This window comes from Panicum virgatum, chromosome 2K (genome assembly GCF_016808335.1).
Source record: "Panicum virgatum strain AP13 chromosome 2K, P.virgatum_v5, whole genome shotgun sequence".
In the NCBI taxonomy this organism is placed as follows: domain Eukaryota; kingdom Viridiplantae; phylum Streptophyta; class Magnoliopsida; order Poales; family Poaceae; genus Panicum; species Panicum virgatum.
The window spans coordinates 61,080,755-61,151,303 of NC_053137.1; the positions used below are offsets into that span (position 1 = coordinate 61,080,755).

The 70,549-nt window shown below is 49.5% G+C and overlaps 4 protein-coding genes across 7 annotated transcripts; 1 reads left to right on the plus strand and 3 right to left on the minus strand.

Annotated features, from left to right (window-relative positions):
- The first annotated feature begins 28,133 nt into the window (after positions 1-28,133).
- LOC120692080 (zinc finger CCCH domain-containing protein 50-like) lies at positions 28,134-31,116 on the plus strand. Its single transcript, XM_039975295.1, has 2 exons — positions 28,134-28,347; positions 28,620-31,116. The coding sequence occupies exon 2, from the start codon at positions 28,652-28,654 to the stop codon at positions 30,653-30,655; it is 2,004 nt and encodes a 667-aa protein (XP_039831229.1). The 5' UTR covers positions 28,134-28,347; positions 28,620-28,651; the 3' UTR covers positions 30,656-31,116.
- Positions 31,117-31,724: 608 nt separating this feature from the next.
- On the minus strand, positions 31,725-36,240 carry LOC120692087 (HVA22-like protein k). The gene is made up of 8 exons (XM_039975305.1): positions 36,047-36,240; positions 35,072-35,130; positions 34,543-34,640; positions 33,712-33,763; positions 33,217-33,280; positions 32,707-32,802; positions 32,557-32,629; positions 31,725-32,226 (listed from the first exon to the last, which is right to left on the minus strand). The coding sequence occupies exons 1-8, from the start codon at positions 36,077-36,079 to the stop codon at positions 32,111-32,113; spliced, it is 591 nt and encodes a 196-aa protein (XP_039831239.1). The 5' UTR covers positions 36,080-36,240; the 3' UTR covers positions 31,725-32,110.
- Positions 36,241-37,032: 792 nt separating this feature from the next.
- LOC120692097 (protein TIC 20-I, chloroplastic-like) lies at positions 37,033-42,557 on the minus strand. Of its 4 annotated transcripts, none has more exons than XM_039975340.1 (3): positions 42,353-42,556; positions 38,883-39,081; positions 37,033-37,854 (listed from the first exon to the last, which is right to left on the minus strand). In XM_039975340.1, exons 2-3 carry the CDS (start codon positions 39,049-39,051, stop codon positions 37,226-37,228), a joined length of 798 nt encoding a protein of 265 aa, XP_039831274.1. In that variant the 5' UTR covers positions 39,052-39,081; positions 42,353-42,556; the 3' UTR covers positions 37,033-37,225. The 4 variants fall into 4 exon arrangements, with proteins under 4 accessions (XP_039831274.1, XP_039831250.1, XP_039831260.1 ...); XM_039975316.1 differs by having other exon boundaries at positions 38,883-39,039; positions 42,353-42,554; XM_039975326.1 differs by lacking the exon at positions 42,353-42,556 and adding an exon at positions 38,390-38,451 and having other exon boundaries at positions 38,883-39,025.
- A 4,610-nt stretch (positions 42,558-47,167) lies between these two features.
- LOC120692117 (calcium-dependent protein kinase 20-like) lies at positions 47,168-50,808 on the minus strand. The gene is made up of 8 exons (XM_039975351.1): positions 49,935-50,808; positions 49,516-49,639; positions 49,204-49,347; positions 48,801-48,953; positions 48,525-48,640; positions 48,274-48,441; positions 47,726-47,956; positions 47,168-47,614 (listed from the first exon to the last, which is right to left on the minus strand). Exons 1-8 carry the CDS (start codon positions 50,469-50,471, stop codon positions 47,462-47,464), a joined length of 1,626 nt encoding a protein of 541 aa, XP_039831285.1. The 5' UTR covers positions 50,472-50,808; the 3' UTR covers positions 47,168-47,461.
- Positions 50,809-70,549: the final 19,741 nt, after the last annotated feature.

Below are 70,549 nucleotides of genomic sequence, written 5' to 3' on the forward strand. Positions count from 1 at the left end.
CCGAGTACTCCCTCACTGGGAATAGGCGGGTGCGCTCCGCCACCCGGCTGTGGGTACCCCTAGAAACCCCCCGACATAACCTAACTTGAATTACTACATACACTTGAGTGATCATAGATTAAGTGATTATCAAAATGAAAAGATCTTGAAAACTTTCAAAAATTTGGGTGATTTTGTGTTTATAAAAAGCTTGGTTCTTCACTTTACTCACTTGAGATCATTGTTTCCATTGTTTGATTGTTGGCTGATCTCAAGTTGAGTAATTTCTCTCACACCATTAGATCTACAAAATCTATCTTAGCCAAATCCATCTAGATCAAGTTCTTTTGAACTTCTTTCTGATCAGTCTCAGGGGGAGCCGGAGTCTCCGGCCCAGGGCCCGGAAACTCCGGACTATCCGGATACTCCGGCCCTGGGGCCGGATATTCCGGATATATGGTTTTTACTATATATATCGCGGGGGGTCGGGGTAAACGGTTACCTTCGCTCCTTTTTACCACAGCCGCCGCCCCCTCTCCTCTCTACTCTCCCCACTCGCCCTAGGGGCGATTCCACTCTTCCAAGCACTAAGAACTCGTAAATCTTTGAAGGAAGGCCTCTCCCTCCCCTCCGGAAACTCCGGGGAAGGTCTTGGGCTTTTGAAGTTCCTGCGTCTAACGGTCCTCAAAGGTACTTTTGAACTTCGGATCGCCCGATCTCTCAATGTCGTAGGTTCTTTGAAAAATCTTTTAGGGCATCTCTTCCTAGCATGTGTAGGAACCTTGGCTAAAGTTTCATTCAAATCCCATGGTTCAAACTCTTAGATTCTTGAACACTTAGGGGTTTCAAGCGCTCTTGTCCGGATACTCCGGATATACCACCCGGATACTCAGGACCCTCTGGCCTCGGATTTCATCGGGGATATGACCGGAGTCTCCGGAACTTGATCTCCACCAGCAACATCTGTTTCTTCTCAATTTCTATCCAGCTTCGTGTCTTGATCTTTGTTATCTACTTAGGCATGGTGCACCACCTCCTCCTCTAGCTCATGCCGGTTGCAACAAGGAATCCAAGACATGATCCTGTTCCATCTTCTGTGGGTGCCTCTTCATCGTCTCGTCACCGTCATCATGATTCCTTGTGAAGAGGGCCCTCCGCAGCATATTTGGGATGTGTAGAAATATTGCAAATGATGTGCATGAGAACTCAAGGTCCATCAATGAGATTCGGGTCATTTGGGACTTCCTTTAGATCCTCACGCGAGCTCCCGGACTTTGATGATCCTTTTGCTGAGTGGGATGCCGCCGATGAGGCTTCTATGCCGCTACTCAAGCTCCACTTCCACGTGCTCGTCGTCAGCCCCGCTCTCCTCGTCGCCGTACTTCTTCCTCCCGCCGTGCTCCTCCAAGTGGCCAAGAGATCTTTGATGAGGATGAAGAGACGAAGAAGATGAGCCCTTAGGCTATCGTGAGCACCCCGACTCCGATGAAGATGAGGATACCTCTGAGGATGCCGCCCAAGATGAAGATGATGAGTAGATGGACTTCATGCTTCTTTTCATTCCCTTTTTGGCACTTGATGACAAAGGGGGAGTGAAAATGCCATTTATGTATTCTTTTGGGCATGTGTCGCCTTTGTATCGAACTTATGTCGTTTCCATTCCGTTTAAACTCTCTTGATCATTTGTAAGGACTATGTGGTGTGAGAACCTTTGTAATGAGTGCTCTCTGTGCTTAGCTGTCGAACTTGAGTTATTTCTAAGAAATTCTGCTAGTGTGTGACATATTGAGCTGTGGTTTTATCTGTTTTCTGTTTTCTGTGTTCTGGTTCAGAAAGGCCGGATTCCGGGCTACAGGCCGGATTCTCCGGATATCTTGACCGGAGTCTCCGGAGTCTCCGGGTCCAGCTGACAGATACACATTTATTGAGGGAACATGTCATATGCATCACACACATATTCTTGGCACTCACTGTTCACCCCACTGTAAAACTTATAAGAGCTTTTGTGTTTCTCTCGATAAATATGCCTTTGACATTCTCAGTTGATATCAATTGGCATGGCAAAAGACTAAGCATGACCTCTTCGCGTTAGTGATGCACCACTCCTCCTCGCTATGCCGGTTTGCAACAATGACCAAGAATGATCCTGTGCATTCATTATGTGAGAGGTGCCTTTCTTCATCGTGCTCGCTCATGCCGGTCATAATGACATGATCCGTTTGTGAATGAGGGCACCTCCGCAGCATATTTGGGATGTGTAGAAATATTGCAAATGATGTGCATGAGAACTCAAGGTCCATCAATGAGATTCGGGGTCATTTGGGACTTCCTTTAGATCCTCACCGCGAGCTCCCGGACTTTGATGATCCTTTTGCTGAGTGGGATGCCGCCGATGAGGCTTCTATTGCCGCTACTCAAGCTCCACTTCCACGTGCTCGTCGTCAGCCCCGCTCTCCTCGTCGCCGTACTTCTTCCTCCCGCCGTGCTCCTCCAAGTGGCCAAGAGATCTTTGATGAGGATGAAGAGACCGAAGAAGATGAGCCCTTAGGCTATCGTGAGCACCCCGACTCCGATGAAGATGAGGATACCTCCGAGGATGCCGCCCAAGATGAAGATGATGAGTAGATGGACTTCATGCTTCTTTTCATTCCTTTTTTGGCACTTGATGACAAAGGGGGAGTGAAAATGCCATTTATGTATTCTTTTGGGCATGTGTCGCCTTTGTATCGAACTTATGTCGTTTCCATTCCGTTTTGAACTCTCTTGATCATTTGTAAGGACTATGTGGTGTGAGAACCTTTGTAATGAGTGCTACTCTGTGCTTAGCTGTCGAACTTGAGTTATTTCTAAGAAATTTCTGCTAGTGTGTGACATATTTGAGCTGTGGTTTATCTGTTTTCTGTTTTTTCTGTGTTCTGGTTTAGAAAGGCCGGATTCTCCGGGCTACAGGCCGGATTCTCCGGATATCTTGACCGGAGTCTCCGGAGTCTCCGGGTCCAGCTGACAGATACACATTTTATTGAGTGGATAACATGTCATATGCATCACACATATTCTTGGCACTCACCTGTTCACCCCACTGTAAAACTTATAAGAGCTTTTGTGTTTCTCTCGATAAATATGCCAATTGTTGACATGTCAAGTCAAAATTGAAATTCAAAGTTCATGGCATACATTTAGGGGGAGCTCTTATATGCTAGAAGTTTTTCGCTTTATGATTATCAAATGAGTTACATATGGGTTGTCATCAATCACCAAAAAGGGGGAGATTGAAAGTGATCTAGGCCCCTAAGTGGGTTTTGGTGGTTAATGACAAAACACATGTGCGTTTAATCGTGTAATTGAGCATGTGTGCAGGTGGTAAACTTGTATAGGTGAATCAAGTGACGATATACGACCCTCAAAAAGGAAATGAAAAAACGGAGTTCAAGTTTACTCGAGAAATTAGATTTTGAATTTGAAATTTGAGTATAGGAACGCCATACTATCAAGAGGGACTTGGTTCAAGGGTTTCGATTTAGATCTTGTGTTCAAGAGAACCCATACAAACATTTGTGAGCCACAAAACAACTCAAAGGAGCCATAAACCGAAGTTTTCCCTGCCTTACCCGGATACTCCGGACCCCATTGCCCGGAGTGTCCGGGTGCTGTTTCTGGGCTGAAAAATCAGGGTTGCCCGGAGTCTCCGGGCATATACCCGGAGTCTCCGGGTACCCCTTCGCCCAACGGCTATTTTTGGGCTGAAGACTATAAATACTCCCTCCATACCCCTTCAGCCCTCTCTCTTGCCACTTTGGACGAACAGAACTCAAACCTAAGCCAAAGAGAGCTCCCTCACTCTCCCTTCTTCATTCTTGAGTGATTCCCTTGAGGGATTTGAGTGAGAAGCAAGCAAGAGCAATGATTAGTGCTAGTGAGCCCCATTTCCATCTCTTGAGCACTTGGTTTTGGTCAAGCCCGCGGATTCAAGTTTGTTACTCTTGGAGCCTTGTGCTCCTAGACGGCTAGGCGTGCTTGTGATTGCTCAACCAAGATTGTGAGGTGCACAAGAAGTTTGTAATCTTCATTTCTCGCTGAGGAATCCATAGTAAGTAACCTTGGGCTTGAGAGGTGATCTCGCCCTTGGGAGAGGAGCATAGGGGTTCTTGAGCACCGTCTCTCGAATCCTTCCTCAACAGAGACGTAGCACCTTCGGGTGTGAACTTCGGGAAACAAATCCTTTTCTCCTTTGTCTTAGTTTACTTGATTTCGTTGTCATTTGCTTGTGAGACTTCTTTTCTAGGGTTTGAGCTCGATCTACTCACTCACGAGTTTCTAGTAAACTTCGTTTGTTGGATATCATCCTTAAGGAACCCCTGGTACTCTTTATCTAGCTCGATCTACTTTTCTTGCAGAGTTACTTGTAGTTTCGTTTCAGGTTGTTCAAACCCGGAGACTCCGGATATAGTTCCGGATACTCCGGACCACCAAACCCGAAGTATCCGGGCATATACCCAGAGTATCCGGGCTAGTCTGTGTCTGACCCTTTTGTTAAGTGTTTTTAAATTGCAGATTGCCTATTCACCCCCCCTCTAGGCATCTTAAGATCCTTTCAAAATCCAATTTCCATGAGTTCCTTGTAATTTCCTCTGTTTGACGTATTTATTTCATGATTTATGCTTGCTGCATAAATAGTGTTTGATAATTTCTACCCTAGCTTCCTTGATCATTATGCGCTAGTATTTGTTTATCATCGCATGTGTTTACGCTTGTGTACCATCGCATGTGTGCCATTCATTCGTCATGTCATAGCATTCATGAATCAACCATGGTATCATTCTAATGCATACATCTCATTCATGCATTATAGTGACCGAGTCGTCGGAGAGCGAGCCCGTTGAGCCCGTAGAAGTTGCTGAACCCGAATCCGGAACCGAGTACGTGGTTGAGCCCGAAGAAGACCAAGGCAAGCAGCTATGCATTATTCCTTGCACCTAATTAATTTGTTTTAATTTAGTTATCTCCATTGGGTATTTTATGGGTTATGTATATTATGTTATCTATTGCATTTTTTATACCTATTTCTATGCATTGCCTTCCTTGAATATTGTTTATCCTTACCCTTGACACTTGTAGTTAATTAAAGCACTTAACTTGTTAAATGCTTAGCCGCGCATAGAGTCTCATGTCAATAAATAGGAGAAAATGGTTTTAGAGTGATCACACTTATATGACGATCCTTGTTTCGCACTGGTTCAGTTTTGGTTGTTGAGAGAATAGTCTCGGGATCCGGGCGGAAGGATAGGGCCTAGAGAAAGGAGTCTCAAGGGCATAGTCCGCTTGGGTCGTTTAAGGACCGTCCGTGGATGACCACAGGTTTGAGCAACTTTATCGTGCTACCACATATCCGAATTAGAGTCATCACACTTATATGACGATCCTTGTTTCGCACTTGGTCTTTGATGCACGGTCCTAGTTACGTGGCCAAGGGTGCTATGTAGAGAGGCTTAGGGATGTCCCCGGTGGACCTAGGTAACTCTCCGCATAAGCTAGGCGTGATGTTCAAGGGTTAAGCCTTTTTGGGAACGGTTGACACTAGTACCCTCTTATCCAACGTGATCGGTTGGAGGAGTGGCATGGTCCTTGTGTCGTGTGGGTAAATGAGTACACCCTTGCAAGGTTTAAATCAATTCGAATTGCCGTGCTCTCGATTATGAGCAAGCTCTTTGTCCGACGAATTCTTCATAAAAAGTTTCGGTTATGGTGGTTTATGTTTCATGGCACTTATTTGGTTACTTACTTGTCTTCTTGAACAAACTAAAATTGATGTTGTGGGCAGGCAAGAATAATTAATTTTGCTAGGGGACTAGATGGTAATGTAGGGAAGAGAGCTCATGCTTGCGCAATAATAATTTAACCTTAAAGCCTCATCTTGAGCCCTTGCATGATCCTTGCTTATATATTTGCGTAAGACTTACGAGTACCTTTGTACTCATGTTGCTTTCTAAACTAAGATGCAGGTGAGCCGAAAGTCGTTTTTGGTCACTTTTACCCCGTCGATCCCGATGAAGTTCTTGTGGTCTCGATGGCACCGTTGAGCGAGACGCTCCGCTTTTGCGCTTTTAGTTTTTATCCGCTGCGTGTGGCTCTTTGGGAGAACATGATAAGACATTAAACTTTATTTACATGTCTCTTTATTTTATCACTTGAACCAAGGCTTGTAAGGAGTTTTGAACCTTTTACTTGCAGATTTGAGCCCTCCTGTTGGCGCTCCTTAAGTACCCATTTTATTATACAATTAGGAGAGGTTTTGGTAATTTCTTCGGGATGATTCATGTACTAACCCGCCACTTGGCACCCGAACTTGACCGTTTTCGATTTTGTCCTGGATTTTGGAGCATGTTGTGTTTTGGCAGGAAATTGGACATTTTCGGAGATGTTTTGACGCATGGTCACAACTGGGCTAAGATGAGGAATAAGGAGAAGAGGCCGCACGCGAAAGATGGGACCGAAAGGGGCCAGAAAGGGCCCAGGCCGGCCGGCCTGGGGCCCTCTGAGCCGGCCGGCCTAGCCCATTCCGGGGCCCAATCGGCCTCAATTTTCTTCAGCGCGAAGTATGAGTCAACCCTAATCTGTGTTTTACCAAAACCGCCGACCAGAACCGCCTATATATACCTCGAAGCCGCCGTCAAAGAGAGGGGAATCAGGGAGGAAGCATCCAGAGACGATTTCCAGAGATCCATTCGCGTTAGACACAAGAGAAAGGCGACATCGGAGGTCTCATCGTCCCTCGGCGCCGCTGCAAGTTGGAGGACAGCAAGGGATCCATCCCTTGCCGGAGATTTCGTCACCATGATCGACTACGCTTCGCCTAGCTTCATGGGGTAAAGTCCTCGTTTGTTCATGGGGTTGTAAGGAGATCTTAAGTTGTAATTGCCGAATCCTTTATGAGATTGATCTATCACGATTCTTGTTGATGATGCTTTGATGCCTAATAGTTCGCGACTTGGCTTTGGGTTTGCTTTGCTCTTGCATGGTTTACTTAGATTACATCAACTATCGTGTTCTTGTTGATTCGTTACCGATTATCCTCGTGCAGTGACAGTATACGGGAGGGAAAGGTTTTGATCTTGGAACGCACCTTTGGTAGATTAGATCCGTTCTTCGTTGCTTGGCGATTACATCTCTAGTGATCCTAGACCCTATGGACAAATGCTCTTCATATCTTGTGCACACACCTATCATTGCTCACTAGTCTAGATTGGATTAGATTTTTTTAGATTAGATCTATTTCACACTCAATCACTCAATATAGATCTTTTACCAACATCATTAGTACTTAGTTAAGCATAGTAATATACTTGTTCTGTGGATTGATAAACCTTGGGGGAATACTCTAAGGGAAAAGCTACACGATCCGTGCGCTTGCAGTACGTAAATTGGCGCTCTAAGGAGCGTCAATAAGCTTTTCTGGCGCCGTTGCTACGTTTAACTTTGTATTAATTTTGTTGGTTACTAACACCTAACCTTTTCCCTAGAAAATTTTTGTTCTCTTATTTTTGTTTTGATTGTCTAGATGGCCCATCTCATTCAACACGTGGAGGAAGGAGAAAAACCACTAAGGGATTATGCAAGCCCGCGATCGGAGGACTTCGACATGCAAAAATCAGATTCGGTGTCGCGAGCCACCGAGTACGAGATCAAACCTCAAATCATCAAGATGGCGGCGGCAAACCCCTTTAGAGGAGATGAGGCGGACAACCCATATAGACATACAAGTGGTTCACAATGCTATGCAACACGGTACAACAAGATGGAGTTCCGCCAGCTTGGTTTAGATGGAATCTTTTCCCATACTCACATGCGGAAGAAGCGAGAAGATGGTTTGCACTTGCATCCTTCGAGGTAAAAGGAAATTGGGATGACTTGATGAAGAAATTTTGCGAGCGGTTCTTTCCGTTAAGCAAGGTTCAACATATTCGGAAGCAAGTGATTAACTTCGCGCAAGGAGAAGAAGAAGGGATAGATCAAGCATGAGATAGATTCACTGGATTGATCGAACAAGGACCGAAGCTCGGATTTTCCGGTGAAGTACTCTTGCATACCTTTTACTTTTCTCTAACCCCCGAGTGCATGCAGTTTGTTCAAATGTGTGCAGGAGGAGATCTCATGGAGAAAACACTCACGGAAGCCGCCCAACTCCTACAAAAAATCAGGAAGGGTGCGGCCATGCGAAGAGATTGGGAAAAACGATGTTCGGCAAGCTCCGAGGAAGAATCTCAAGTGCGGGTGCTTGCTGGAATTTTCAGAAAAGAGACATCGGAAGTGAGGGAAGAACAACCGAAGCATGGGAAAGTCATAGAGACAAACCACGATGAAGAAGCATCGATCCAGAGTGCAACGAAAGACGACCCGGAAAAGAAAGGAAGAACCATGGGCACCGCCAAATCGCTAAGGGAATTCGAGCAAATGGATTGGATCCCAATTGAGTTCGGAAGATTGTTCGACAAAGCAAGACCGCATCCAAATCAGCGAGGAATGGCGAAGGTGATAGTGGAAGACTTCCCGCCGGATAATCACACGGGATATACATTTGGCAAGGAATCGGCCGGTGATATTATTCGGAAACTTTTTGAAGAAAAAGAGGAAGAGATTGACTTGGACGAAGTGCTGGAGGTCAAAAGGATCATGGAAGTAAAATCAGAATCATCACCCTACGCGCACATATCCCAAGTATATGCGATTGGAAGCGATCAAGGCGAAGGTAATCCATCGCCCACACCTCGTGTTGATTGCATGATAGACGGAACAAAATGTTGCAATGTTCTATGTGACATTGGCCCCCATTTTAGTGTGATGAGTTCCAAGGTTTATGTTGAGCTTTTTAACGAAACACCGAACCTAAATGCTACAATCATTAAATTGATCATGGGAGATGGTAGATTAATCAAACCGTTAGGAGTGCTTAGAAATCTAAATGTTACCATAGCGGGTAAGGAAATTCCTACCGACTTTTTTGTGATTAATGCTAGTGATGATGAGCATGAAGACATAATCTTTGGAAAACCCTTTCTCAAATTAGTAAATGCTGTTCTAGATGTTGGAAAAGGGATTACCACTTTTGATATAGATGGAGAAAAGCGCACATTCAGATTTCATTCAAAACCGTCTCGTGCTTTACCTCTACCTCTTAATAACGAAGGGGTAGAGAGCATTCGTTCCATTGATTCTTCCAGGGATCCTCTCCAACGCGCTTTGGAGAATGGAGATGCTCAAGACGATCAAGATGGAGAACTAGTGGAAACAATGGAAGAGTTGAAGCCGCAACACGGGAATTTGGAGGAAGAAAAATTTGAAGACATTGGAGAATTAGATCAAGAAGAGGATGGTGCGCCCGATGTTGAGATGAAGCCACTCCCCAAGGGATTGAAATATGAATTTTTGGGAGATGGCAAGACTTTTCCGGTGATTATTAGCGACGAATTGAGCCGGGAAGAGACGGAGAAGTTGCTGAATTTATTGAAGAAGCACAAAAAGGTGATCGACTACTCGATTAACGACTTGAAAGGTATCTGCCCCGATTTTTGCACACATCATATACAACTCGAGGAGCAATACAAGCCGGTCGTAGAGCATCAAAGAAGGTTGAGCCATGCTATGCGTGATGTGGTGAAGAAGTAGATTATCAAATTGTTGAATGCCGGAATAATATACCCCGTGCCACATAATGAATGGGTAAGCCCCGTGCATTGCGTTCCGAAGAAAGGAGGACTCACGGTTGTGAAAAATGAGAAGGAGCAATTGATACCGCAAAGAACCATTACGGGATGGAGGATGTGCATCGATTATAGAAAATTGAATAAGGCAACGAGGAAGGATCATTTTCCACTACCATTCATTGACGAGATGCTAGAAAGGTTGGCAAAGCATTCACACTTTTGTTACCTTGATGGATACTCGGGATTCTTCCAAATACCTATTCATCCGGATGATCAACATAAGACCACATTTACTTGCCCGTATGGAACTTTTGCATATTAGAGGATGCCTTTTGGATTGTGCAACGCACCCGCTTCTTTTCAAAGGTGCATGATGGCTATATTTTCAGATTTCATAGAAGAGATTATGGAGGTATTCATGGATGATTTCTCGGTGCATGGTACTAGCTTTGATAATTGCTTGGCAAATTTGGAAAAAGTTCTTAAAAGATGTGGAGAGGTTGATCTTGTGCTCAACTGGGAGAAGTGTCATTTCATGGTGAAAGAAGGAATTGTTCTCGGTCATGTTATCTCCGAGAGAGGGATAGAGGTGGACAAAGCAAAGATAGAAACCGTGGAGAAATTGCCACCACCTACGGACATCAAATCTTTGAGGAGCTTCCTTGGTCATGCCGGATTCTATAGGAGGTTCATAAAGGATTTTTCAAAAATCACCAAGCCATTGACACAACTTCTCCAAAAAGATGTGGAATACACCTTCGATAGTGATTGTCTTCACGCCTTTCGAACACTCAAGCAATCTCTCATAAGTGCTCCTATCATGCAACCTCCGGATTGGAATCTACCTTTTGAAATCATGTGTGATGCAAGCGACTACGCCGTAGGAGCCGTTCTTGGACAAAGGAAAGAGGGGAAGGTAAATGCTATCTACTACGTAAGCAAGACTCTCAATGAAGCCCAAGTTAATTATGCAACAACGGAGAAAGAATTGCTTGCCGTGGTATTCGCCTTCGAAAAATTCAGATCATACATAGTAAATTCAAAGGTGATAGTTTATACCGACCATGCGGCAATCAAGTATCTCTTATCAAAGAAAGATGCTAAACCACGCTTGATTCGATGGATCCTATTGCTACAAGAATTCGATGTGGAGATAAGAGACAAGAAAGGGGCAGAAAATGTTGTGGCCGACCACCTATCAAGGATGAACCATGGAGATGATGGAAAAGAACCTATCGAGGATCAAATGAGAGATGATCACCTATATAGAATTCTCGACAAAGATAGTTGGATGAATGAAATAATAAGGGCAATAAAAGGGATGCCCTTGGATCACTTGGACAAGAATGCAAAGAAAAGAGTGATCGCGGAAAGAAGAAAATACTATTGGGATCCACCATACTTATATAGATATGGAGAAGATGGAGTCCTAAGAAGATGCATACCGAGGGAGGAACGTGAAGAAGTTCTAGGAAAGTGTCACTCGTCGGGATATGGAGGACATTATGGGCACTTTAGAACTCAAGCTAAGGTATGGGCTAGTGGATTCTATTGGCCCGAGATGCATGAAGACGCGAAAAGATTTGTTTCGACTTGTCCGGAATGCCAAAGGACGGGGAATATCTCGCAAAGGAATGCCATGCCATTGAACTACAACTTGCAAATAGATCTATTTGATGTCTGGGGAATCGATTTCATGGGACCATTTGTGAACTCACATGGATTTGAGCATATATTGGTGATGGTGGACTATGTTTCAAAGTGGGTTGAAGCTATGCCATGTCGGAAGACATCAATGGAGGAGTCCAGGCACATGATTAAATCGGTAATCTTCCCTCGATATGGCATCCCGAGAATCTTGATAAGCGACGGAGGAACACAATTCACGGGCAAAGATTTTGGTAAATGCTTGAAGAAATTAGAAATTGAACATAGAGTGTCCACGGCTTATCACCCCCAAACAAACGGACAAGCGGAAACTTCGAACAAGCAATTGAAGGATATCTTAAAGAAGACCGTGGTAAAAGGAGAAAGATTGGTCGAAGAGACTAGATGATGCACTATGGGCATATCGTACGGCACACAAAACTCCGATTGGTATGACTCCTTATCAATTTGTTTATGGAAAAACATGCCACTTGCCGGTTGAGCTAGAACATAAGGCGTATTGGGCGATGAAGGAAATGAACTTTGATACGGAAGCCGCTGGAATTAAAAGGAGAATCCAAATAAGCGAATTGGAGGAGTTAAGATTGAAAGCGTACAATAGTACAGCAATTTACAAGGAAAGGATGAAGAGATGGTACGACAAACGATTACAAAACAAGGAATTCAAAGAGGGAGACAAGGTCCTACTCTACAATTCAAGATTCAAACTTTTTGGCAAAGGAAAATTACAAAGCAAATGGGATGGACCATACGTCGTACACTCCGTTTCACCCACGGGAGCGGTGACAATCATGGATGTGAAAGGTGACCAATATTTGGTGAACGGAAAGCGACTAAAGGTATTCTTGGAGCCCGACGTCTTGCCCCTTCATTACATCGACATATACACCATGGAAAAGGAACCGGAACGTCAATCCTAACGACGTTAAGCAAGGTAAGTTTGTAAATACTCTCTTTTAGATTTTATTTTCATAGTTTTATTTTTATTTTGGACGAACTTTGAGTAAAACATAGGCTTCTAATTTATTAGTGAGCACCTCGGAAAAAGTTGGAGTCCAGGGGGCTGAAAAACCCCCTGGGCCGGCCGGCCCAACACCCCTAGGCCAGCCGGCCTGAGGCTCCTCGTGTGCGATTCGGTCTCGATTTTTGGTAGGTACGAGATAAGGAAATTTCAAACCTGTGCCTTATAGATTTCGCATGCCAAAACCGAAGAGATATTGGACTTCTCGTCCAAGTCTTTTCGGGACTTAAATAGAGGCGCGGGTTAGATCTATTCTCTCATACTTTTCAATCTACACCACCACCTCGTGAGAGACGTTGACAATGGCCGGTCCAGCGAGCGCAAGAGCTATGATTGAAGCAATGGAGATCAAGGAGAGGGGCATGGCGCCCGTCACCCCCCACGCCAAGGACGCCTAGCCCCATCTCGGCAACCGGTGCGCAGCCCCTCCTTGTCGAAGCAAAGCGATGTGAAGCGAAGGCCCCTCCGAAGAAATTCAATACTCAAGCACGGATGAGCGTCAGAGGGAAGGGCCTTCAATGGTGCAACGAGAAGCTAGCTCAAGCCCAAAGGGTGGTCGTCGTCATCAGTGATGAAGACGAAGGCGAGAAGCGACAAGACAGAGAGCCACCCGCACCTAGGCGTTCCTTGCGCCTCCTCGGAGTTAAAAGAAAGAACTACATCGAGCACACCCCGGAGCCGAAGGATTATGCGGGGGATAGCGATTGGGAGAGCTACATGAGCCCTAGTTCTTGGGGTGCCACCGGTCGTGACTACGATGATGATTGGCCGGGGTGGGCCGAAGAGGAGAGAAGGGAGAAAGACGACCCCTCCGAAGGTGACACGGCAAGAAGAAGAAGAAGAACGACGACGAGCCCGAGGACGACAGCCCCAACCGCAGCGGGCATCACTCCGGGTGTTGTTTCAAGTGCCGCAATGAAATCGCATATCTCTGCGCCACCACCGATAGGTGTCACGATCGAATCGTGGCAGTGGATCGAAGGATGGACGACATCGAGAGCTTGGTTGAGAGAGACTACAACTTCCTTGTCCGCAACATAAGGAAGTTATTCAGGATGGTCGGAGATCTACAAAAGCAAGGAGGAGGGCGCCCTAGATGCAATTGCCCAAGGTGCCGTTGAGAACACCGACGAGCGTCACACCCGTCTTTTATATCATTGCGACGAGGACGCCGCATAATCTAAGCATGGGGGGAAGGTGTGACGACTCGTAGATTGAATTGTGTTAGTCTTTGTTTACTCGAAAGTTCATCGTGTGCGTTGTGTGCTTTATTTTTCGCTTGTGGGAGAGTGAGTCTTAAATTAGTGTTGAGTCATGAAAACAAAATAAAAAGAGTCTTTGTTTTTTGTTGGATCATGCAATTTTATTTATGCATTCAGTTTTACTTTATTTTCTTTAAAGCAATTGTTCACGAGCGTTGTCATGAAAATTAATTCTTATTTGTGGAGCTTAGTAAATTATTCGTCCATGTTAATACCCACACTTGAGCTTTGATCTAGCACTTGGTTTTGATTACTCTTGCGAGTAAGGCATGATTTGGAGGACTTTAATTTCATAAAAATAATAAAACCCCTACAAACATAAGGTTGATCAAGTTCTAGGCAAGTTGAGAGTAAAAATCCTATCATCCACAAGCTATATTCATTCCACCATAAGTATTGGATGTACATTGAGTTGAGTTAGGATCTCTTTCTCTTGGGAGCTTTAATTTCGAGCAATGATCATGTCCGTATTTTTCATCTCTGAATTGCTAGCCATGTCAATATTCGGTAATGAGAATTCCTCATTGGAACAACTCATGAAATCTACCGGATTCCAAAACCCGAACCTGAGATTATCTTGTTTATTATCCTCTTCCTTGACCACAATCCAATTATGAGGATACGTTCTGTTCCTGCGCATGAGTTGTATAAAACATAATTTTGGGATGAAGAAAGGAAGGAGTACTAGAAAAACGGACCAAATCCGACCTTGGAAAGCCCCAGGCCGGCTGGCCTATACCCCTTGGGCCGGCCGGCCTAGGCCCCTCTAGCCTCGGCTCGGGCTCCAAAAATTCAGGGAGCCACTTCGGAGATTTGCCTATCTATGTTTTATAGAAAGTGTCCTATGAAAAGGTTCGGAAAAGAGAAAGAAAATTCGGAAGAAAGAAAGAGAGAGAAAAAAATGTATGAGAAGAAAAGAATAAATGAAAGGATTCTATGGTTAGAGAAGTGCAAAGAGATATCACCTTGTTGTTTGAGAACAATATCCTCAATTCCAACCATGTGCAATCCGACAACGAGGACGATGCTTGTGCCTTGAAGTCAATATTTTTGTATGCCTTTGCACATGTCCACCATTCTAAATCTTCTTACCCTTGAACCCTTTACATTATGGAGAAACTCTCATGATCATTGGCTCGGAAGGTAAGCAATCATTAGAAGGTTTTCTTAATTTGACAATATATGTATATACTTTGCTAGCCTCACCAATAGCCCCACTTTATACTTGAGAGACTTTTGGGAGATGAGAGTTTGCAAATAATAATATGATAGCCACTTATATCGAGAGACATGAAAGGACTTGTGCAAGAATTTTTGGTCTAACCTTTGTTGCAGGGTATTTTGCTTCTAAAAACTAAAAAAAAGAAAAATCTCCAAGGATGGCAAGAAAAGCAAGTGTTGTCGATATTCAAGTTGCCGGCTGAAGTTAAGAGTCGTGGAGTAATATTGGATGAGTTTTTAAACGCCCATGATATGATTATCCTCGCTGCTCCACTGACCTTTGTTTGAAGAAATATTGTTAGACTTGTTTGCATAAGTAAATTTTGCAGTTTGAGAACTCTCGAGCAACCCATGGAAGGACTTGATGATTTGATTTGCTCGAGGACGAGCAAAAGCTAAGCATGGGGGGAATGTTGGCACTCCTTAAGTACCCATTTTATTATACAATTAGGAGAGGTTTTGGTAATTTCTTCGGGATGATTCATGTACTAACCCGCCACTTGGCACCCGAACTTGACCGTTTTCGATTTTGTCCTGGATTTTGGAGCATGTTGTGTTTTGGCAGGAAATTGGACATTTTCAGAGATGTTTTGACGCATGGTCACAACTGGGCTAAGATGAGGAATAAGGAGAAGAGGCCGCACGCGAAAGATGGGAACGAAAGGGGCCAGAAAGGGCCCAGGCCGGCCGGCCTGGGGCCCTCTGAGCTGGCCGGCCTAGCCCATTCCGGGGCCCAATCGGCCTCAATTTTCTTCAGCGCGAAGTATGCGTCAACCCTAATCTGTGTTTTACCAAAACCGCCGACCAGAACCGCCTATATATACCCCGAAGCCGCAGTCAAAGAGAGGGGAATCAGGGAGGAAGCATCCAGAGACGATTTCCAGGGATCCATTCGCGTTAGACACAAGAGAAAGGCGACATCGGAGGCCTCATCGTCCCTCGGCGCCGCTGCAAGTTGGAGGACAGCAAGGGATCCATCCCTTGCCAGAGATTTCGTCACCATGATCGACTACGCTTCGCCTAGCTTCCTGGGGTAAAGTCCTCGTTTTTTCATGGGGTTGTAAGGAGATCTTGAGTTGTAATTGCCGAATCCTTTATGAGATTGATCTATCACGATTCTTGTTGATGATGCTTCGATGCCTAATAGTTCGCGAGTTGGCTTTGTGTTTGCTTTGCTCTTGCATGGTTTACTTAGATTACATCAACTATCGTGTTCTTGTTGATTCGTTACCGATTATCCTCGTGTAGTGACAGTATGCAGGAGGGAAAGATTTTGATCTTGGAACACACCTTTGGTAGATTAGATCCGTTCTTCGTTGCTTGGTGATTACATCTCTAGTGATCCTAGACCCTATGGACAAATGCTCTTCATATCTTGTGCACACACCTATCATTGCTCACTAGTCTAGATTGGACTAGATTGGTTAGATTAGATCTATTTCACACTCAATCACTCAATATAGATCTTTTACCAACATCATTAGTACTTAGTTAAGCATAGTAATACACTTGTTCCGTGGATTGATAAACCTTGGGGGAATACTCTAAGGGAAAAGCTACACGATCCGTGCGCTTGCGGTACGTAAATTGGTGCTCTAAGGAGCGTCAACACCTCCTATGTTAAACTTGTAATAATTAATTGTTGAATTCTTGTTATTCTTAAAACTGTTCTTGTGGTTCGTTGGTGATGTACTTTTTGTAAACGGTATGTGTGCATGATCTTGGGAATGCGGTGAAGCACATACCGGGACTACCGGATTTGATGCCATTTTAGATGAATGACATGTCGGTCGTTCGAGTCCTTAGACATGGGTTAACACGTGGCACACTCTCGGGTGAGCACGTGTTAGCTCTCATCTTATGAATAATGACCGACAGTTTGCCTAAAGCGGTGTCAAGTTGGGTGGTTCTTACAAATCGCTCCATCAATCCACGCACGAGCAAGGGGCCGATGTCGATCCTCAACCTTTTTACGAGTTGCAAAATGAATTGCATCAGCACCACCGGTATGAAGTCATACGGACTAGGGAGTCAACTGAGATCGATCCTGCATTCTTATTTCTTGCCAGATGCTGAAGAAGAGCGAAATCGAGCCATCAATAGATGGATGTATGCCATGTATTGGACTAGCAGCGCGTGGCTAAGCAATTGAAGCAAACAAATCCACTTCTAACCGGCGGGCAGTGCGAACGAGGCGCGGATTCGATCGCTCGCAGCAAAGATGAGATCCCACGCAATAGGATTCAAGCAATAATCCATCAAAGCAGGGTGATGGGCCTTACCAGAAAATGGAAACAGCCGCAGGTCTGGACGGATCTCCCAGTCCATGCGGTCCAGCTGAGAGGACGACGAAGACATGAACACGGAGGAGGAGGAGGATTCCCTTCGAGATGTACGACGTTCTCCGGCGGTGGTACGCCGGAGACGTGGCCGCTGGCGAAGAGGACCGGCGGCGGCGATGGCGCGTGGCGTGGCGGGGCGCTGGCGCTGCTGAAGTGGAGAGAGGACGACGATGTGGTGACTTGGTGAAATGGTGAGAGATGCATTGAGGCAAAACGAGGCAGCCGAGTTGGATGGAGAGGTGGACCCCAAGAGTTTCGCGGGCTAGACCGGGCCTGTGGGAAGCCTACCCGGTGATGTGTGGGCCTGGAGAAGCAGCACTGGCCCGACTTGTTTACGCACTGGGCACTCTCGCGCATTCAGTCAGCCTAATCGGATTTGATCCTCATAGATATGATCGGTTTGATCATGCTCAAAAGAAAAAAAAAGATATGATCGGTTTGATTTTCGAATCATCCTTCTTCAGATATAGACGTACACTATTTTTTTCGAAACACGGTACAACACAGATGCTTACAAATACACGCACACTCATTTCTATGAATATACGCACGCAACTCTACCTCTACGATCACCTCCGAGAGACTGAACCATCAGATCTTAAAATTGACGAAATCACTACCGGCATCTCACTATCGACGGTTGTATTTACTTCCTCTGCATATTGCGCGTTTATTTCAAAGCCCCCACTTGAAATCAACCCAAGCTTCTACAGTTCTACTCCTTCCGTGAATGGCATGTTGCAATGTGCTAATAAACACATCATGTCCGGGCCGTTTTTAACTCATCATGTCCTAGTTTGGAGCATTACTAAAAGAGAATTTTGTATATCTTAGTAGTTAGTAGTTCGGAACTGGTGGAACACTTGCACAAAAAAGTATTGATGTTGCATCTTAGTAGTTCAGAACGGGTGAATACTTGTACAAAAATATTCTCTCTTAATTTTGTGTACATGAACAATCTAGGATCACTGGACCCAAACCCCTTCTTGTTTTCTATCATATCTCGAGTGCAATAGATCGAAGAGTGAGAGAGAGAAGAGGGACAGGCATACCTTCGGGTCCGAAGTTGGTGGGAAGGATCTGCGGTCGGCGGCGCTCGGTGTCGACTGGCGGTTCCTCCTCCAGACGCCGCTGCTCCTCCACTTGAGTGGCGGCAGCCGTAGCAACAGCTTGTGCGGCGGCGACCGCAGCAGCAGCATCAGCTCCGGTCGCCGGGGCGTTGGCGTTGTCCTGCGCGTCCACCATTGGCCGAGGGTGGTGAGGGCGAGGTTGAGGTCGAGTGGCAGCGCAGGCGGGGCGCTTCCAGTCGCTCCACGCTAACCCTAGATCGGTAGGGCTCGAGACTGTAGGGCGGCGTGAGCACGGCGAACGTTGGTTCGTGTGCCAACGTCCTCCCTATTTATGGAGTGCGTGCGACCGGGGGCCCACAACCCAGAAGGAAGAGGTTGTGCGCCCTCGATCAGGGCGCGCTGCCGCTCGGTCTCCTTGACCGAGTCGAGATCATCCTCTAACATTCTCCCCCTTTGATCTCGATGTATCTGGTTTTCTTTTCTAGTTCCGTTTCTCATTCTTTTTTTCTTTGTTGGTTCCATTTCTCATGAATCTCCACAGATCAACACATTAAGCTCAATGAACCTTTTGGAGGGTAGCTACTCCCCCTAATCCACTGAACTCGATGCATCTTTCTGTTTCAAAACATATCTATTATTACTTGTGGGGAGAGGTTATGTCTAAATGACCCATAAGTCTAGAATCATAGGCACTCGCTTAAACCCATGGCGGCTACGTGTTTCTTAAACACTTCGGGTGAGATACCTTTTTAAGCGGATCCACAATCATTTCTTTTGTGCTCTTGTGCACGATTTCTATTGTTTGATCCTGGACTTTCTCCTTAACAACGTAACACTTGAGTTCAATGTGCTTGGCAGCAGCACTTGACTTGTTGTTATAGGAGTAAAATACTGCTGGGTCATTGTCGCAGTATATCTTAAGTAGTCTTTCTATACTTTCTATGAGCATCAAACCGGGAACAAATTTCTTGATCCACATTGCCTGCCCAGTGGCCTCAAAACATGCTATAAATTCAGCATACATTGTCGACGACGTAACAACTGATTGTTTAGCACTTTTCCAAGATATCGCTCCTCCAGCAAGCAAGAATACATACCCTGATGTGGACTTTAAGGTGTCTTTACACCCTGCTAGATCGGCATCTGAATAGCCCACTATCTCTAGGGCATCTGTTTTCTATAGGTCAACATGAGGCCTTTAGTTCCCTGCAGATAACGCAGGGTTCTCTTAATCGCTTTCCAGTGATCCTTCCCTGGATTCAACTGGAACCTGCCAAGTAACCCGGTTGCTAACGTCAAATCAGGGCGAGTACAAACTTGTGCATACATAATGCTTCCAAGAGCTGAAGCGTATGGCACTGATTTCATTTGCTCGAGCTCATACTCATTCTTTGGACATTGGAAACTTCCAAACTTTTCATCCTGTGTAATCGGAGCAGGCTTAGGCTCGCTTTTGTGCATGCCATATCTCTTCAGGACATTCTCTATATATATCTTTTGTGATAGCCCTAGTACGCCTCTATTTCTGTCTCTTTGGATTTCTATCCCCAGGACATACGAGGCTTCCCCCATATCTTTCATGTCAAAATTTGAGGATAGGAATTTCTTTGTTTCTAGCAGCAAAACTATATCACTTCTAGCTAGAAGGATGTCATCTACATATAGAACTAGGAATATATACTTTCTTCCCAAGAATTTCACATAGATGCAGTTATCCTCTTTATTTTCTTCGAAACCAAATCTTCTTATGGTTTCATCAAATTTGAGATACCACTGTCTAGAGGCTTGTTTCAAGCCATAAATAGACCTCTTCAAGAGGCACCCCAACTTTTCTTTTCCTTCTATGACAAAACCTTTCGGTTGTGCCATGTATACATTTTCTGACAGTTCTCCATTTAGAAAGGCTGTCTTGACATCCATTTGATGTAGTTCTAAATCAAAATGAGCCACTAAGGTCATAATTATTCTAAAGGAATCTTTTGTCGAAACTGGTGAGAAGGTTTTATTGTAATCAATGCCCTCTCACTGAGTGAATCCTTTCGTTACAAGTCTTGCCTTGTATCTTTCTATTTTTCCTTTCGAGTCATGTTTAGTTTTGTAGACCCACTTGCAGCCTACTATCTTGGCTTCTTTAGGAATTTCTTCTAAATCCCAAACTTTATTCTCTTTCATTGATTTCAATTCATCTTCCATGGCTACACGCCACTTGGATGAATGGGGACTTTTCATGGCTTCCTCGAAAGTGACAGGGTCCTCTTCTGAGTTCATGTCTTGAACAATGTATACCTCATAATCACTAGAGATCGCTGGTTTCTGAACTCTTTGCGATCTTCTAATGGGTATATCATTTTCTATCTCTTGTTCTTGTTGTTGCTGGTGCTGCTGTGGTGACGGGCCACCAAGCATAGTCTCTTGTTCTTCATCCTAGGGCTTAGGCTCCGTTGGGGCCAAAGTCTCAGGGGTTGGCACCATTGGGGCCAACGTCTCACGAATTTCTTCACTTTGAGCTGTGCCGGATGATTCAACATCCACATCAGGAACTATGTCATGAGTTCTTTGCATTGAAGGTGTAATCTTTGTGGGCAGTGAGAAATAAGGTTCTTTAATTATCGGAGTCGGGGCATATACCCTTTTCTCCTCTAAATCAATTTCTCGACTTGCTCCACTCCCTCTGATCATGTCATTTTCCAAGAAAACAACATGTCTAGTTTCTGCAAACTTTGTGTGTCTGTCTGGACAGTAAAATCTGAAACTCTTTGATCTCTCAGGGTAGCCAATAAAATAGCAACTGACTGTCCTTTCATCTAATTTTCCCAGTGAAGGGTTGAATAATCTTGCTTCAGCTCGACATCCTCAAACATGTAAATAGTTTAGGGTGGGTTGTCTGCCGGTCCACAACTCATACGGAGTTTTGGATACTGACTTGATGGGCACTCTGTTAAGTATGTGAATGGAGGTTTTCAGTGCCTCCATCCACAGACCTATAGGAAGAGTGGAGTGGCTCAGCATGCTTCGGACCATATCCATTAAAGTGTGATTTCTTCTTTCTGCCACTCCATTCTGTTGAGGTTCGCCCGGTGTTGAATACTGGGCTACTATCCCATTTTCTTGTAGGAACCTTGCAAAAGGTCCTGGAGCTTGACCGTAGGGAGTATGGCGACCGTAGTACTCCCCCCACGATCAGATCTCACTATCTTTATCTTTAAGTTCAGCTGATTTTCCACTTCTAATTTAAATATTTTGAATTTATCTAGACCTTCCAATCTTTCCCTGATAGGGTATATATAACCATATCGCGAATAATCATCTGTGAACGTAATGAAAGAATCATATCCGTCCACTGTGGTCACAGAAAATGGGCCACAAATGTCTGTGTGAATTATTTCTAAAACCCTTGAACTGCGTTTCGCTGTTTTCTTGATTGTCTTTGCAAATTTGCCTTTAATGCAGTCTACACATTGTTCTAAATCTGCAAAGTCTAGGGGATGGAGAATATTTTCTTTTACTAAGCGTTCTATCCTCCCCCTCGAAATGTGGCCTAAGCGATAATGCCACAATTTCGACGAAGATTCTCCATCACCATTAGCGTTTCTTTTTCTTTTCTTACTATTACTCGCATCTGTTTCTGAATCATGTGTATCTATCGCATTCGCAACATCACATTGAGAAAGCAAATAAAGTTTGTCTCGTCGAACGGCGAGACCAACATCTCTATTATCATGGCGAATCAAACATTTATGATCTCCAAAATAACAATGAATATTCTCATCATCCAAACATGAAACAGATATCAAGTTTCTCTTCAGGGAGGGTACAAATAAAACATCTCTTAAATTAAGTACAAAACCATTATCTAATACTAAACTCAAATCTCCAATGGCTTTGACTTCATCTTCCTTCCCGTTGGCCACTCTAATCTTTCTTTGGCCCCTTGGAAGGTCCCTCCTTGTACGGAAGATCTGTAAAGAATTTGCAACATGCATAGTTGTACTAGAGTCAATCCACCAAATATTGACTGAATAATCTAAATATAAAGATTCATCAACAAAGGTAATTTCATCCTTACTTTTTCTGAGCAGCGACTTCAAGAAGTCAGGGCAGTCTCTCTTGTAGTGTCCCTTCTTCTTGCAGTGCAAGCATGTATCTATAGGAACAGGAAAGATCTTTGTCCCATCAGAGTTGGTGGTGATCTTAGAAGAACTGCTACTGCTGCTAGAGGGCCCTTGTCCTCCATATCCACTCGGACCTGCTTTCTTGAAGCTTGGCTTAGAGTGGACGTTCTTCTTCTTCAACTGGGCAAGGTTCACAGAGTCTCCCCTGCGGGCTTTGATTCTTTCCTCCTCTTGGACACACTGAGCCATGAGCTGATCTAAAGTCCACTGGTCTTTCACAGTGTTGTTGTAGTTCACATGGAAGGTCTCATATTCCTTTGGCAAGGACTGCATGGTTATGTGAACCACAAACTCATCTGGGAGAGCTGTCTTGAAGTACTTGTTCAGCTTAGCTGCCATAGAGGACATTTTCTAAATGTATGCTCTTATGCCAGACCCATCATACCTCATGTTGATGAATTGCTTGGTCAAGGTACTGGCATATGCCTTAGAGGAGCCCACAAACTGTGCAGCAACTCTATCTAGGTACTCTCTGACAGTCTTGCATTCTGGGATTGAACCCTTAATTGCATCCACAATGGAGCATTTCAGAATCATCAAGCACTTCTTGTTCGATTTCTCCTATTTTGCTCTCTCTAAGTCATATTTCATGACTTTGTTCTCAAAATTTGGCTCCCCCACTTGTGGAGGAGCAGGTCTTGCACTTGTGAGTGCATCGTCTAGGTCACTCAGACCAAGCATTAGCTCAATGTTCTCTCTCCAATTGGAGTAGTTCGTCCTATCCAGAGGCTTGATCGTTGCCAACTGCGACAGGACATTTGCGGCACTTGCATCATCGGTTAAATCAACAACATCGTTAGTCAAAAGAGATACAAAATGCCACAAAAATCTCTTGCATGACTTATGTCGGGTGGTGAAACTCAGCCGGGTGGCAGAATGCACCCGCCTAAGCCCTGAGGGAGAATGAACTCGGGGGGTAGCTAGGATTAGTCCGATCTAGATGTAAGAACACGATGAACACAGAAGGTTTAGAGTGGTTCGAGCCGCCGGAGCGTAATACCCTACATCCACTGTGTGTTGTATTGCTTGTGCTCTCAAGAGATTGAGAGCGTCTGTGTCCGAGCTTGTGTTCTCAGAGAGCTCTGGGTTGAGCTTGGGATTGAATCTGGGTCTGAATTTCCCCCTCCTTCTCTATAACGGGCGTCTCCCTTTTATAGTCCAAGGGAGACGCGTACACATGCGTTGGACCCCGACAGATGGGGCCAACGTGGATGTATAGTATACTGCACAGGAGGCATTAATGGTGCTACAGTGGCCGAGGATCTCTTCCCGTATACGCCTCGTCGCCCTGTAAACTCTCTGACCGAGGGGAGGATTCACCTGTCCTGTCGACGAGACGCCCGTTGCGGTAGCGTAGGTTGCAGCGTAGACTGTTGGGTCTACCACGTAGGCGTCATGATGGGCGAAGCCGAGTCATCGTGTCCAACTGGCGTAGCAGGCTGACGTTCGTGGCGTGGGCGGCGCCAGCGGCTGCACTGTGCGCCTTGGTAACGCGCGATCAATAGTGCAGCCCGGCTAAAGTCGCCTCGGGCTCTGGTGTGTCAGAGCGCACTTACGTCTCCCGCATTGAATGCGGTTAGGTGGGCGAGTCTTCCAGTGGAAGCCTAGCGGCCGCGCGCGTGCCCGTGCCTGCGGACACGTGGCGGCTCCGGACCAGCCCCAGGCGGGATGCTGGTTCCCTCCGCGCCGAGGGGTCCGGATAGTATATGGGGGTCCGGGATTCCATGGGAGGTCCGGGCTCCGCGGGAGGTCCGGAGCCCCCGGCTGTTTGGGCTGGGCGCTCCCTTTCCCGGGACGCGTGGCGTCGCCGGACCCTTCCCGAGCAGGGAACGGGTCCGGGGCCGTTGGCCGGGTGAGAAGGGCTCCGGTCCGGCTGCTCAGCCCGTCGGCGCGCAGTTAAGGATAACTACGAGGCTCTTCCCTAGTCACAGCAAGAGGGGGTACCCCAGTCCCGGGGTACCGACAACTTAAATTCAACGTTGGTCAAAATTAAATCATGCCAAAATATTATAAAATTAATTGTTTGATAAAATTCAGAATATGTAACTTAGATCTTTAAAATAACAATACATATGGCATATCATGAAATTAACGTTGGTTAATAAAATAAAATACCATAAAATCTCTATGCATTTATCTCTAATGAAGTCTTGTTTACAGAGTAATTCTCGCAGCGGAAATAATAATCAAAATTAATTCTCTGTAAATTCTAATTATCTTAAAGGAAAAATTCTATATTCTCTTTCTGAGCGCAGAGCTTGCGCGGTCCTTTTCTTTTCTCTCTGCGCACGCGGCCCAGCGACTGCGGTGCCGGCGCTCGCACCACGTCCAGGGACGACAGACCCCATATTGCATAAGCTCATATTGCATAAGCTCAGGGGTTAAAATGTAAAAGAAAAGGGCTTAGATCGGGTCCGGACCGTCAGATCATGATCTGACGATTCTGAGCCGACGTGCTGGACCGCGGGTTGATTTCTTCGGGTCCGGACCGTTCGATCATGATCTGACGGTTCGAACCTATCTCGCGACCGCTAACTTGGGCTCAGATCGGATCCGGACCGTTCGATCATGATCTGACGGTTCGGACCTGTCTCGTGGCCACTAACCTGGGCTCAGATCGGGTCCGGACCGTTTGATCATGATCTGACGGTTCGGAGCCGACGTTCTGGCTGGATCTAATCTAAGCCGTTCGATAGAGATCGAGCGATCCGGACCCCACTCGTGGGCCGGATCTAATCTGAGCCGTTTGATAGAGATCGGGCGATTTGGACCCGATTCACGGCCTGGATCTAATCTGAGCCGTTCAATAGAGATCGGGCGGTTCGGACCAGACTTGCGGCCCGGCGTGGTGCCGGTCGCACTTGGCCATCGGATCTGATCCGACGGCTATCCGGCCGTTTCAGCCGAACAAAACGGCGGTGAGCGCCAGCTCTCCCTGAACCCTAGGTTCATTTCTCTCCTCTCCTCCCCTTTCTTCTCTCGCACGCGGCCGCAACCATGGGTGCCCAGAGAAGGAGGAGTTGGTGCGCAAAGGGCCAGGTGAGTCACGCACCCCCCTGTCTCTTAGGGTTAGGGTTAGGGTTTTCTGGAATCGGCTTTTCTGTTGTTTCTCTCTTTCGATTCGCATCGATTCTTCTCAATTTCTTCCAATTCGAAACCGAATTCCATCCCCTTTTTCTGGGTTCTGGATCTAGGGTTTGAGGTGACCAACCTGGCTCTGATACCATTGTGTACATGAACAATCTAGGATAACTGGACCCAAACCCCTTCTTGTTTTCTATCATATCTCGAGTGCAATAGATCGAAGAGTGAGAGAGAGAGAAGCGGTAGAGACATACCTTCGGGTCCGAAGTCGGTGGGAAGGATCTGCGGTCAGCGGCGCTCGGTGTCGACTCGCGGTTCCTCCTCTAGGCGCCGCTGCTCCTCCACTTGAGCGGCGGCAGCCGCAGCAGCAGCTTGTGCACTGCCGCAGCAGCAGCAACAGCTCCGGTCGCCGGGGCGTTGGCGTTGTCCTGCGCGTCCGCCATTGGCCGAGGGTGGTGAGGGTGAGGTCGAGGTCGAGTGGCGGCGGAGGCGGGGCGCTTCCAGTCGCTCCGCGCTAACCCTAGATCGGTAGGGCTTGAGACTGTGGGGCGGCGTGAGCACGGCGAACATTGGTTCGTGTGCCAGCGTCCTCCCTATTTATGTAGCGCGTGCGACCGGGGGCCCACAACCCAAAAGAAAGAGGTTGTGCGCCCCCGATCAGGCCGCGTTCCCGCTCGGTCTCCTTGACCGAGTCGAGATCAACCTCTAACAAATTTAAGATGAAGACTTTCACACATTTATTTAGTAAAAGTATAGGTACATGCCTCGCTACATGTGTCCGATCACTATGAAATGTATAAAAATAGAAAAACATCGCGTGCAATGGAGCACGACCAGAAGTACCACTAATGGAGGCGAAGGTGAACATCCTCGATGGGGGTTATGGCAAAGAAGATAGAGAAGGTTGACGAACAAGCACAAGAAAAACATCTAATAACTCTTCTAACGCTTCTGGGCTGAGGTCCTTGTAATGGTCTCTCTTGTCTTTGTCCTTGAGATTGAAGTTGGTTGAGGTACATTTCTCTTGCTCGTCTTTGAATCAAACACTCTTGAATCAACCCTTCAATACCAAGTTGTGTGCTTGACGATGATAATGCTAATAGATGCTTCTGGCAATTAACTCTTGCCACGTTTTTGTAGCGTGAAGGACGCCTCAAAGTCTTGAGCCAATGATTTGCAAATTTCCTCATCTTGAACAAAATTAGTGTCTGGGTAGCTAACGCTGGTTGTGGTGTTCTCTATTGTTTGCAACATAGTATTAGAATCTAGAAGTGAGAAAAGCTCAAATCAACAAGAGAAAAAAAAAGTAGAGGAATCTGCAAAAACCTTGTTGGAGGAAGCCTCGGAGATTCGTTCGCGGTTAGAGGTGATGATAAGAAAGTAGATAATCACAACTGCAACAAGAACAACAAGAAGATGCAACCGACGATGAAGTACCCAGGTCATCGGAACTCTATCCACGATAAAACTCAAGGAGGAAGAAGAGGGAATAAACTATCCCTTACCGCCTAAGGGGTACATGAGGCGTGAGAATGGAATACTTTTTACTTGTGTCCTAATGGCTATGTGTGTGGCAGCTAACCGTATCTTACACAAATACATAGAAACTAACAGTAAATGCTATGATATCACTTACGTGTAGTCTTAAGATGATAATTGTAAGATAGTGATTTAAAATTGTTGCATATTACTTGTGAATAGAACAATATACATACAGCCATGGTATGGATTGCTTGTGTCCGCAACAGTATTATCTCTGCGAGATTTGAATGCATCATTCCCGGATTTGCACCTCCAGGACCGTGTTTGACCGGCAGACCTGAAACCGTTCCGTTATTGCCGCGACGGTTTCCATTACTCCCGTCTCGTCCCCGTTCCCGCCCCAGCAGTCACCGACAGGTGGGCGCCACCGGCAGCCCCGAGATTTGACCGCTGTCCTAGGCTCCGCCACGGGGCCCACCCCTCCTCCCTTCCCCCCGCGCGCTCGGCCGGACCGGACCTCACCAACCCCGCATCCAATCCACCTCTGCGGCCCACTCGAGCTCCGGACGCGTCCGCGCGCTCCCTGGACCAAGCCCACCGCGCCCTGGGTCCACGCCCACGTTTCACGTTTCTCAGATTCGTGTGCGTCCGAGGCCGGGCCATGCACCCGGCCCAGGCGACGCCACCGACGACCTTTCCGCGCGCCGACCCTCCCCCGTACCGCGACGCAGATGCAACCGAGGCTTTCGGCGCCGAATCTCCCGTCCACCACCTGCACAGGCGATCCCTGGCCGTCCGTGCCGCGAGCCGACGGCCGGATGGGGCTCCACCGCGGCACGTGGCGGGCGCGCAGCGGCAGCCACCCCCGCGCTGCTCCCCGACCCCACTGTGACGCGAGCGGTCAGCACCGCGCACCGGCACCCGGCTGTTTGAATCCCGCGCGGGCCCCACCTGCAGTAAATTCTCCTGCATAAACCCCCGACCGACCCGCACCAACTCTCCGCTCAACCACACACATGACAAGCGGCCCCAAGGATAGTGACGCCCACTTGTCAGTGAGATGTTTCGGACAGCGGATTGGACGAGGCAGGACGTGGTGCCCGAGGAATAAGACAAGTTACCTCCACCTCACCACCGCCAGTAAACTGCGAGTCCTCCTTGCTCCGTCGCCCTCTCGTCTCCCCTCCTCACCTCTCCTCGCCATCACTGCCGTTCCCCAAAGCAGTTTCGGCTTCTCTTCTCGGGCGAGGGGGAGGCCGGCGACGCGACCATCGCGAGGAAGGGAAGTGAAGGGGCGCGTTGGATCCCGCTGGATTGGATTGGATTGGGACTGGATCATCGCGGGCAGGTAAATACTGCTCGTTAATTGCTTTCCTTTCTCGCGTCGATCCGGGCTTCGAATCGGTGAGATTGCTCCCGGTTCTATCCGGATTGGATAGCCTGATTTCTTTCCAAGGAACGCGTGCTCGGATTCTTGGAGTTCGTTTCCCCTCCTTTCCATTTTCTTGCCTTCCTTATTTGATGATTTCCTGATCTCGTTTCGAAGTTACCTCCCCCCCCCCCCCCCCCCCGCGTCTTGCTGAATCTAGCTAAGTCCTCGCCGTCTTGCCGTGGATGCAGATGCGCTGAGCTCCTGCCGGGCGGAGTGAGCGATGGGCGACCTTGCTGATCTCGCGTGCGCGGGCGAGGCCGCGCGCTCGCATCTCGCCAGCGGCGGCCGCCGGGACCTGCTGGCGGAGCTGCTGGAGCTCGCGGCGGCGGACGACGCCGCGGGGTTCCGGGAGAAGCTCGCGGCGGCAGGCGGCGATGCGGAGCTGGCGGACGGGGTGGGTCTGTGGTACGGCCGGAGCAAGGCGTACGAGCCGCGCACGCCGCTGATGGTGGCGGCGACGTACGGCAGCGCGGCGGTTGTGTCGCTGCTGCTCGGCCTGGGATGCGTCGACGTCAACCGGCGACCGGGCGTCGACGGCGCTACCCCGCTGCACTGCGCCGCCTCCGGCGGCTCGCCGAACGCCGTCGCCATCGTCAAGGTGCTCCTTGCTGCCGGCGCCGACCCGGTCGCCCCCGACGCCGCCGGCCGCTTCCCTGCGGACGTCATCCTGGCTCCTCCTGCTTCGCCGGACGCCTTGGGCGATCTGGAGATGCTCCTTGGCCGCCGCCGAGGTCTAGCTGTCGCGACCTTGGTGCCATCGGGCTCGTCCTCGCCGGATGAGGGCAACAGGTCGCCATCCTCTCGGTCATCTTCGTTGTCCCCAATCACCGTGGACCGTGCCAAGAAGGAGTACCCGGTGGATCCGACGCTGCCGGACATCAAGAGCAGCGTTTATGCCTCCGATGAGTTCCGCATGTTCGCATTCAAGGTGCGGCCCTGCTCCAGGGCCTACTCGCATGACTGGACCGAGTGTCCGTTCGTGCACCCCGGCGAGAACGCCCGCCGCCGAGACCCCCGCAAGCACCCGTACACTGCTGTGCCCTGCCCCAACTTCCGCCGCCCTGGTGGCTGCCCCAGTGGTGATTGCTGCGAGTTCTCCCATGGTGTGTTCGAGAGCTGGCTCCACCCGTCGCAGTACCGCACAAGGCTCTGCAAGGAGGGCGCAGCTTGTGCCCGCCGCATCTGCTTCTTCGCCCACGATGAAGATGAGCTCCGCCATGTGCCTCACAATAGTGGTGCAGGTTTGCTGTCTCCCCGTGCATCTTCATCTATTGACATGTCTGCTGCTGCTGCTGCTCTTGGGCTTCTACCTGGATCTCCTACCAGGCACTTTGTGCCACCCCCGCTGTCGCCATCGGCTGCCAGCAATGGTGGAGGTGCTGCTGCTCATTGGCTCCAAGGTAGCAGGCTGCGTTCTTCTTTCAATGCAAGAGATGCACAGGCTGATGACCTTGGCGCGCTCCTGGAATGGGAATCACAATACCTTGGAGCGCTCAACCTCCCACAAAGCAGCCGATCCCAGCCCCGTCTTTCTAGTGGTCTGAGCATTCGGCCAACAGCAATTGCTCCATCTAACCTCGAAGATGTGTATGCTTCAGACATGACAATGTCACCAAGGTTCACCAATGACCAAAGTCACTCAGTCTACTCACCAGCACACAAATCAGCCCTCCTAAACAAGTTTCACCAACAAAAGGGCCTCCTGTCACCAGTTAATACCAACAGGATGTACTCTCCAAGGGGTCTCGATCCATCAATTATCCATTCTCCATTTGGTGGCATGTCTCCTCGGTCCCCTCGCACCATGGAGCCAACATCTCCTCGAAGTGCCCGTGTTGGAGCTACTGTCACACAGCGTGACATGTTTGATCATTTCTCGTCCGTGAACAAGCATCAGTTGCCATCTGTTGGTTCGCCACGGAATCTTAATGCTTCATGGGGCAACATTGGTACCCCGAAGAGTAAGGTTGACTGGGGTGTTGACAATGAGGAGCTGGTCCGTTTGAGGCATCCTGCGCAACCAGGAGCTGCAGAAGAGGAGCCAGATGTGTCATGGGTGCAGTCACTGGTGAACAATGCTGAGCTGAATGGCAAGAGGGGTGAAATGGCAGGCATGGCCTCTGGACCTATGAGTAGGCCTGACCTGAGCAGTCAGGGTGATTTAGTGGATCAGACGATGATTGCTTCTTGGCTTGAGCAGCAGATGCACTTGGAGCCGAAATAATTGTCAAGGGAGGCCTTTTACTGCAAACGTGGACCAAACATTCGTTTTGCTGGATTAGTTACCCAAGAATAGTTATTTGTCCTAGTAAATAATAATATTCTTTTGTATTCTTGAAATTTTTGTTCGCAAAGTCAGAGATGGTGGTCTTCAGCAAAGCAATTCGGTCAGAGATTGGTAGCTGAAAGCAGCTGCCCGGAATTGGTAAACAACCTCGTTACTTTGGAGGTCCTAACTAGTATTCTTTTCATTAGTTCAGATACGGTAGAATTCATATGGTCCACCATGAGTCAATAGTAATTGTGTTGATCTCTGTAACAGAAGAGATTATAGTTCTTTTCCCCTCATTTATCAATGAATGATTTCATAAAAACACTGATAATTCCAATTTGTTGTCCTCAGGTTAATACATTTGTACTTCCATATTTCCTGTTGAATAATATTGGTTGTGAAAATGGTCCATTACGAAAGAAGTCTGCGTTCCTGTTGATTTTGTTATGAGAACCCCAGGTTTGGACCCAATTCTAGCTGTGCAGCAGAACTTTGTGTAACCAAAACGCCAAAGGGTATAAAGACAAGTGTTAGGAATTTTCTTCTGCTGCAACTATTTCCTGAAAGACAATTGCATTTCATAAGGGTTAATGAGTTGAAGGACCATTACAATTGATTTCTGTTTCTAAACAAAATTACCAAGGACTACATAATGCATTTCGAATTTGGTAGGACTGCTGAGATGATTTAGGTACGTGGCGTATGACATGTTCTTCGTTGAACGAAAAATGGGTCAAGACTCAGGGCAGCCGCATTCCCAACAGAAAGGTGAGCGCGGCTTAGGTCGAAAGCAACATACCGTTTTGGTCCATAGCGAGTTCGTTCAACAACCATCACGTGGCGCTGTTTCAGCAAATTCCAAATCAGGATTTGCTCCAATCATCAATGTATTTCTAGTTACAGCAAATTGAGAACATGCTGATTCAGCTTAACTACATCAGTCGATGCATACATAAATATATACTAGATAAAGGAAAACATACACAAGTGATGTTTCGAAACATGCAAGATGAAACACATCTAATAACAGACGGCAACCCAGCGATCACTAATTCATGCTCTAATTCGAGCTTGTTCATTGCAGGCCTCAAATTCCTCTAACGTGAAAGATGACACAAATCAAGATGATGAAAAAGCGAACAGGACATGGAACTGCATCTTACACCTCAGGCATATTTATAAAGTAGACAACTGAATGCTGCATATTTGTCCAACACCCATTTAAGTGGCTATAGATTATACTTATCTAACTAAAACTAAAAACATAGTTTCTAGGTCTAGCCTTTCAGGAATGGTCGTATTCACAATCCAAACAAGCTGGATGACCTGAATGGACACTTCTGTAGCACATCCAACAATATGCCATTTGCTTCGCCAGAGAAATTGAGCAGTGACAGCAAGTTCAGCTCAAGTCTCAGATCCCAACCCACCAGCTTCTTCCGTTGGAGTTGGATTCGGACCTTCAATTGCATTAATTGCTTGCGGTTCATCAGGTTGGTCAAGGCCATTTACGATGTTGTTTGCTGTCACAAACATATAAGCAGCAAAAATTGGTTTTCCATGAAATCAAAGCATTATTGACATATTAAGTCATGTTGAGGGCACAAGCTGATAGTTGTTACATTGCAGTAGAGAACTAACAGCATGTCATGCAATCATATGAGACCAAATGAATATCAACCATAACATGTTGATATCCAAATTGTAACCAGAACTTTATTATTTATTATGACGGTACACCCAATTTAGCAATTCTTTTAAATCGTTTTCCTGCACGGTTAGCTATTGTCTTACAAGTATGCCATGTGCCCATGTTCATTACTCTGTCATACAGGGTCATTCCAGTTATATACCTGTGGTAGCACCTCTGATGGCCATGTTCTCTATAAAACGAATTTCATCTTCATGGCTGCTGACAAACTTCGTCTGGTTTTGTACAGTATTGCTTTTGTCAGTTTATATCCATGGAGGAGAATGTCTATGATGATAAAAAGCACACTTACAAGTTCCTTTGACAGAATATTCAGAAATCTATCAATTTTTGCTTGATGTTTCAGGAAAAATGGACGTAGGTATTTATTGTACACATGCTTGGATCCCTGAAAGTAAAAGAACACAGCTATAAGTAAACCAAATGTCCTGAATTCTACCAAAACATTCATCATCTAAGATACAGCAAGCACCAAAAAAAATGAGTCCAAAAGGCAGCATGAATCTTGCCACAAGAAAACATGGATATGATGTTAATAATTCATAAGCCATAGAAAGAAAAAACATATACAAAGTTGTAGTCTCAAAGTTCTCGACAAACTCCCACAGTCCCACTACAAGATAAAACTTGATTGGGTCAAGCAACAAAGCTCTTGACAGTAGAACGGGAAATAAGATTGGGGCAGTGCAAATAAGTCAGCAATATCATGGATTTGAGCTAAAGTCATATCACAAGAAGGTAAGTGGTAGAGTTGAGCCTAGCAGAAATTTGGAGAAGAGGATGGAGGGCAAGGGAATCTTACCCCGTTTGAAGGGAACTGGAGCCACACAAGGATAGCAAACTTCACATGATAATAGAGAGGAACACTGGAGAACAGCAATAGACACATGTTCAGATAGTATCTTGATGAATAGCACAATATAAGGAAAGTTACTTATGACAAATATAAAGCACAGTAATAAAATGCACAGATGATGCAATAAAATGAGAATGCCATTAGGGGAAATAAAATGGTACTATGCAAAATGTAAAGCACAATAACGAAATGCAACAAGTTGCTGAAGGGCTTCCTTAACTCAAAAGAAAAGACTCTCAATACATCATTTTCTAACAGATTTTCTAACCAGAAGTTTTTTCAAGGTAGCAAGTGTACATGGAATCTACTGCAAGGTTGCAGAACCGAATGCTCACTGAATAGTGTCATTGCTATTCATGGCGTGCATATGTGCCAACAAACAAGAAATAGTCATTCAAAAATAAACATTTAAAACAGTTCAATAAAATCAGATATCCATACCTTGAAAGAAGCTTATCTGCAAAGACTTCAGCAATGCTAAAGGATCCATACACTGCAAAAACATTTTGACATTCAGATACCAATGTTACAAGCAGCAAGCAAGAGCAAAATGACTGCATACATGGACCAAAATAGAGACAACAGCTATTTTTAAATTTGTTCACTTGATTCCAGCCACACTAAAATTTACTCATTCTTATACTATTAACGCTAACACCCTGGTTGGATGGAAACTATTTTTGGAGTTTTCGAAAAACACTAAAGTTTTGCCAGCTAATATGGTTTTGAAGAAACTATGCGGTGTTTGGATATAATAAATCGTAGTTTCTACAGTCTTTCTAGAATTTTATAAACTTGAACCCGGACATCTTTTTTCTGAATTGTGGTATTGTATAACTCTTGATTTCAAAACTGTAGCTTCTTAAAACCATGGTTTTTGCAAACCATGGCATCGAAACAGGTCTCAAGTCTACAACTCATCAACCACAGTAGCATTTTATCAGCTAAGAAATCATGCTGAGACGATAGGGAAAAATCCTGTCTTCCATGCAATATTAAAAACAGTGGGTCATTCTGCATGGTGCATATATTATTTCATTGGTATGAACAACTTTCTTATTAAAAATAATTGAATCACTTGAACTGGATCTAGAAGACTTCTTATATATTGCATACAACCGATAAAGAACTCCATAAAGTACAACAACATATGTTGCAATTTTTCTCCATAAGGATAATATAGCAATAGTTTGTACAGCATTTTCTTCAATTCTAAAAGAAGTTGATTACGTAATATGAAAAATCACTACAAAGGTTCATTTCATTACGGACCTGCCCAATACAAGAGCAACCGCTCTTTCTCCTTTTCATCCTTCTTCTCTATAGCTCTGAAAGTGGAGTATACAGGTAGACCAATCCCCACGGCACAACTGCACCAGCATGAATGAGAATAAAAAACCCCAACTATGATTGTAGCACACTATTTTCGAAAAGGATTGCCAGAATGGTACATTTTTGTTTATTACATCAATTAAGACCAGCACGTGTTTCTAATAGCAGATAAAAAATGTTGTAGTTACAGAAGATGCCCATCTCACATAGGTTGAAGTTGTTGCTAATATGAAAAATATGATTATTGCCAGCATTACCTGTTTGTAAAAAATATATAAACCGGATACACTGAAATTTATGGACATCTGTATGTCCATTTACCAGTTCATCGCATAGACTATCTTATAGGTACACAATAAGCTGTCAATCTTTTCAACTATAAAAAACCTTCCAACTTCCAGGAAGCACAGCACAGAGATAAACAACATGATACCACAACACAATAAATTTTACTACATTTAAGAAGTACCTGGCTGTACGGATGACTACATTAGAGCTTAGCGGAGCCAATAAGAGCCGCAAACCCACCTGCAGAAGTTTTAAGACAAAGCATCAATAACTGTTGGTTCGACCATTAAATTTTGGCAAGATATTTTTGGCGCGTGACCATCAATAACTGCAGAAGTTTTAAGACAAAGCATCAATATCTTGCTCTACCTTGCTCTACCTGTTTTTCTCGCCAAGAATATCAATACTTAGAAAAAAAACAGGTAGAGCAAGATATTCTTGGCGAGTGAGTAGGTCCAGGTGTTACAAACTTGCTACACAAAAGGCATTTAAATTGAATCCATGCGCATAATAGAAATGCGCCGAACCCAAAATAAATCTCAGCTTTGGTGAGTATGAGCATATTCAAGTGGGTTTGTACCTCGAATTAGCTCACATGACGTGTGAATGGATTAATATAGAAATACTTGAAACTCGAAATTTCTTCCAATGCACTAGACATTTTTAGCCATGCTCCTTTTTTAGCGCAACACTCTTGTAACTAACAGGAAGACAAATTCCATTGCAAGAGCAAGGGTAGTTACAGAACAACTGTCTCCGTTCTCCCACAACTCAATGCCGTGCTTCAGTGTGAAAGAAAAGTTCGGGGTACACTAGATTCTCAGGTAAAGACAACCATACTTGGCGCAATCACATTGACGTTACGGGCGCTTGATAAAACAACAAACAGAAGATCCCCGTCTGCCACAATCTGCCACAACCTTTCGGTTCAAAGCCTAAACACGATTCAGCCGCGCCCTAACCCAATCAGCACATTCGTCCCCCAAGGCCCCAACCCAAATCCAGTTGGCAAACTAAACAAAAACACGACCAATAGCATAGCCGAAACGACAACGACGCCTCCAAACCCTCCGACGAACACGCGGGAGACAGATCGCCCGAGCGGCTCAGGCGATCCAGGTTTTCCGTGGGAAAGCGGAGCTGGACGGGCGCGTACCTCGCCGGAGATGGCGGGGGCGAGGAAAGCCATGGGTCGCCGCGGAGGAGGAGGAGGAGGAGGAGGCGGGTCCTAGGCGGAGCGCGAACCGCGGCGCCGCAGCGGCTGCCTTGAGGCCGAGGTATCCGCGGCGATTTGGGCTCTGCGCGGCGAGAGGGAGGGGGGAGGCGGCAGGGACTTCACGCGACGGCTGCAACGTGAAAGCCGGGGAGGTGGGGCAAAAGCGGTTAGCGCTTCGGTCTATTTACGATTGGGTCCCTGATCTGTCCACGATTATCACGTGCGGTCCGGTTCCTTCGGGTTCTTCGAATTTAGCAAATGGATCAGACGTGCTTATCGTTTGGTTCAAATATTCAATGAAATTTTCTTTGCTACCGTTTCATCAAACATTTCAAAGACAAAATCTTTATGGAGAAAATTTTAATTTTGAAGTTGGAGTTGAACACGTGCACTTAATTTGGTGATCCTAAGCATAACAAAAACTCGAATACTCCAAACTGGGCTATACATTTCAAATGTGCCCAAAACTACATCGTGTTTTCCCTCCGCGAAGCACCAGATAGTTGCTGAGGAACAAGGATTCATCAGAATTTCAAAGGCAACATTATTTTGGATGAACATGCTATTATCCGGACAAGTATGGCTCGGATTAGAGCAACTCCAACGAAGAGACTAAATTTGAGCCCCTATATTGCTTTTAGGAGCCAGCCTATAAAAATTTAGGGGCTTCAAACTCCAGCAGGGTGACTAAATTTAGAGGGCCTCCAGTTCTAGGGACTCTGGACCAAAATTTAGTGGCCTCCCCAAAATGGGGGCTCGTATAGGGGCCTGGTTGGAGATGTTTTTTCTATTGGGAGACTAAAACAAGAGATAGAGTCCCATTTAAGGGCGCGGCCGGAGTTGCTCTTAGAAGCACAAGAGAGCACATATTCACACTTGTATACTCACTTCTGCAGGTTACGCACCTCATAAGGGAAAATTGCAGATAGAGGTAACCAAACATAGAAACACCTTAGCATCTGAGAAAAGGAAACCAATTCCAGTGCCGTTCGAATTCTATTGTACCAGCTAGTCATATAATAAGTACACAAGATCCTTCAATATGAAAAAAAAACATTGTCGCTAGAACTGCAAGTGGCTATTTCAAATAACATCCTGGATTTTATATAGTATAAGCACCTATCTGAACAGGTTCAGATCAGAGTGAATGAACGCCGTGTGTGATATGAACGGGACATTTGGGTACATTCCACAAAGAGCACACCGCATACACTCGAGCACTGTGAAGATCTGTATGAAGGCGATAGACATCCAGAAGTACTGCATCGGTTTCCCCTGATACACCATGCTTGGCATCCAGGTACACATGGTGGCCACTGCTTGGGAGCCAGTGTCCAAGAGGATGGCCAGGATCACATGGAACCTCAAAAAGTGTGGTGACCACTTCCGCCTCACAACGAAGAAGTACACCGTCATAAATATCACCAAGAAGAGCCACCCAGGACACAGTGTCATGGTATCAATGAACGTGTACAGCAGTGAAAACCCCTGCAAGTAAGTGTGCAGCTGGTAGATCACGTCGGCGTAAGACCACATGTTGTGGAGTGGCAGCAAGTATGGCACACAAGCAAGTGTTCTCCACCACCATCTGGGTTTCAAAGTCAGCTCCGGGTAACTGAATGATGCCAATGAGGATGCTTGACAGCTAACGGACCTTGGATGCTGATTGTGCCTTATTGATAGTGATGGAATGCCCTTGACAGAATTTTCCTTTGGCAATGATGTAGTCATGCCATGACGAACGGAGCCTGTACCAAATGCAACACACAAATGATGATTAATAAAATCAAATTCATTAGAGTAACTAGGAGTAAGAATCTGTATAATAGATCCCTGACTATTACGCAAATAGGGATACAAAGGCTTGAAAAATGACTTCACTTCCAAGTTCCAACTAAACGCATCAAACCAGTGGAGACAACTAAACCAAGGCACTGTTGACATGTTCCAGCTGACCAGCTGGAAGTGAATAACTCGAATTCAAATCCTGTTCAAATGATTCTATATTGTAGATTACTTTGCCATTGTCTTGACCATGTACCAACTAAACACTAAATATTTTTCTTCAGTGAAAATATCTTCAAAATTCGGTACTAAAACTGCAAAAGTTTTCTTTCTGAAACACACAATATTAGACTGCCAGCTAGAGCATGAGCATATCAACATCAGATATACTAGCATCAAATATCAATGACTTAAAGTCGAAAAATATTGTCAGTACACAATAAGGTGAAATGAATATGCCAGCATACAGGAAAAGAATCGTAAGTCAGTGCTAGGTACCTTCTGGAGAAGCATGGAATCCAATTGGCACTTGTAACCTTAGAGGTTTAAATCATCCTACTCTGGACATTCAATGTGCCATTGTGTTAATTTTTTTCATAGGCCACATGTTTATCAATATTGTAGAATAACAGCGGAGAGTAATGATGTTTGTCTTGTTTCTACATCTACCTTGGCTAAATACAAGATTCAGGATTCTATGGTGCGAGAACTATCAAGAACAAGAGTATAAGCGAGAAAAGACTGATGCAAGTGATAATTTTAAAAAGAATCATCAGCACTGCACTATTATAGTATGGGCTGATTACAGTATATGGTGATTTTCCATCAACAATAATTCTGGATTAGGAGGACTGGGCAAGCGGACGTAGAAAACCTTTTCTCCATCAAGAAGATATAACGGCAGAAAATCAGGAAAGTATTGGGGGCAAGAGAAGAGAACATGTGTCATATCATATATTGCAGTAAATTTAACTGAATGTTTCATTTATACCTCGTAGAGCCCCCGCAGAAAAAGTATTCCTCTTAACATGAAACTGGGTGCTCCTTAGACTTGATGATCTACCAGGAAAAGCAAGAAGCTGAGCATTTCCAGCAGATAAGCCCTGACACCAAACCATTTTGCATCCGTGTGGCCCTTGTACAATCACCTGGGCATACATGTGAAGGAGTTTTGAACTTTTGGTTTGACGCAGGGGCGAAGCCCAGTTATCACCGGTGGATGCCCAGGCACCCACGGCAAACCCAAAAAGTCTTGTAAATAGCAACTTTTTACTGTTGGTGCACCCCCCATGGGCCATAAGTAGGCACCCACGAGTCCAGCACAGCCCATGATAACAGCTAATTCGTCAACTCGTCAAGGCCCATCTGGCCATCTCGTTTGCTACCTCCTAGGCCCAGGCGCCTAGCACAACAATACAGAAAGACCCTTTTAGGAAAAGGAAACGACGCGTCGCAGAAGCCTCCCGTTCCATCGTTCTTCACAGTCGCGGAGACACCGACGCCGACTCGGCGACTCCTCTTCGTCTCGTCAAATCGTCAATCGATCCAAGGCGGAGCGCCAGAGCCAGAGCTGCGGAGACGGGGAAGGCGAAGCCCACGGCCACACGGCACAGGCGCACAGCGACCGTCGTCTCCCGCGCCGCGCGGGCACGCCGCACGCGGCCTCGTGCCCTCGTCCCGGCGTCTTGCATGAATGAGGCAAGATTGCTACTCAATGCTTTCTTTAGTAATTCATCTTGAAACTGATTTTTGATTATTCCATGTGATGCGTACTATACTTCTGTAGATCGTAGGTCTATCCGTCTATGGCAGTAGTGTTAGGAATTTATCTAGGGTTTTTTCTTTGCATGATTATAGCACTAATGTAATGTACTAAATTTAAAATTTCAATTCTTCTCAAATATGCTAGGTAAATCATGGAGAAGTATTTTAAGAGAAAGGCACCAGAGTTGGACAGTAGAAGTCTACAGGATATCAATTGGGAAGAAGAGATTAAATATGATCCGGGCTTAAGGAAACAAATTGATTCTTATCATCCTAATCAGAGAGAGAAGGTGAGAAGAAAATACTTAGAGAACGGGCCTTGTCAGCCTCGCACATGTAACTTTCCTGTTTCATATATTGGAGACAAGCCAAGAAGATTTATTCCGGAATGGTTTGATGAGTTTGGAAGTTGGCTTGAGTATAGTGAGTCCAAGGGTAGAGCATACTGCTTTTATTGTTTCTGGTTTAGAGAAAAGAAAGATGCAGGATATGAAGCATTTGTTGTTAATGGTTGGAATGGTTATCACAGGAAAGATAGGCTACGACTACATGTTGGTGATGTTGGTGGCCTGCACTTTGTTGCAATGAAGAAGTGTGATGATTTGTTAAGGAGGGAGCAACACATAGATGTTGCTTGGAATCACCACTGTGAAAAAGCTAAGAGGGCTTATTTTACACGGTTGAATGGATCAATTGATACTGCTAGGCTATTGCTGAAGCAAGGATTGCCTTTTCGTGGTCATGATGAGTCAAAAAACTCCAACAATAAAGGGAATTTCTTGAGACGGGGACAGGGTTAAATCAAGAGCAATGCCTTCAAAAACCCGGAGATACTCGTTGGAGCTCGCATTATAAAACTTTTAAAAGTTTGGTCAGCATGTTTCCTACAGTAGTTCAGGTGCTAAAAGTTGTGGAAAAAGATGACAAGGATTGGAGAAATAGAGATCAAGCATCAAATCTTCTAGTCTATTTTCAATCTTTTGACTTTGTCTTTTATTTGCATCTCATGTTAACTACATTAGCAGCCACAAACACTTTGTCTTTATCATTGCAACGCAAGGACCAAGACATTGTGAATGCCATTGGATGTGTAAGATCAACTAGACACCATTTGATTAGCCTTAGAAGAGATGAGTGGGGTAAATTGTTAGATGAAGTAAATGAGTTTTGTGCCATGCATGATATTGGTACATTGCAAATGGAAGATACATACATTGATCCCCAACAGCCTAGGAAAAAATCTGGAATTACAAATAAGCATCACTATGAAGTGGATTGCTTTAATGAAGTTATTGATTGGCTAGTCCAAGAGCTTGATAGTCGTTTTAATGAGACAACCTCTGAATTGCTTGTTTGCTCGGCTGCTTTCAATCCAAGAGATTCATTTGCTGATTTTGATGTGGATAATTTGATGAGATTAGCAAAACTATATCCTGATGATTTTAGCTTTGATGATTTGAGGGAGCTTAGACACCAATTGTGCCTTTATATTGCTAATGTACGAGAAGATGGTAGATTCTCCAACTTAAATACTTGAAGCTTGTGCTAGTATTGCCTATCGCTACTGCAGTCAAAGAAGCACCATCATTATACATTTGTTTATCGGCTCTTGAAGCTTGTGCTAGTATTGCCTATCGCTACTGCAACGGTAGAGAGATGTTTTCATGCCATGAAGATTGTGAAGACTTGCTTAGCTAATCGCATGGGCGATGAGCACTTGAGTAATAGGCTTATTTGCTATGTGGAGAAAGAAATACTGAAGAAAGTTACCAATGAGGCTGTGGTTCGACGTTTTATGAACATGGAAGGAAAAGATCGCAAATATGATATCTGAAATGAAAGGTATGCAACACATATATTTTCAATGGACAATTCTATAATTTCTTAGCTACAACTTAACTTGTTTGTTCTCTTTTATTTAGGGACCGGGGTCCGGGATTTTGGAGTCGGATCATATATTTTGGTTATGATTATGGATTTATCAAGTGGCATGATCAATATCACTTCATTTTGTTAAATGGTAGATAATACTATCACTTATTCATATTTATTACCCTATCTATGTTGAGCTATTGATATCAAATGTTTGGTAATTATGCCATATAGCTATGATATATTGTTTCAACCATAGCCGTATGTCAATATATCATCATGCTTACGGTAAAAATAGTGCAATGGTGCACCCCCCACAGATTCGCTCTAGCTTCGCCCCTGGTTTGACGCTGTAATTGTGTAGCGGAATTGCAAACTCAGCACAGATTCTAACATTTGGTTCAATTCGACCAACATTGTTAAACTGTTATAAACTATTACAAAATTGAACCAATGGAGTAAATAAACTTGAAAGCTAACAGAAGCCATCGACCTGCAAGAAATTTTCCTATGGAAAAACGGCGACACCAACCCAGCGGCGGACTTAAAATGAATGATCTTCGATTATAATACCAAATATGATCCTAGCCACCCGTTCTAGTGCGTGCTACGCCACGCAGAAAACTAATCCGCCGACCTGCGGGAGCTTGGCGGAGGCGCGGAGCATGCATCCAAGGACACGGCATCCTATCCTATCCAACAACACAAGAATCGATTCCTCGGGTCCGGATGGATCCACACCCCACAGAAATGGCATACGGCGGGGTCGAGGAGCCGACGGGGGGAGGGAATGGAGAGAGGCGCAGGTGCGGTCCGTGTGGGTACCTCGGCAGGCGCCAGGCGCGGCGGAGGAGAAACCGGAGAACTGGGGAAGGAACGAACGGCCGGTTGCCCTCTGGGATCGGAGCGGTGGCGCGCTCCGCTGGACCGGAGGAGCAGGCCGGAGCGGGCAAGGGACGCCCAAGCCGGGGACGGTAGGTGGCCGGACGCCGGGACCGGACCCGCCGCGGCGTAGGGAAGAATAGGGTTATGCAGTTGCAGATCAGCCCCCGGAATTTTCCGGAATTCACTGTCGAAGTGCGTTCGCTAGGACGCTAGCTTAGCAGCAGGCCTGGTCAAACGCCGTGCCGGGCTCGAATGAAGAAGGCCCTACAAAATATCGGCCCAAGTAAGAAGTGTGGCTGGACCGTGAGTTTCGGCCTGCTTTGGCCTCATCCTTCGCCGCGGCAGCCCACGCAGGCACGCAACAGCAGAAGACATGAGTGTGTGTGGTTATCATGATCTTCCAAGGAATGGGTTTACTTTGCTAGTATTGGGCTTCACATTTCACGCAATCTCTTTAGGGGAGCCGGTAAAAAAAAGATGAGAATTGAATGATGTGATAACATTATATGACCCCCTCAAAAAAAAATGATGTGATAAGACTATACTGACACCTATGTTTACGTCTCAGCATTAGCCAGCTTGATTAGGCTGCAGGCATTTAATTTGGGCAGCCAACGACAACGGATGGACGATCATTAGCAGAATCTTAAATGAGAAATGAAACTTGTGCATGAAGAAACGCAGGCATCATGGACCAACGGCATTAATGCCTTACATTACGTGCCGATGCTTGCATAGCCTATAGCTTATAGGAACAGTGCAACCAGCGGGTACATCCAGTTCGAGGTAAGCTGTCAGCCTGTCACCGCCTACTCACCGGGGCACGGGCAACGCATTGCTACCAGTGAGCAGTAGCATCTCCGTGCAACTTGGCTTGCAAGGTGAGCCATCCATCGATCAGGATCGGCATTTGGCAACATCTCTTCCCATCAAGCTTCCAATTAGTCCTCTAATGGGTTGGAACCCGCACCATACCCAACCCCATCCAAAATTAACATATTTAGATACCCAACCCAACCCAAACCAATTAGTTAATTTCTCAACTCTAACCAACCCGCCCCATTATAAGCGGGTAACCCATAAAAACCCATGGGTTCTACTATGCAGAGGAATTTAGTGGTTCTATATTTAATGTGGGGACCACATATATGTCTAGCCACACTACTTTGCACAGAGTATCTGTCACTCATATTGACTCATCTCTAAAAATTTCAGTCAATTTCGATAAAATTTTATAGTGTGAACGCGAGGTTTTAATTCCAGGGTCCGGCTCTTGATGTGGAGCCCACGTATAGTTCTAGCCACGCTATTTTGCACAGAGTAGCTGCCAGTCGTACTGAGTCATCTCCAACAAATTTCAGTCAATTTCGATAAAATTTTATAGTGTGAACGCGAGATTTTAATTCTAGGGTCCGGCTCTTGATGTGGAGCCCACGTGTAGTTCTAGCCACGCTGCTTTGCACAGAGTAGCTGCCAGTCGTACTGAGTCATCTCCAACAAATTTCAGTCAATTTCGATAAAATTTTATAGTGTGAACGCGAGGTTTTAATTCTAGGGTCCGGCTCTTGATGTGGAGCCCACGTGTAGTTCTAGCCACGCTGCTTTGCACAGAGTAGCTGCCAGTCGTACTGAGTCATCTCCAACAAATTTCAGTCAATTTCGATAAAATTTTATAGTGTGAACGCGAGGTTTTAATTCCAGGGTCCGGCTCTTCATGTGGGGCCCACAGGTAGTTCTAGCCACACTGCTTTGCACAAAATAGCTGACATTCGTACTGAGTCATCTCCAACAAAATTCAGTCAATTTCGATAAAATTTTCTGATATAAACACGTGGTTTTAATTTCAGAGTCCAGCTCTCACGTGGGACCCACATTTATATATAGTTATACTATTTTGTAAAAAAGTATCCATTTCAACCCACCCCAACCCGCCCCAACCCGCATTTGTATAGAACCCGCCCCGACCCACCCCATTAACTAATACAACCCATTTTAAATCATCCAAACACACTCCATTTCAAAACCCACCCCATAAAACTCATTTCAACCCAACCCATTAGCAGGCCTACTTCCAATTGAGCACCTGCTGACGTCGCCCTTTGCCGATCTGTCCGACTGTCCCTTTAGGCTGTCTGTAGTGGGGATCGGTATGCCACGCGCTAGCGTTTATAGTTCAACTTTGGAGAAAAATGTACTGTAGTGGGCTTCTGTAAACCGGACTGCGGAGCCAACTTTTCTCGCTATTCTCAGCGCGGTGCCGGACGTGCGCCATCAGCTGCGTGGCGCGGGCCCGGCGCTGCTCCAACCACCTCGACTTCCTCGGCCGTGTGCGTGGAGAGAGAGGGAAGACGGCGACGGGGCGGAGCAGGAAGGGAGGCGTCACGCTCCGCCCCGGCTCGCGCACGTGCGCGGGCCTGCTCCGCAGCGGCCGGCCCCGAGGCCCGAGCTGGAGCTCCTCCGCCGGAGCAGGGGAGCCGGCATGGGAGGCCACGAGGAGGCGGGGGCGTCGACACCGGCGCTCGCGAGGAGAGGGAAGGAGGAGGACGAGCTTGGGAGGAGGAGCTCGCGCGGCCGCGCGCACGAAGAGGGGCTCGGCCGGCGCTGCTCGCCCGCCGCACCGGGTCAATCTCGTCGGCCCCCGCCGCGAGTGCGACTTGCAGTAGACAGTGCGGCAGCGGAGGAGTCGAGGAGAGCTACGGCCGTGCACCTCGCCGTGGGAGGGAGGTCTAGGGCCGGCTGCCGCGAGCTCCAGGGGGCCGGGGCGGCCACGAGCTCCAGGGGAGGCCGCGCGGCCCAACGGCGAGCACGCCGGCCGGGGAGCTCAAGGGCGGGCTCAAGGGAGGAGACCTCCCGGAGCTGCGCGGGGAGGAGAGCTCCTGGGCCGCTCGGCCTGCGCACCGCTGCCGCGCTAGCGTGGCCACGCGCCGCCCACGTGGGCGCCCGCCGCGGCCACGCCCAAGTCCGCCCCGTGCGCGCGCCCGCCGCGGAGGAGGAGCCTGCGCCGCTGCCACGCCGCGGCGAGCAGCCACAAGGCCGTGGCACCGACGAGCTCGAGCAGGGAGCAGCGCGCATGGGAGGGGCGGGAGGGGTTTCGCCGTGCCTCTGCCTCGCCGGGCGGCGCCGCGCCGTGCCTCCGCCTGGCGCTGGCGGCCAGTGAGCTGCGGGAGGAGGGGCGGCGAGCGGGTGGCCGACGCGGGGACGGTAGTTGCGAGGACGACGGGTAGCCGAGCTCCCACCCCCCGGGAGCCGCGCCGGAGCCAAACCCGCCATGCGCGCCGTGGCCGCAGCTCGTGCACGCCGTGGCCGCGCCGCCCGGAGCAGCAGCAGTGTGGGGAAGAAGAGGAGAGAGGGAGGGGTGGGCCGTGGCCGCGCCGTGGGAGGGGCCACCGGTGACCCGAGGCTCCGCTTCCTCCGCCGTTGCGTGTGGGGAAGAAGAGGAGAGAGGGAGGGGTGGTGGATAAAAAAATCTGTTTTGTGGGTCCCACTTGGCTGGTAGTTGGTATAGAGAGTGGATATAGAGGATGAACGGCTCAGCGAAACTGAATATAGAGAAGAGAATCTTGATGACCAGACAAGAATATTCTTTTTTGAGAGTGAATTTAGAGTAGCACGAGTGCGGATAGCCCTACTCCGCCATGAGGCCTCCTTTGGTTTCTCCGTGCTAATTTCTAGCACGATTTTTTTTGCATGTTTGGAGTACTAAATGAAGTCTATTTGTAAAATCTCTTCAGAGATGTGTGTAACTTTTCGCAATGAATCTAATGACGGTAATTAATCGAATATTAGCTACAGCGATGCTACAGTACTATCCTCAAATCACGCGACCAAATGTCTCGTTAGATTCTTCAGTGTTTCTAGTGCATGGGTTCTAAAGTTAGTTTTGTAAATTGTCATTATTTAGTATCCCTAATTATTGATCAAAGTTGCTACATTCTACGTACCACAAAGCCTGAACCCCTTGACAAAAAGGTTGTCGCCGGGCCCACCACGCGTTCGCAGATTACACGGAGGCCGTAGAACGCAGCAGCAGAAGGCAGGGACGGCGTACGCCCAGTGCGGCGTCAACTACCATCCACCAAACTGGGCAGGGGAAGTCAAGCGGCGGCGGACGGCCATGGCTCCAGCCGGCGGCCTCACCTAATCCTCATCTGCATCTGCATCTCATCGAAGACGGGAGGAGTTCGTGGGCGTTGAGGCGTTTGGTCAGGCTGCGAGGCAACCGGACAGGTGCAGGCACGTTATCGTTTTCGCTTACTTATTAATTAATATATCACAAAAAGAGAAAAATATGTCAAAAGAAGAAAAACGTTTTCGCCATGTGGCGACCGGTTCCCGAGTCAACTTTGAGTTGTGCGTTCAAACATACTAGTAGCACGTCACGTCTAAGTCTAACCGATCCACCTGTTCCGTCGTTGGATGCCGAATTGCCAATGGCGTCTTTCTTTTTTTTAGGCGGGGACAGGTAAACATCACGACACCGCTTTGGAACTATGCTCGCTCACAATGACCATACAGGTCCCAAATGAATCTCTGGCCAGATCCTCCATGTGGCATGGAAGTCATCTACATCAAAGCAAATTGGCATGGAAGGCGCGATGAACCAAAAGACTCTGGAGTGAAACACCCTGCGCCTTCATCAGTTCAACTGACCCGTAATTGAATTCCTGTTTCCAGGTTCAAACAGGTGCTATCGAGCACCATACTAATGCATGAAAGGTTATCAGGAAGTTGGCACCAAGATGAAATGACAGGAGATGGATCCACAGAGGTGATCAAATGCGTACAACCTCCTAATATTTTTTTTTCCCTCTTTCTCTTGTACAGTACACTTTGCCTAAGGCGTGGAAATCCGTGGGGCGTGGATCATCCGGTCTAAATACAATCAAAGCGTCAACAATCCCCTACCACTTCAAGCAGCCAACGAGCGAAGAATAGAGAGCAATAGAACATCGGGGCAAACAGAAGAAAAAATAGTTGTCAACGAACAACCTGAAGAATCTACACAGGGTTTTCATCTGGAATTCACAACTTGCCTATTGATGTTATCGGCTACCGGGTGCTTGTCATCTGCAATGATCCGTCCTTTTGCAGTTTTAAGCTCAGGCTGGTGAACCGCTCTCTAGAGTACTGTCTCGAGGCTTTCCTCCAGTCCGTTCCAGCCTTCATCATAGCCGCAAACTCATCGTAGCTGATCTTGCCATCCTGAAGAACAAGTTAACCGTTGAGATATTCAGTATCATAACATCAAATGATTTAAACTAGAAGAAAGAAACTAGCATCCGTTTACTGCTAATTGATCAAACAAGTACAAACCTTATCAGTGTCTACATCACGGATAATGGCATTGATAACTTCCTCATGATTTTGTCCCAGGTCATCAGCTAATGACTCACGGAGTTCATCGATTTCAATATACCCACTCTGGTTCCGGTCAAAGTATGCAAATGCCTTATGCAGATGCTCATCATTGCCAATCTTTCTTAGGTGGACAGATAATGTAACAAATTCTCCATAATCCAAGGATCCATTTCCATCAGCATCCGCCTGGCATAATATGAACAAACAGTAAATACAAGGCCCAACACATAAAACAAAAAAAATCAAGCAACAATATTGAACGCATTGGATCAATTATGGACTGATCAGTAATTTGTACACATTCAATAGTAAGGATCTTTTATAGATATGTTTTCAAACTTTCAGGGCTCTTCTAAAGGGTGAGTGGTATGACCTTTGAATTTTGACATAAGACATAATAATTATGAAACAAGGTTGGTAAAATACTATTCAAAGACTCCAGTCCAATACATTAAAAAGGTGCAAATTAAGTTTCAGCGGTGAAAAAAAGAATGTATACTTACAGCTTCCATTAGTATTTGGACGTCAGCATCAGGCATTTGGTGACCAAACTTATGCAGACCAAGCTTCAGTTCATCAAAATTAAGCATTTGATCCTTGTTTAGATCCATCTTCTCAAACATGTCCTTTATGTCAGCAGCCTCTTCTACTGAAAGATGTTCAGCTATGACCTGTATCAAAACATGTGATGAAGTTCAGAGCAAGTTCAAGAATGAAAGGTTATTATTTGATGTCAAGTCAGACAGAAATATACCCTAAGTGCATGCTTCTTGAACTTGTTCATCACAGAGAACTGTTGAAGTCTGGCCTTAACAGTTTCACCCAAATTGACATTTGGAGCCTTCTTAATGTTCTGTAACCATGGGTGATCTGGAGAAAAATACAAGGTTATCAGACAAATGTAAAGGGGAGAACACTAATGAAATCATAGAGCAACAATTTAAGAATGAAACATTTTCTAGTTGCTTTAATAATGAAAAAAAAGGGAACAAAACACAATATAGTCATCTAGTGCGAGAATAATTATTACCAAGCACTTGCTGAGCTGTTAATCGTTGTTTTGGATCTGGATTGAGCATTCCCCTGACAAGATCTTTTGCGTTATCTGAGACCCTTGGCCATGGGTCTCTTTTAAAATCAATGACAGAACGGATAATTGCTTGAGCAACACCCTGTTCGGTTTCTGCATTACAACATAAAACGCAAAATGTTAAGTGAACGTTTAAAAGCACATGATTAAGATGTAGGTTTTATCTATTACAGCACCATCCGCCTATCAACCCATACCCAAAGTAAAAATAAAGAGTGTCAGTTTACAATATGCCACATTGAGCATTTTAACTTATTAGATAATAGAATGTACTACAATTTAAACTTTCAACGTATATAGACATGACACCGTCACCATCCCTCATTTAAGGTACAAAACAAACCTGCCCAGAATGGAGGGACGCCGCAAAGAAGAATGTAAAGAATCACTCCTGCACTCCAAACATCAACTTCTGGGCCGTAGTTTCTCTTTAGCACCTCTGGAGCCATGTAATAAGGACTTCCGACAATCTCAGTGAATCGTTCGCCTGTACAAATTCAAAATCAGCACATCAAAATATGAACATGAAATGTAAAGGTACCAAAAGTGGTAAGATAGACCACCACACTCCAGTGATCATATTGTCAACAAGATGACATCATCAATAATGACTGATGAAGCACAATGACAGACAGAAGACGGAAGTAAACTGTACCTGGAGTGAAAAATACAGACAGGCCAAAATCAATCGCTTTTAGGGCCGCTGTTTCTTTCTTGTTTGCAAACAAGAAATTCTCTGGTTTGAGATCCCTGTGCATCACTCCATGCTTATGGCACATCTGACATTGTACAGGACATAATAGATGCACAAGTTAGTTCATCATGCATGCGGTAAAACGGATTGAATACAGAAGAAGTGAAATTGCAAACAGTGTAATCACAAGCAAGAGTCAACAAAATTAAACATTTGCTACAAGACCTACTGAATCAAACTAGTGAGGAAGTAATCATGAGTGCTAGCAAACTGACCCCACCCAACATAATGAGAGTAACGGAGGCACATAACGACATCCGTTTGTAATTGCTGTCCAACAGTAATGATTCATTCTACTATAGATTGAACCAAAATCTCACCTGCACGACCTCGACGATGGTGCGCGTGACCAAGGCGGCGGCGCGCTCGGTGTAGTGCCCCCGCGCCACGATCCGGTCGAAGAGCTCCCCGCCCTCGCAGAGCTCCATGACGAGGTGCACGGCATTGTCGTCCTCGTAGGTGTCCCTGAGCGTGACGATGTTGGGGTGCTTGGGGAGGTGGCGCATGATCTCCACCTCCCGGCGCACGTCCTCGACGTCGACGGGGGTGCGGAGCTTCTTCTTGGAGATGGACTTGCAGGCCAGCGCCTCCCCGGAGTCGCGGTCCGTGCAGAGGTAGGTGACCCCGAACTCGCCGCGCCCGAGCTCCCCGCCCAGCTCGTACCGCGCCGCGATGTCCCGCCCCGTGGGCTCCCGCAGCACCACCAGCCGCGGCGCGGCGCCCGGCGGCGCGGAGCGGTTGTACTCGATCGAGAAGGGGTTCGGCTTCTTGCCCTTCTGCTTCGGCTCCTTGGGCTTCTTGTTCTTGCCGCCGCCCTCGCCGGCGGCTCCCCCCGCCGTCACGCAGCAGTTGCCCATCCCCCGCCGCCGCGGAGATCGGACAGCCCGGGGAAGGCCGAATCAAGAAACCGCACGGCCCGCGGAGATCTGCGAGGTAGAAGGGGGGGGGGGGACAGAGAAAGCGGCCGAGAAACGAGCAGCGCGTGCGCGTTTGGTGTGGCGGTTGCAGAGAGCGAAGGCGGCGAGCGAGGCGAGGGGTTAAATCGCGGGGAGGGATTCGGTGTAGACGGGGTCAGCGGTGGCGGCGTCTGGCCCCAGGTGGGAACCCACCAGTGGTAAAGCCTAAAGCCAAGCCCAGCGACGCGGCCGCGGGGGAGGAGAAAGAGAAGAGGGAGGCGGAAGGGAGACGAGACGAGGGGGCTGGTCAAACACGACCTCGCGCACGCCTTTTCTTTCCCACTCCTCTCGATTTCCCTTCCCTCCCATCATATTCTTTTCTCCTCTCGCTTTCATCTTATCTCGTTCGTAATTTTTCTATCTAAATTTAAATTTCGAAATCTCTTAAATCTTCTCTCTCTCTTTTTGCCGTTTGCTCTTATTTATGGGGAGGGAGACTTTGGGAGAAAGTTTTCGACTGGAGTGAAGAGGACTGAACGAAAAGCGGGTTAGTAGGGGGATTTAAAATGACATTACGCAGGATTCGTGCAATCTTGGCCGCCTAATCGTAGCGGACAGGTCGACGTTTTTTTTTGTTTTTTAATGGAGACAGGTCGACGTTTTGATGGGTGCTAAAAGCGTAGCGCTACAGTGTTTAAGCGGCGGGCGGTTTCCCTGGTTCAAGTGGGGAGCGTTTGTGTTCAAACATGTGGAGTAATCGCAAAACCTGGTCTTCCTTTTTAAATGCAAATGCATCCATGCATGGATGGAAAGCTTCTTCACTGGGTTCCAGACTTCCAGTCGTCCAAAGCAAAAGGGTGGAGACCAGCTACTTTGATCGTGTAACAAGAAATTCTCGGTGAGGACTTGCTTTGAACGCAAGAGGCCTAATATTTCTTGGAAACTTCTATGTAGGTAGAACTAGGGCCTCGGAATGGAGATGTTTGATACGAGTAAAACCCTAAAAAGATACTTACCAGTGAAAAGGCTGAGCTGACACAACGTGCCTTTTTAAGGGCAGAAAACCCAATATGTTTGCAGGAAAACAATTGCGTCTGGCACCCCTTATCTTCCAAGTTTTTTTCATGAACTTATTTTTCAAGTTGGCTTAAATTGCAAAAAAAAAAAGTCCTTTCCATCCATTAATCGCAACTTGCTACTAGTAAATTCGCAACTTAATCGCACAGTACCCTTGTCGATTGGGCACCCGTTCACGCGGCCTTAACACAGCCTGACTCCTGCTCCAGTGATTAGGCCCGACCTGCCCCACTTTCTCTCCTGGCTCCTGCTCATCAGCCTCAGCCACAGACTGCATTTTCCCCATCTCCATGCCCGTGCCAGCAGCAGACTAGCGGTGCTGTTCCCCTCCTCCGTTTTCCTGCGATGTGAATCCGTTGTGAATTGTGACCCCTCTGTCACCCCCGCCTGACGACGACGCGCGCACGAGCAGGAGCAGCCGAGCTCTAGTGGGTCGCCGATCACGGGTCCGCGTCGCCGGGAACCGGGCATTGATGTCCCCGCGTCGCGTCGCGTCGCGTCGCGGACCGGCCCGGACCGTGCGAGCGGCACTCCTGCTGCTGCTGGCTGCAGCAAAAACCAGGGAAAGGGACGCGACCGGCCCGGCCGTTCACACCTCGCCGTCCCGCGACGCCCGTGAGCCGACGCGTCGTGTGACCAGGGTTCACGTATCCGACCGGTGACCGGTAACCGCCGGCCTCCGGTTCCGGTATACCGGTCCGGTTTGGCCGGTTACCGGTCGGAACCGGTGGAATTCAAATTTGAATTCAAACTTCCCCGTTCAACCGGTTCCGATCGGTATGCCGGTCGGTTAGACCGGTATACCGGCCGGTTTGGCCGGTATACCGGCCGGTTTGGATGGTAACCGGCCGGTTTGACTGGTACAGGTCAAATTCAAATTTTTTTCTTTTTTTTTTAAATTCAAATGCCCACAAAGTATACTAAATAAATGTTTGTACAACATATTTTAGTCTAAATGAACCCTCCAACTCTTTTTTATACTACTTTTACATTGTATTTGTATATTTTCGTATGCACGTTTTTTTTATTTAACTTATAAATTCCGCAAACCATACTAAATGAACGAATTTTTGAGAAAATTTGACACCATTAGATTCATCACACCTTGAAATATTTTTAGGAATTTTTTGAGAATTTTTCATTTTTTTGAATTCAAATTCAAAATTTGAATTTGGACCGGTTGGGAACCGGTCGGAACCGGAACCGGTCCGGACCGGTTTGACCGGTTACCGGTCAAACCGGACCGGTTCCCACCGGTAAGGTTAACCATGCGTGTGACACGCACGCCGGCCGGTGCCGTGACGTCGCAGCACGCGTCTGCGTCGTCGCTCACCTGTTTTCGCTGCCCCGCTACCATGCCACGGCGACGGGCAGCGGGCAACGGGCAAAAACGTGCGCGCGCTCTGGCGCCCTGCCTACCCGTGTCATTGCCGCCCGTGCGTGCAGCTCAACGACGACAGAGCAGACGTCAGTGGCAGTGGCTGTTCACGTCGTGGACTCCCGAACCATTAGGAAACCGGTTTGTCCAGCGAATCGTGCATCAGGTTGCTGTTGCTGCAGCCGTGCAGGTGCGCGCCCACCGCCTGCCGGAAACGAGTCCACGCCTCGGCACGCCCGGAGACTCGAGGAAGCGGATGGGAGGGCTGGCGGCGGCGGCGGCGGTCAGCGTCTGTGGTCAGCCAGAGGGAGGGTGGGGGTGGTGGTGATTTGGACGGCCAGCGAGAAAATGATTGGCAACGGGCGCAGTGCCTGCCCTAATCAGAAGGCGCCGATGGTAGCAGTCCATGTGCGGGGGCGAGCGCGTGGTTAAAAATGGGAAAAAACAAAGTTCAGCACATCAGAAGGAGGAGAAGAGTCGCGGTCTTGGCATGGCATCCAAGGTCCGTCAAAACCACGGTGTTCATCGGAGATTAATTCGGTGGCGCACGGGAGAGAATAGTACTCTAGTATTGTTTGGCAGAGTAGTCGCCGGCGCTTACCGAGTCGCGGGTCAAAAGGCTCGCCGCGGAAGGGAGCAGGGGAGCACCAGACGCGCTAGCAGCCGGAGCAAGATGAAATGAGCACGTTGGGAAATTCGCGGGTTGCTGTCTTGCTGAAGGCTGCCGCGGTGGCTGCGGCATCTTCTTTTTTTAAGGGGCCGCGGCTTCTTTGAAACAGCAGGGACGCAGAAGGTAGAGGGAGACGCGAAGTCGCTGCAAAGAATAAAGATGAATGGGCCGAAGAGGCGGCTCAATCTGCAAAGGCCATTTGGGGCCTCTTTTGAACTAACGAGGGCCACTAGACACCGGAAACGGGCACGGGCCATAGCCCATAATATAACCTGCTCCAACAACAAGGCCGCCGATCCATGCAAGGCCTTTTCAACATAATTAACTTAGAGGCCCCAGTCAGGTTTTTGGAAGGCCCGTTACATATCAGAGAGACAATCATCAACTAGGGACTAGCAGGGAGAGAGAAGAAGGCAGCCGTTTACAGGCCCAAAGAGAGCACGAGAAAGATCTGTGTAGCATACTAGCCCAAAGAAAGCACGAGAAAGATCTGCGTAGCACAGTAGCACTGTACCGTTCGTGCATCGGTACATCTGCATTCACTCAACTGGCTCATTGCGCAGCTACCAGCAGCTATGCTTGTGATGTGCTGCCGTCTCCGGACGTTCTCCAGATCGCGGATAGGCTCCCTCCGGCCCTCCAATGCCGCCCCCTGCCCTCCTGAGCACGACACTGCTTGCGCTCTGGACGCCATTCATGCTCAATTCAATTCGTCCCCTCCCGACCTTCCCTGTCTGCAGTCTTGTTTTTACTCCGGTGCTGCCCCTGGGGCGTGGACCACTTCTCCACCGAAGAAGTGAAGATCCCTGCAGCGTCATTTTCCCTCGTGTAGTAAATTCAGCAACAGATGGCCACGGGTGAGAAGGTAGAATTGGTAAAAGGCCAAAGGTTAAAAAAAAGGGGACAGGATTTGAATTGAGTTGCCCGTTGTCGCCGGCTTGCTTCTGGCCTGGCTTGCCTTGCTGGGGCCGCGCAAGCGCAACGGCCTGCCTGCGATGAAGTGAAACACGCTCCTCTCGCATTTCAAATCGCGACCTACGGCCATACATGACGGCTAGCGTTTTTTTACCGTTGGAAACACAGAAAGACATGCCCCCGATGGCATCGGGTACGTCTTGGCAACGCCAATGGCAGCTTCACACGCAGTCTCCTGTACACTGTACTACCAAGCACCATGCGCCAAGGCATGCGTAATATACACTACTCGATGTACATTGTACAAGCTGGACGGAGGACACCGTGCACAAGGCATAGGATGTCCTCGTGTGAACTCTCTACTTCTGAAGCCCGAGCTACTCTGTCCTCGGTGTCTGTCCTTGCTCCCACGCCCCCAACACAGCTTTGGTAGAATGATAGAGTAGAACTGCTGTTGCACACAACGCTGGTTCTCGAGCAAAGTTTATTTTCTTTTTTTTTTAAAGAAGCCAAACACGCATAATTACCATTTAGTAACATTGTCGGGTACCACGATTAGTGACACCCTAATTGTGATACTAAAATCACTCTGAAAAACACAAACACGTGTTAAGACAACTGGACCCACGAAAGCCCACGGCCTCCTTCCAATCTGGAAGAAAGTAAAGGACTCAAAGAAGCCCAGCATGCGGCCCATTCGCACCCCTCTCGGGCCCGCGGGACAATCTCCGCGTCACTCGAGGGCTCCCATCGGGACCCTCGACTGCGCCCCGCATCTCCGCCTCGCTCGAGGGTAGCGAATCTACCCTCGAGCGGACAAATCATCTCCGCCTCGCTCGAGGGCAGCGAACCCCCTCGAGCAGGTAGCTCAACTCCGCCTCGCTCGAGGCCACCCCTCGGCGCAAGGGACAAACAGCCCTGCCGCTCAACCGCCCGTCGTACGGAGGCATTGAATGTCAATCACTCCTCCACAGTGCTCAGGACAGACGGCGTCAGGTCGCCATTCCCCATAGTGGCAGTGACCGGAGTCCCATCCGCCAACTCCGGTCACTGCTCCGCCATCCCGGACGCTGTGGCAGCACTGTGAGAACTGCGACGTAGGACGAGACGCGCTCGGCACTATTCTCGTACTATTCCGCCAACTCCGGCCAACCGGACTCCACCTCATCACACGTATGGCCCCGGACCACCCTCCTGCTTGGGAAGGGGTCCGGCGACGCCACGTGCCCCTCCGAGAGGGACGCACAGCACACGTAGCCGGAGTCCCGGACCTCCCCCCTCGAGGGGTCCGGGACCTCCACGCAACCTTCGGACCTCCTTGGTGCGCGCACCAGCACTTTATCCAGGGGGTCCGGGACCGCCGCGTGCCCCGCCACCGCTGGAGCACGCAGGGCCCTGACCTGCAAGGCCCCACGGAACGCCACATCTGAAGAACTGAACATCCTACAGTGAACCACGCCGCCTGCTTGAGTTGGCAGGACGCCGGCGCAATCTCCGCAAGACCACGGACGACTGCCAAGCCCGACGCCATGCCCCACAGTGTACTTTCTACAGTGTTCGACCACTGCACCCCCGCGATTCGGGGGAAGACGACGACTTTCACGTTCCCCTACTCATGTACTTCGCCCCTCCTTATAACTATAAAAGGAGGAGGTGGGCTTCCTTTAGGGGGGACGTTCTGGACATCAGCAACCACGGTCACCTACACTCGCGATCATCGTTACATTCTCAGCACCACTGAGCACTCACCACAACCGACTCCTCTTCTAGCAGAGACTTGGGAGCCTCCCTCCCTCTCTCGCCTCGCTTGTACCCCCTACTACAAGCACTCCGGGTGTAAGATAATACAGTGCCCTCGCACACCCTCTTGCTGGACGTACGGCCCCGTGGCCGGAACCAGGATAAACCCGTACGTTATTGTGTTGCCTCTTGCAACAACATCTGGGACGAGGAAACACGTAGCGTTTACTAGTTGGGATCCGGACCCCCCGAGCCGGGACGCCGACAGTTGGCACGCCAGGTAGGGGCACACTGCGTGATATTTTCTCTTTTGTTCCCATTTGATCTCCAGGGATGGCGGGCAGATCCAACCCATACCCCATGGGCATCTCGGATCCGCTCCCAGCAGGATTCGTGATCTGGTTCGGGAGTCTCGAGTTCAAAGCAACCGGCAACGGTAACCTCATGCAGCTCCTCTCGCCCAGACGCGACCCCGTCACTCCGACTTCACCAGCCCAGCGCAACAGGCGCTCGGGCCACCGTTCGTGACAAGCACGCGCGGAGCGGCGCCGCGCGGCACGCCACAGCTCACCCACGTGGGTTGAGGCTGGCATGTCGCAAATCAGCATCGCGGCCAACGGGGCCACCGCTTCGTCATCACGTGCCTCGGCGTCATCTGCGCCGGCACCATCAGCTGCTGCAGCACCAGTGCCTCCCAAGGGGGGCTCGACCTCGCTGTCGCCTTTCCCCTTCGGGATGCATAACACTGCCACCTACGCCTCTTCAATCAACACTAACTTCACCGAGTATGAGGATCTGCCGGGTCATCATCTTCTGTCCATCCGCAACCTCATCACATCGTCTCCCGACGAATCCTACCCCGAGACGGCGAGCTCAATCGCCGACGACGTCAACTTCTTCATAAACAACTTCACGGCCGAGGAGGCCGAGGACTACTTCGGGGTCCGCGACCCCGACGCATTCCGCTCGTTCCAGTTCGCGACGGCCTATTGCCTCATCTGCTTTGAGGACTCCAGCGAGGGGGATTATGATCCCGCCCGGGAGTGTTTCATGGCCGACCTTGCGGACGAGCAAAACGATAACGCCCCGGGCGACGACGGAGACGGCGGGGCGGACGCACAGGCGAACCAACCGATGGTGTCGCCTGCGGCCCCTTCTTCTTCGTCAAGCTCGGCGGCGCGGCAAGCCCAGCTGGCACAGCTCAAAGAGCTTCAAGCTAAGCTCGACGAGCAGCGCCGGCAGACACAGGAGCTGCACACCGCGCATGGTGCACATGCCCAGGCGGCGGCGCGCGTTGCCCGGGAGCGCATTCTGGCCGACGACAACATCGACAAACCTCCAGAACTGGAAACGGACGGCGAAAAACTCGTCGCTGCGGCATACCTACTCCAAGCCATGCCCGAGCCATCAACACCTTCGGGCCGCAACCTGCGCCGCGAGGCACAGGCGCTCATCGAGCAAGCTGCCGTGCAACAAGCCGAGAGCTCTGCGTCTCGTATGCGCTCGAAAACCCCGGAGCAGCCCGGTGGGACTGCGCACCAGGACCACGAGGCTTCGGTGCACACTCCACCAGCAGCGAAGGGCAAGGCAGCCGTGATGCCCGGTGCGAAGGCACCCTCGGTGCTCGACCGCATCGGAAGGCCTCCCGCGAGGGAGCGGCTCCACGACACATGCGGGCACGCCGAAGACGGCGACGCCTGCTACATTGTCGGTGGCAGGAAGTACACCCCTCGACGGGGTGGACGTTTCGATCCCGAGCACGACAGGGGTGAGTCACCGGAGCCTCCGGGCACCCGGGTGTTCAGCCGGGAGATTCGAACTGCTTCTTTTCCCCGCGCTTTCGACAACCCACCACCCTCGTCGAGTACTCGGGCGAGACCGATCTTGCGGTCTGGCTCAACGATTACCGCCGAGCGTGCCAACTAGGTAGTGCGACGGAAGACGCGGCCATCATCCGTAACCTCCCTCTTCACCTCGCTGATGCCACACGAATGTGGCTCGAGCACTTGCCCGCGGACCAGATCCACAACTGGGCCGACTTAGTCAAGATCTTCGTGGGCAACTTCCAGGGCACATACGTGCGCCCTGGGAACTCTTGGGACCTCAAAGGGTGTCGCTAGAAGCCCAACGAGTCCCTGCGCATCTACGTGCGGCGCTTCTCCAAGCAATGCACCGAGCTCCCCAGCGTCACCCACGTCGAGGTCATCAACGCCTTCCTCGAGGGTACGACGTGCAGGAACCTGGTGCACGAGCTTGCGAGAAGCTAACCCGCCAACACGAATGAGTTGTTCGATGCTGCCACCAACTACGCCGCCGGCGAGGAGGCTGTTGGTGTCATCTTCGACGATAAGCCGAGCAAACGCAAGGACGATGCGCCCGCGGAGGGCAGCAACGTCAAGCCCAACACCCCCGCCAAGAAACAGAAGCGGGGGAGGAAGGGAAAGAGGCCTGTCCCACCGAACCAGCGCGGATCGGGGCAGGCAGAGGACTCCGAAGAGGCCTTCGCTGCCGCCCCGGACCGCAAAGGACCTCGAGGCCCCCCTCGAGGCGGTGGCGGCTTGTTCGATGACATGCTTAAGAAGCCGTGTCCTTACCACAAGGGCTCGGTCAATCACACCCTCGAGCAGTGTGAGATGCTCGAGAAGTACTACAACCGCGTCGCGCACCGCGACGAAGATAAAAAGAAGGATGCTGGTGACAAAGGTGGAGATGACGAGTTCCCCCCAGTGGAGAATGCCTTCTTCATCTTTAGAGGACCAACGACGAACATGACCTCTCGGCAGCGCAAGCGTGAGCGCTGGGAAGTCTTCTCCATCACCAAGGCCACGCCATCCTACCTCGACTGGTCGAAGGACACCATTTCCTTTGGCCGCGAGGATCACCCCGATTACGTCCCGCATTCGGGACGATATCCACTCGTTGTCGACCCTATCATCGGCAACACCCGCTTCTCCAAGTTGCTCATGGACGGAGGCAGCAGCCTAAACATCATGTACGCCCACACCTTGGAGCTCATGGGGATTGGATTGAACAAGCTTCGCCCTAGCAAGTCGCTATTTCATGGCGTTGCGCCGGGGAAGCGAGTCCAACCCCTCGGCCGGATCGATCTGCCTATCTGCTTCGGCACGGCAGCCAACTTCCGCAAGGAAGTACTCACCTTTGAGGTGGTGGGATTTCGGGGATCCTATCATGCCATCCTTGGGCGTCCCTGCTACGCCAAGTTCATGGCCATCCCCAACTACACCTACCTCAAACTGAAGATGCCGGGTCCGAAGGGCGTCATCACCGTCGGCTCTTCGTTCGAGCATGCCTACGAGTGCGATGTCGAGTGTGTTGAGCACGCAGAGGCTCAAGCGGAGGATGAGGCCCTCGCTGCCACCCTCGACAAAATGTCAAGCGAGGCCTTGGACACCATGCACCGACACGCGGGAAGCTTCGAGCCCGACGAGGGTATCAAGAAGGTGCCCCTTGACCCGAGCCACCCCGACAACAAGGCGTTACAGATCAGCGCCACCCTCGACAGCAAATAGGAAGTGGTGCTCGTCGACTTTCTCCGCGCCAATGCATACATCTTTGCGTGGAGCCCCTCGGATATGCCTGGCATACCGAGGGAGGTCGCCGAGCACTCCCTTGATATCCGACCCAACTCCAAGCCGGTGAAGCAACGCCTGCGACACTTCGACGAGCTCAAGTGCTGGGCGATTGGCGAGGAGTTGCAGAAACTTCTGGCGGCCGGGTTCATCAAGGAGGTATTCCATCCCGAGTGACTAGCTAATCTTGTATTAGTGAAGAAAAAGAGTGGAAACTGGAGGATGTGTGTAGATTACACTAGCTTAAATAAAGCATGTCCGAAGGTTCCCTTTCCTTTGCCACGAATTGATCAGATTGTAGATTCTACTGCGGGGTGTGAACTTTTATCCTTTCTTGATGCTTACTCCGGTTACCATCAAATCAAGATGAAAGAGTCCGACCAGCTCGCGACTTCTTTTATGACACATTTCGGCATGTACTGCTACGTCACGATGCCCTTTGGCCTCAGAAACGCCGGAGCTACGTATCAGCAGTGTATGCTCCACGTTTTCGGAGACCATCTCGGGCGCAACGTAGAAGCATATGTCGACGATATCGTTGTAAAATCCAGGAAGGCGGACGACCTGGTTCCCGATCTCAGAATCACATTCGATTGCCTACAGGCCAAATGGGTAAAACTCAACCCCGATAAGTGCGTGTTCAGGGTGCCTCGAGGCATGCTCTTGGGTTTCATTGTCTCCCAGTGGGGCATCGAACCCAACCTGACAAAGTCTCGGCCATCACTCGGATGGGACCGATCCGAGACCTAAAGGGGGTACAGAGGATCATGGGATGCCTAGCGTCCCTCAGCCGATTTATCTTGCGTCTCGGCGAGAAAGGCTTACCCCTGTATCGACTCTTGAGGAAAACCGAGCGATTCACGTGGACCCCCGAAGCCCAAGAAGCCCTCGACAGGCTGAAGGCATCGCTCACTCATGCCCCCATTCTCACACCACCCACGGACGGCGAGCCCCTCTTTCTGTACGTAGCCGCGATGACCCAAGTGGTCAGCGCGGTGGTCGTTGTCGAAAGACAAGAGGAGGGCCATGCTCTGTCCGTCCAACGGCCGGTGTACTACATCAGTGAGGTGTTGTCTGAAACTAAGACACGCTTTCCGCAGATTCAGAAGCTGCTCTATGCAGTGGTTTTGGCTCGGCGCAAGCTGCGCCACTACTTCGAGGCCCATCCCGTCACCGTGGTCTCGTCTTTCCCCTTGGGAGAGATAGTCCGCAACCGGGAAGCCGATGGTAGAATTGCCAATTGGTATGTGGAGCTGATGGGAGAAACTCTCACCTACGCCCCCCGCAAAGCGATCAAGTTCCAAATCTTGGCTGACTTCGTGGCTGAGTGGACGGACACTCAGCTACCCCCACCACAAATCCAGGCCGAATGCTGGACCATGTTCTTCGATGGGTCGGTGATGAAAACCGGCGCCGGTGCCGGCCTCCTCTTCATCTCACCCCTCGAAGAACACATGCGGTACGTGATACATTTGTATTTCCCTGCGTCTAACAATATGGCGGAGTACGAGGCCCTCCTCAGTGGCCTCCGCATCACCATCGAGCTCGGCATCAAACGCCTCGACGTGCGCGGTGACTCTCAACTCGTCATCGACCAAGTAATGAAAGAGTCTAGCTGCCACGACCCGAAGATGGAGGCATACTGCAATGCAGTGCGCCGCCTCGAAGACAAGTTCGACGGCCTAGAACTCAATCATGTCCCGCGCAAGTACAACGAGGATGCCGACGAACTAGCCAAGATTGCGTCGGGGCGGACCACCGTCCCCCCGAACATCTTCGCTGACGACATCACCAAGTCTTTCGTCGAATTCAAGGATCCGGCAGAGCTGGGACCCTCGTCCGCCAGGACCTCCGACGGGAACTCCCCCGGCGGACGAGGCAGAACCCATGGACATTGACTTTGGGACCACCTCCGCGGACGAGGCCGAAGCAATGGAAGTCGACGAGGCCCCCACCTCGCAAGATTGGCGCGCCCTGTACCTTGACTGGATGATTCAAGGGGTCCTACCCTCGAACCGTGCTCAGGCACGGCGCCTCGCCAGGCGGGCCAAGTCCTTCGTTCTAATCGACAGCGAGCAATACAAGCGCAGTCCCTCGGGAGTCTTGCACCGATGCATTCCCATCCCCGAAGGCTAGGAGCTGATCCGCGACATCCACACTGGCGTCTGCGGCCACCATGCCGCGCCACGTACCCTCGTGGGTAACACGTTTCGGCAAGGTTTCTACTGGCCCACCGCGGTCGCCGACGCCACCGACGTCGTGCGGACCTGCGAGGGTTGCCAATTTTACTCTCGAAAAATGCACCTCCCCACGCACGTTCTGCAGACCATCCCTATTACATGGCCTTTCGCTGTGTGGGGGCTGGACCTCGTCGGTCCGCTGCAGAAGGCGCCCGGGGGCTTCACCCACTTGCTGGTGGCAGTCGACAAATTCTTCAAGTGGATCGAGGCTCGACCCATTGGCAAGATCAAATCCGAGCAAGCAGTTCTATTCTTCACCGACATCGTCTTCAGGTTCGGGATCCCGAACTCGATTATCACCGACAATAGCACCCAGTTCACAGGCAAAAAGTTCTTGGCATTCTGCGATAGTTTCCATATACGTGTGGACTGGTCGGCTGTGGCGCACCCACAGACGAACGGGCAAGTGGAGCGTGCCAATGGCATGATCCTCCAGGGACTGAAGCCAAGGATCTTCAACAAGCTGAACAAGTTTGGCCGGAGGTGGCTCACGGAGCTACCCTCGGTCATTTGGAGCCTGAGGACGACCCAAGCAGAGCCACGGGCTTTACCCCATTCTTCCTCGTCTATGGCGCCGAGGCCATACTCCCCATGGACTTGGAGTACGGGTCGCCAAGGCTCAAGACATACCAAGAGCAGCAGAACCAGCGAGCCCGCGAGGACTCGCTGGACCAAGTGGACGAGGCTCGAGACGTGGCACTCCTACATTCTGCACGCTACCAGCAGTCTTTACGAAGATACCAAGCGCAGAGAGTCCGGCGCCGAGACCTCAACAAAGAGGACTTGGTGCTGAGTCTTCGACAGGACAACAGGGGCCGCCACAAGCTCTCACCGCCATGGGAAGGACCGTACATAATCGCCGAGGTGCTCAAACCCGGCACGTACAAGCTGGCGAATGAAAACGGCGAAGTCCTCACCAACGCTTGGAACATACAACAGCTACGTCGCTTCTATCCTTAGAATTCCGAGCTATTTGTACATCGCTTGTCCTCGCATTTTTAATTTCCCGAAATAATAAAGAAGTATGCTTTACTTGTTTATTTTTGGGAACCTTCCGGACCCTCGAAGGCTCGGATGCGCACGAACACTGAGGTATGCCTGGCTTTACCCTCGGCAAAGCCAAGCCTCCCTCGGGGGCTACTACGGGGGGAACCCCCGAATGTCCCCAAAAATCGCCAATGTTTTTTCGAAATATTTCCGTCTCGCCCCTAAGCTTCTCGTATCCTTGGAAAAAATGGACGCAAGGCGTAAGCAACTACGGTACGGGGCCGGCCAAGTCGTGGGGCCGCCTACGCCTCCGGGATACGGCACCCCCCTCACCACCCCACGCCTACGTTGCTTATGAACGCGAAATTCCTCACGGAAGTTTATCTAAGTCGCATACGAGAACACGGAAATAAAGTAAAGAAAACGAAGGCTCGAACGCACAAGTCCTCGATGGGCCACACAGTCGATTCAGAGAAAACTAATTTTTTATATTTATAAGCACGATTACAAAGTACAATTACAACAAACGCTAATCTATTACATGGGCTTCGAGGCCCAGACTTCCTACAGGCTACCATCCCCCCTTGCGGGTTTTCAGTGGCGTCGAATTCGGCGATGGGAGAGATGTCTGCTTCGAGCTTCCCGGCGAGGATTGTGGCGAACTCCACCGCGGTTGCGTCGGCATCGTCCATAATGGCTGACGCGGTGTCCGCATCAGCGTCATTGGGAACGACGTACCCCGACGACACCCTCTGGAGATCCATGAGGTAGTGTGTCGAGGCCACGACGGGGGCCCGTAGGACACCGAGGCGGAAGGTGCTCTTGGCGTGTTCGGCAATCCGACCGCCTAGCGCTCGCAGGCGGTTGATCACCGAACTGCCCGAGACGGCACCCCCCCTCGAGTTCTTGGCAGATGCTAACGGCGGTTTGCTCTAGCTCGGCGAACTCAACCTGCGCCGCCGTGAGTGCGGTGTGGACTGCTTGCTTCGCCGTGGACTCATCCGCCACCTTTTGCCTCAGCTCTGAGTAAAGGAAATCAACGTAAGCTACGAAAAGAAACAAACCAATGAAAACTCAAAGGTACTTACCCGTCATACTCTTCTGCGCCTCTTCCCTCTGGACTCGGGCGGCCTCTTCGAGCGAGGACAAGGAGTCTTCCTTCTCCTTAAGGACGGTCCCCACTTTCTGGAGGGCCACCTCCTTCTCCTCAAGGGCCTCACCCTTTTCCCGGAGGGTCCCGGTGAGCGTGACAACGATCACCTCCTTGTGGAGGAGCTCGGTCTCCTGCTACTCGAGCGCTGTTTTGAGGCGCCGCAGCTCGGCGCTTTGTGCCTCGGCTTCCCGAGCCTTCTCCTCGAGCGCTGTCCGGAGGCGTTGCAGCTCGGCAGCCTGCGCCTCGGCCTCCCGAGCCTTCTGCTCTGCCAAGGCCCTCTGGACGTCTCGCTCACCGGTTGCCCGCGCCAAACCCTCCTCTAGCGCCTGCTGACGCGCTCCCAGATCCGCCATTTTAGTGTTGGCCTCGATGTTCTTGAGCACTAGCTCGGCGTTGTGCTGCCCAAGCTGGCTCATCTGGGAGTATATCCAGGTCACCTCGGCGCTCTTTTCGCATGAGATTTCCCTCAGTCGCTGCAAGTGGGAGGGCGTGGGTAAAAGCACGTTAAAGCCAAATCGAATCTGAGCAATCTTCAAGGTAAAGTATTTACCTTGCTGACCTGGTAATCCGTCCCCTGATGGAGCTGGAAGGCGCGGTCGAGGGCTTGTAAGATCTCACGGCCGACGTCAAGCTGCGCGTTCCAGGCCTCCTCCTCTTCTTGCTCTTTGCGGAGGAACTCCGAGAGGCCCCTCGGACGTCCCCGCCTTGAGCACATCCGCGCTGGCCGATGCGAACTCGGCGATGTGTGCGGCGGTGCTTGCCGCAGCAGCAGGGTCGATGTCCATCGAATCCCCGTATTCCTTGCTGCTGTCCGGCAGCTGCACCACTGGCACCATGCTCCCTTGCGCCTTTGGCACCACCGCAACTATACCCTCGTCCCGGGCCTCGGTGGGCTCCGAGACGAGGGCTCCTCCCACCCCCGGCGCCCCTAGCGCCGTCTCCTCCTCCGCGACACTCTCGACCTCAGCCCTCGGGGGCTCGAGGACGAGGGTCTCCGCCTCCACATGGTCGGTGGGGCGCTCCTGCGCACCCCCACTAGTTTCTCCTTCTGTAACCGGTCAGACGGCGCTGGCTGCGTCGCCCTGACCGACCTCAACTTCGATGTTCGGCCGGGCGACGCCATCCGCACCGCCCCGGCCGGTCACCTCAACGTCGTCAGCCTGAGCGGCTACTTCAGCACCGCTCTGGCTGACGTCGCCCTCCTCCTCCTGAGCTCGAGCTTGCTGGGCCGCCTGGGCCCCTTGGGCCATCGCCTCCCGCAGCTTCGCGTCCTCCGCCACGAGGCCCACGGCAGGCAGGGGCTGCAGCGCCGTGTGCGGCGTACTGCGTGCCCCGGTCTTGAGGGCCTTAGTCGGGGCAAGCTGGACCGCATCCTTGGCAACGGCCCCGGAGCTGGAAATCGAGGAACAAAAGTTGAGGACAATGGGATCGAGAAATCGACCAAACAGACAACAGAAATAAAGTCCAAGTCCACTTACCCGGATCGAGCGCTCATGCTCCTCTTTCTTGTACCGCTTCTTCGGGCCCGCGGCACCTCGCCGACCCTCGAAGACTATCCCGAGGGCGCCGCCCTCGGGTCGGCCTGGTGCCTCGAGGCTGTCAGCACGGGCGCCTCCGCGCCCGCCGCACACTCCTCGCCATGAATCAGCACCTGGGGCGCGGGCGTCTCCTCGCCTGCCGCCGGAGGGGACGACTCCCGCTCCGCCCCTCGAGGGGCGGATCCGCCGACGACTCTGTCGCGATCCTTATTTCTTCCGGCGCTGCCGACGCCCCCTCATCGGCGTCCCACTGATAGGTGGGCGGGAGCTAGCACCCGCCGCTGCCCCGTCGTCCCCCAGAAGGTGGCCCTCGGCATCCGAGGCCTCCTCCTCCTCCTCGTCCGTGGACTCGGGCGTGGCAGGCCACGGCTTCCCCTCCGAGCGTGCAATCTTGCATGCCTTATCGTGCTTCGCTTTCCTCTTCTTTTTCCTCTCGGCCTTCGCCTCCGCTACGACCTTCCGCCTCTTCAACTTCTCTGCGTGCAGGCGGTTGATCTGGCGTTCCTCCGGGACCGGAGGCCTCGAGGGGTGGCACTTTAACCCCTTTAAAATACAACCGAGACAGAGTTAGGGGCAAGGAAAGGGACCGCACAAGACATAACAAATTCGGAAACGAAACTCACCAGTGAAATGTACCCCGGCTCGGGGCGAATCTTGATCCTCCAAAGATCCTCGGGGTCGTTGGGGAACTCCGCCACCGCGCACCTCGCCCTCCGGGCGGCGGTGGTGCGGGAAAGCAGTTCAAACGCCGTCCTTGAGCCCGAGGCTTGGGTCCTGGGGGTGAGCTTGTAGATCGGCAGGGCCCTCTCCACGAGAGGGATCACCCTCTGCCGGTGGAAGTTTGCGATGACGGCCGCCGCCGTCAACCCCTTCTTCGCCAGATGCGCCAGCGCATCGGTGAGGACTCCGAGCTTGGCTTGTTGCGCTGGGGGCGACACCCCCAGTCCCACTTCGGTGGTCGCACCCGGAGTACCCTGTTGGTGAACGTCGGGAGCGCACCGCAGTAGTTCCGAAGGTAGAACCACCCTCGACTCCACCCGGCGTTGTTCGTCGTCATCTTGCTTGGGATGTACAAATTCTTCCGGTACGGGCAGACGTGGAGCGTCAGGCCACCGGCGTGCGCGAACCGCTTCGGTTGGCCCCGTGCGTTCTCGACGAAGAGTTCGCCGCGGAACAGATGGATCCATAGATCCCAATGGGCTTCGATGCCGAGGTACCCCTCACAGACGGCGACGAAGACCGCCGCCTGCGAGATGGAGTTGGGGCTGAAGTTATGCAGCTCCGCTCTGTAGTACTCGCATAACGCCCGCATGAACCTGCAGACGGGGACGCCGAAGCCTCGCTCATGAAGACGCACGAAGCTCACAACATAGCCCTGGGGAGGCTTCGGCTCGGTCTCCTCTGGCAGCGAGGAGATCCATGCCGGCGCCCCCGAATTGGTGTTCACCGGCAACAGTCGGTCGGCGACTAACTGCTCCAGAACCGCCACGGTGGCAGAGGACCTCCCCAACGGCAAGGGCTCCTAGACATTCGACATCTCTGCAAGTTGAGGGGGGATGTGGGAATGAAGGCTCCGGGATGGCTAAGGTGCGCTCTCACTCTCCTTCCTCTTCCTCCTTTCGCTCTTGGCTGTGCGCTCCGGATGCAGGGGAGGCGGAGAAGGCGAAGCAAGACGAAGGCAAATGGCTAGGTGAGCCCAAACAACCCCTTTGTCTTCGTTTTTATTCACCGCGATGAGTGGGTCCGTCGCCACAGCCCGAATCTACCGCATTGAATGCGGTAGATTTCGCTGCCACTGACGGTTGGGCCCAATGGCCGCAGAGTCTCCCACGCGCGCACACAGCAATAACTGTGGCACGGTAACCGGCAGTCACGGCGCGACTGTTGCACTATCCCATCCGTCGGCCGCCGTCCACGCCGCTTCGTCTGTCCGAGGCTGCCGCCTGAAAAGGTGTGCCCGCACCGCACCGCACGAATTGGGCCACGTCGCCCACAACCAGCTGTAACACCCGGTTTATAAAAGAACATAAACCGAGCAATCATATACGTGCCAGGATCAAGTCACACGTATATACAACAGAATGAACAGTATATCATAGCACATATCACGTAAAAAGATATAATAAAGCGGATACGAATGTTATTTATTACAATAATGACAAAAGGTCTGATACAGCGGAAGCGAAGTACAAAATACGATAAAAGCTCTCCGAAGCTGAAGCAGGGCGCCACAGGGACGTCGACTGGGAGACGAAGCACCTAGAAGTCCTCGTAGTCCTGGTAGCGCTGAGCGAACTCCCTCGCGTCGGCAGGAACTGAGCAGCAGTAGCGTAGCCAAGAAGAAAAAAAGTAGAGAAGAGGCAAGGGTGAGTACACAACTTGTACTCAATAAGTATAACACAAACTATGAGGCTCTAAGGTTGGCTGACTCAACTGCATTAGCTTTTAAGTGTTGGCAAAATTTTATTAAAGCTATTTACTACGAGTTGATGAATTACCATTAACCCAGTTACATAGTAATTAATCAGAATTAATTATACTACTACTGAGAACCATACCAAAACCAAGCCACCAAGGTAAACCCCGAGAAGCACCTCCCTCGTCGGAAGGAGATAACTTCACTAATCAAAAGGAGGATCTGGGCCGCTCATAACCGTGAGCACGGCTAGTATACCAGTTTTACACTCTGCAGAGGTTGCACATCTTTACCCACAAGTCGTGAGCTACGCCAGTTGTTCATCACACTTCCTTAGGTGAGATGGCCAGCGACTCACTACGAGGCCTTTAAAAAGAATCTCGTTGGTAAGGCGTAACCGCGAGAGTTAGGTCGGCGACGATGGGGCCCACCTCCGGGGGTACAAGCACAGGAGCGCAATCCAAGCACAGACCAAGCCGGAGGAGCAGGGACCATTGAAGCTTACTACTCTTGCCCCGCAGGTAAGTTACTCCAAACCAAAAAGATCTAGTTATTACGCCAAGTCTATCCCATTCTAGCCTTGTGGTAGCGCTGTTGTCCCAGGTTGTCGCTCTATGAACCGGTCCTTATGGAGAGTGGCCAACCAGGCAGTAAGCACCGTGCTGGCCCCCTAAACCATGTTTCTAAAAAAAAACATCTTTTAACGAGAAGTGAGCCACTCAAGCCACACAGAGTGCCACTCTCAGAATTAAGTTCAAGTAAAACATTAATCAATTTAATTAAAAAGGACCAGAGTGTGTTATAGCGCAGCAACCTAGCACAACTAACCAAAATGCAACCCAAAGGTATATATAAAGGATATAAACTGGCTAGGAAATCCTTAAAGGCATACAGTATTAAAATGCAGTATGAAATTGTATTTAAAGATGATAGGTTGTTCATGTTATACTTGCCTTCCTCGTACTGCTCCTGCTGCTGCTCGAACTGCTCGGAAGAAGGCTGCTCCTGGTACTGGTACTGGGGCTCCTCAGATGGATCAACGTCTACTCACGAACACATGGCCAAAACAATGCACAATAATAAGCATACAAACAAACACTAGCAAAAACTAAGAAACAGTACATCAACACATAAAAACAGCGCACAAAACTACTCTAGAACTATTCTACGCGTTACAACGATCGCGTGGACATAAAGAACGCTAAAAACGGAGCTAAAACGCATTTTCTAGGCCAAAAACAAGTCCTAGGGGCTTATTTGTAAGAAAACTGAAGTTCCAGGGGTTTTTCTGCTAAAACCGAGGGCCTAGACGTAAAAACCAGAAAGATCCGAGGGCCAACGCGTAAAAAGACCCTAACTGGACGGCGGGTTCTATTCTGAGAAAAGCCAGGGGGTTATCTGCTAAAAACTGGGCCCAACTGTAAATATTTTTGAAAGCGCCTGGACTGCGGGTTGAATCTAAGAAAGCTGGGGGGGTCTTTAGGAAAAACGCCAGGCCGAACCGGTACGTTTAGATCTGGGCGCTTGGATTCGGATCGGGTGGCTTAGAACAGATCGGCTCGAGATCTAATCTTGGCCGTTGATTCAGGATCGGGCGGCCAGGGGGTTTCGGGCGAGTGGGGGCGGCGGCGCCGTCGCCGGAGCTCTGCTCCGCGGCGGATGGTCGCCGGCGCAAACCGAATCCGGTGTTCCCGGGCTCGATTCGGGTCGCGGTGTGGCTCTGGAGCACCGCTCCGGCATGGGTAGTGCACTAGGGTGCCTAGGGATGCGCTGCAAGGCTGGGGGCATGCCCACCGACGGTGAGGCGGCTCTGGGCGTGGCGGCATGCCGCCGGCGAGCCCCGTTCTGGCCTCGGAACGGGTTCGCGGCCTCTAATTCTAGCGCAAAACAAACGGGAAGAAGCAGGGGTCCTCACCGAGGGTTCAAACCGGCGGGACGAGGCGTGGCGGCGCCGGAGACGATGGCGAGCGGCGGACGGCGCTGCGCACGGGGCCAAGACGTGGCGGGGCTTCTCCGGGCGCCTGGACTCCGCGGGTCGGCTCGTGGGGAACCTGCGAGGGCGAGAAGGAGGTCAGCCGGCTCGGAGCGGCAACGGCGGTGAGTAATTGCTCCGGTCAGAGCTCACCGGCGTGGCGGAGCGCGGCGGAGCGGAATGGAGGCGGCGCTAGGGTTTAGGAGAGGCGGCGCGGCTGGACGGGAAAGGCGCAGGGGCTCGGGGTTGACTTATAGGGCGGCAGGGAAGGGTCTGGGCGTGCGCGCCCGTGACCGTCGCGGCGAAATCCCCGGCGGGGATCGCGGCGGTGCGTTGCGCGACGGGGCAGAGGAGGGGGATGAC

Bases quoted from the DNA above. Each gene is read 5' to 3' on its own strand.
- LOC120692080 (XM_039975295.1), top strand. From the start codon at position 28,652: ATGGGCGACCTTGCTGATCTCGCGTGCGCGGGCGAGGCCGCGCGCTCG.
- LOC120692087 (XM_039975305.1), bottom strand. From the start codon at position 36,079: ATGGCTTTCCTCGCCCCCGCCATCTCCGGCGAG. The intron at 33,764-34,542 runs GTCCGTAATGAA...ATGTTTTTGCAG, and splicing joins GTTGCTCTTGTATTGGGCAG to TGTATGGATCCTTTAGCATT. The intron at 32,630-32,706 runs GTAAGTGTGCTT...GTACAAAACCAG, and splicing joins ATATTCTGTCAAAGGAACTT to ACGAAGTTTGTCAGCAGCCA.
- LOC120692097 (XM_039975340.1), bottom strand. From the start codon at position 39,051: ATGTATGCCCAGGTGATTGTACAAGGGCCACACGGATGCAAAATGGTT. The intron at 37,855-38,882 runs GTATAAATGAAA...CATTTGGTACAG, and splicing joins TTCTGCGGGGGCTCTACGAG to GCTCCGTTCGTCATGGCATG.
- LOC120692117 (XM_039975351.1), bottom strand. From the start codon at position 50,471: ATGGGCAACTGCTGCGTGACGGCGGGGGGAGCCGCCGGCGAGGGCGGC. The intron at 49,640-49,934 runs GTGAGATTTTGG...GTACAATGTCAG, and splicing joins CCATCGTCGAGGTCGTGCAG to ATGTGCCATAAGCATGGAGT. The intron at 48,641-48,800 runs GTAATAATTATT...ATTTTTCTCCAG, and splicing joins AACAGCTCAGCAAGTGCTTG to ATCACCCATGGTTACAGAAC.